Source organism: Sycon ciliatum, chromosome 8, assembly GCF_964019385.1.
Source record: "Sycon ciliatum chromosome 8, ocSycCili1.1, whole genome shotgun sequence".
NCBI lineage: Eukaryota > Metazoa > Porifera > Calcarea > Leucosolenida > Sycettidae > Sycon > Sycon ciliatum.
In genome coordinates this window covers 29,756,285-29,827,259 of record NC_088650.1, presented here as the reverse complement: position 1 = coordinate 29,827,259, position 70,975 = coordinate 29,756,285, and the positions used below count along the sequence as shown (strand labels likewise).

At 47.4% G+C, this 70,975-nt stretch overlaps 5 protein-coding genes across 6 annotated transcripts; 2 read left to right on the top strand and 3 right to left on the bottom strand.

The window, feature by feature from the left end:
- Positions 1 to 726: 726 nt before the first annotated feature.
- Positions 727 to 2,724, bottom strand: LOC135823691 (E3 ubiquitin-protein ligase TRIM45-like). The gene has a single exon (XM_065336537.1). It carries the CDS (start codon positions 2,722 to 2,724, stop codon positions 727 to 729), a length of 1,998 nt encoding a protein of 665 aa, XP_065192609.1.
- A 17,503-nt stretch (positions 2,725 to 20,227) lies between these two features.
- On the bottom strand, positions 20,228 to 23,699 carry LOC135823448 (uncharacterized). Its single transcript, XM_065336299.1, has 3 exons — positions 23,422 to 23,699; positions 21,240 to 21,348; positions 20,228 to 20,919 (listed from the first exon to the last, which is right to left on the bottom strand). The coding sequence occupies exons 1-3, from the start codon at positions 23,614 to 23,616 to the stop codon at positions 20,537 to 20,539; spliced, it is 687 nt and encodes a 228-aa protein (XP_065192371.1). The 5' UTR covers positions 23,617 to 23,699; the 3' UTR covers positions 20,228 to 20,536.
- A 7,183-nt stretch (positions 23,700 to 30,882) lies between these two features.
- LOC135822652 (uncharacterized) lies at positions 30,883 to 37,641 on the top strand. Its single transcript, XM_065335462.1, has 3 exons — positions 30,883 to 35,978; positions 36,326 to 36,653; positions 36,856 to 37,641. Exons 1-2 carry the CDS (start codon positions 31,385 to 31,387, stop codon positions 36,616 to 36,618), a joined length of 4,887 nt encoding a protein of 1,628 aa, XP_065191534.1. The 5' UTR covers positions 30,883 to 31,384; the 3' UTR covers positions 36,619 to 36,653; positions 36,856 to 37,641.
- A 3,400-nt stretch (positions 37,642 to 41,041) lies between these two features.
- On the top strand, positions 41,042 to 48,779 carry LOC135822651 (uncharacterized protein DDB_G0271670-like). 2 transcript variants are annotated; one of them, XM_065335461.1, is made up of 5 exons: positions 41,042 to 41,333; positions 43,119 to 43,391; positions 44,173 to 45,225; positions 45,716 to 45,781; positions 47,779 to 48,779. In XM_065335461.1, the coding sequence occupies exons 1-5, from the start codon at positions 41,219 to 41,221 to the stop codon at positions 47,859 to 47,861; spliced, it is 1,590 nt and encodes a 529-aa protein (XP_065191533.1). In that variant the 5' UTR covers positions 41,042 to 41,218; the 3' UTR covers positions 47,862 to 48,779. The 2 variants fall into 2 exon arrangements, with proteins under 2 accessions (XP_065191533.1, XP_065191532.1); XM_065335460.1 differs by having other exon boundaries at positions 41,043 to 41,333; positions 47,776 to 48,779.
- A 6,477-nt stretch (positions 48,780 to 55,256) lies between these two features.
- LOC135823689 (uncharacterized) lies at positions 55,257 to 60,025 on the bottom strand. The gene is made up of 2 exons (XM_065336536.1): positions 58,511 to 60,025; positions 55,257 to 55,337 (listed from the first exon to the last, which is right to left on the bottom strand). The coding sequence occupies exons 1-2, from the start codon at positions 60,023 to 60,025 to the stop codon at positions 55,257 to 55,259; spliced, it is 1,596 nt and encodes a 531-aa protein (XP_065192608.1).
- Positions 60,026 to 70,975: the final 10,950 nt, after the last annotated feature.

The following is a 70,975-nucleotide window of genomic DNA, read 5'->3' as shown; positions in this document are numbered from 1 at the left end:
AACATTGATACATGTACATGGTCGCAGGAGCAGTTGCACACCTGCAACTTTTGTTGCATTATGCATGCATATGTCAACCTTTTTTTACGTTCTGAGGGGGAGGGAGGGAGGGGTTGGGTCTAAACTAAAATAATTCGTTTGGTGAAAAACGTTCGATAATTACGGACGGCCCCTGACAGATGGTGAGCCAAGGAAAATATTTTAAAGATGGATTTGTGCAGCAGCGCTTTCCTCGTTTCCACTTGATAAAATGCTAGCCAAACGAAGTAATTGCATAGAATAATTCGCTGGACGAAAAGGGAAGTGAAAGTGAACGTTTATCTGCTTTATCATCATTGTAATACCTGCCCAACGTGTCTGGTCTCCGCAGTGTCTGTAAGCGATAGGTTCCACAGAACTATGGTGACAGTCGGAGCAAAGTGTCAATTCCATGATTTAACTCATGACATGTACATATACTACAGACTGCATGACAATCTTACCCAATACAACACACTACACAATGACATGAAAACTAAGGCAGGAGCTAGGACAAAATGCCCTAACATTTTAGTGGAAGCCTTCAAGACGAAGTATTGTAAGCATGCCACGAATGTTGCAAAGTTACTTTCATCTTGCAGTTAATCTGCTAACTGACACAGCAACACCCCAGAGTCAGCCAAGCAAAACTCTTCGCTGAATAACTGAGAAAGACAAGAGGTAATTTCGTCTGCTTTACCCTGAAAACTATCTTCCGAGTAGTGTGACCGTCCTATCATGACCAGTTAGGCATACTAGCATGAACAGAGGCGTGCCATTGCCGACAACATCCTGTATCTTCTTGCGCTCATTGACACGTCGGTTGTGCAGCTCCAGGGTATGTGCATCGCAGTCCAACGTGAAGTCGAGTATGTCACCATCTTGCCACTCGCTACACTGTGCTGCCAAGGCCTTGTCCTTACAAAGACCATAAGTACTGGAATGTGACCACCACCCGTATCCAGTGTTCAACAACCTTTGCCTTTGGCGTAGAAAGTCACCGTCGGGAACAGTTGTGACACCAATACCCATACATCCACTGCCCAGATTATACCCTTGTACCCGGACTGACCAATGATGGGTGCCACTGGTATACGGCACTGTGCCAAGAACATTGTGATATCCACCCGGATGGCCCGAGAAGTGCACAGTGCAACCACACTCAGAGATCGCGATGTTATGGGAGCAGCGCCGCTTGTCAAACTCAAAGCGAGGTTTGTTTGTAACGGAAAACTCGAAGTCCCTGGCTCGAATGCCGGACCTGACATGAAGTAGGTGCTGACCAGGGTTGCTCACAAGGATAGGAATTCTGACCATTCCTTGTTCCGCGTCAGTGGAAAGCTCTTCAGCTGGTAATGTGCGCTTTTCAGCTGATGCCGAGGTCACACTAACCTCAAGCTTCTTGATACAGTCCTCTACGTCAGGGCCAGCTGCAGAGGCATGCGCCTGTTGGCCAAGGTGGAGGCATGCCGAACACTCCTGGTCAGTTTGTAATGGGTCGGGGAATTCAACAGTGCAGTTCTCTAACTCAATGGATAGGCCAGACGAAACCGACACGATTCGTTCAACACACCGCTCGAGCTTGTCAAACTCAGACTTGTTCATGGCTGCTTGGATGCTGCCTGATGGGCTGTGCGATTTCTTCTCCGCCTCAACATCTGACTTGAGCGACTTCATCTTGCTCAGCACCAGTGGTGCGAGCATCATGACTTCAGCATCACAACCAGCACCCATTTCACTAGTGAGAAACTTTCCTATCTCAATGGCTGTGGTGTTCTTCAGTTCAATGATGTCCAGGCGATGAAGTTGGTGTTCGGCAGCTCTCTGCGTCTTCCACCTGGCTGTATCCACCATTTTCAATAGCTCTCCCTCTCGTTGGTCCAGCAGAGACCTGAATCCCGAGAATGCCTCCGTGATCACTTTTGATGCCGCCGTGGCTTCGCCATTGCTGTGTGTGATGTCATACTCCAGCTCCTCTTTCATCGCCATCAACTCCAACACAGGACGGTCTGGACTGGTGTGAGCAGTTTGCCCATCACTACGTGGCAATTCATTCCTCAGGACAACCCTCTGCTCCGCAGCCGTTTCAGACAAAGAGACAACGTCATGCTGTCTGTGGCCTCTAAGCAGGCATTGCTCGCAAGCCACGACTTGGCATGTTCGACAAAAGTCGGTCACTTCGTGTTTGCCATGCAATGGGCAAGAGTATTGCAGTTGTTTGCGTCCAGTGTCTGAGTTACCTGAACTCACTGCATCAAGCTCAGTCACGTGGTGCGTACGAAACACTCTTTTCTTGCTGTGGTCCTGGGCGTGCGTCGTGCACAACAAAATCCCATCGCATTCTTCACATTCGTGTGTAGCGGCTTTCGCTGAGTTTGTCTCACAGAAATCACACAGGGGTGTTTCTTGCTCTCCGGTAACCTCATCGCTGGCTTCGCTTGTCCCAAATCGACTGGACACGAGCAGTTTGCTGATGGCCACACCGGGCAATCTAGGCTTAGTCTCCTCGTTGCACGTACCACATTCGATACAGCCTTCGGACGTTAGATTGTCGTTCAGACAACCCACACAGCTCACATGCAGACAGTGCAAGAAACGGCCATCTTCTGGCTGCTTGACACCACAAAATACACAGCTTTTTAGACCAGGCTCACCATGCTCACTGGCGGTAAGTGCACTAACGGAGCTGCAGGCTGCCGTGGCCATTGTTCACTCGTAGCATACTGACTTTGCAGCTCTATTTTCTTCTTGTCCGATACCGGTATACCACATGTACTACGACTACTAAAATAAATAATTAAAATATAATAAATTATTATATTTTTGTGAGCGCACAAGGTAGAATTTTACCCCGTAGAAATGGAACGTAATGTCGTTAGCTGCATGACATCATTTTGAGATACAGGCGTTTGAAGTTTGGCAAACTGTGGCATATGTTTTACCTGGGTTAGAGGGCTCTATTTGCATCAAGCGCTTGTGCCTCGCTCAGCATGCACAGGGCTTCAAGGTCCAGCACTCTAAATTTGAAGTGAATCCGTTATCATGGTTATGGCTGAAGGAAGACATGGCAGCTAGTTGTGCAACGGGTGGCGTATTGACGGGCGAATTTGGAGGTGACGGCGATCAGCTGATAGCCTGCTGTCAGGTGCTGAGAGCTTCTCTGATTCTGAAAGCGTTTCAGAGTTTCAGAGTCAGGTAGTAGTCGAGAGCGTCTTCCACGACGCCGAAAACGACGTGCCGATCAGCGTTTTGTTTGCTGCTGGGGAGCTTGAGTGCGGTACAAAAAGACATAGGGAACGAATGAGATGAATCTTTCGGATGCAGGCGAACGTGGTGACAGCAGTAATGATGATAACACCAATGAAGGGGAACGTTCCTGTGGATGCTGAGTTGTACTGAATATATACACCGAACCGACTTCAGAGCTCTGAAGCACACAGGGCAGGAGCTGAAGAAACAATAGCGTCGTGCACCACAGGGGAACGTATACAGGGACTTAATAGCCCAGAACAACTAGCTAGCTGTTGCCCAATGCATTGGATGCAAGTGGCAGACCTGCATCGTGCACTGTCTGGAAATGAGTGTTTTAAGAATTGAGATACACAGAATGGTCAAGGCTGGTGAACATGAGCTGAGTGGAAAGAAGTCAAATCGGGCCTCGGATTGCGGACTGATGTGTAACGTTACGTTAAGTACAGTTTCTCAAGTCTGTGGACTCATCCAGCTTCGCCAATGGGCACTGTATTGGTGGTGCGTCTCTGGAATATTATTTCGATGCTGTGTGTTCAAGAGCTGTCTCGGTCTCCTGCCAAAATGTTACGAACTATATTACCAAGGTGCGCCGCTCAGTCGTCGGGAGCCTCAATGCATCAGAGCAGAGTCCGAGGTCGCCAACAGTATACGACGAGAGCATGCACACATGGCTGAAGCAAGAACGCACTGGAATTACCATAATTATGTCAGCCAAATTCTTCTATTTTTGACATGTGTGTAGTGTTATTTGATGTGTGGATTGAGTACCAGCTTCAACAGTCCTATTTTTTTGCCTTGCATCACGAGTTACTCTGGAGCTGATTTTTCGCCTCCGGCTGTTCCTAGTTATGTGGTTTTGTTGCTTGGTTCCACCTCAAACCAGTCTTATGTGTGTGATCAGCTCATCTTTCACACTGATATACACTTTTTTGGCTTGTGGAGAAATACAGGCCAAGATAATGGTTTTTTTTTCAGTGTTTTGGTTGTACTGAAGGGTGGACTGTTTAAATCACCCCGAAACAGACGTTAAAATACCGACCGGCATCTAGAAAATGGTGTATGTAAGGCACTTCCCACCATAGTATCAGCCTGAAACTTTGGGATCTGAAAAACAGATAGTTGTAGGTGACCTTCATGCAAAAAAACAGTTTTTGCCAGACTGCAGTTGACATTCCATTTCTACCTTGTCCGCTCACTAATAATAATCATTGATTCTTCTCTTGTGTTGGTGTGCGCACTTGGCGTGCGCGCATGCCTACTTACCAGGCTAGGGTCGTCACTCATTTATTTTAGATAACGTTTGCAGGGCTAGGCTATGGTGGCGCCAGGGAGGCGAGAAAACTAACTTTTGACACCTCCACAAAGATTGTTCAGCCTAGCCACCCGCATAGGCCACGCTGGGTAGGTCTACCACACGTGACATGTACCGCCTGACCTCAGCGTGGTAGTCGCGTACACCATTGACTTGTACAATGGTATGTACATTCACAGACCCGAGCCGAGGTGAAGTTCGAAGGACTACGGTCACCATGGTCACTTGGGAAACATTATTTTGCCAACTTTCCGGACCATAGACGTAGTGTAGTGTGAACGAAACGAACACAAACGCACTTCAGTACCCGTACCGGGAAGATCATTCTTCTACTATTACATCCAGGCACAGCATAGTGTGAAAAAGAGGCAGCCTCCAGGTGGCAGAAAGGATCACGCGGAAGTGCTTCTACCTCGGAAATGTCAATCCTGGGTGTGAGGCTGACTCTATCAGGGAGTGGTGCAAAAAGAAAGCAGTTGACGTCCTCAGTTGCTCAATTTCGGAGTCCAAGTACTTTAGTACTGCTTATGCTCACCTTGTTGTTCCGGCTGAGCATATTGACCAGGTTCTCGAAGAAGATTTCTGGCCAAGCAAAGTTTCCATCAGGGAATGGAGATTTGCATCTGACAGCACAACCTTGGATCAGTCTGCTAGTAACTAAACCATGCAATTGGACCCACACCCACCTTCCTCACTGAACCCACATGCACACCCATTCTTTCCTACCAGACACTCCCTTCCCACTCACCAGCATTCTAGACCACCCCAGCTCACACTCCTATCAACAAACTGTCGTTCTGTAGTGAATAAGTGTACAGAGCTTACTATTGTTGCTGAAGAGTGGCTGCCTGACATAATCTGCCTAACTGAAACCTGGCTCGACCCGAATATTGCACTTAATATAACGCGTTATGACACCTTCCGGAGGGACAGGCCCCCTGCAGAGAATAAGTCCGGGACAAGTGCAAGAGGTTATGGTGGTGTCGCTATCCTTGTTCGACAGAATAAGTTTAAGCCTGTTGCCATGCATCCCGATCTAGCTCGCGATGGGTGCGAAGCCGTTTGGGTTCAACTCCAGCCGTATCCGGCTGCAGCTGAGCCGATCCTCCTCTGCTGCAGTTATTGTCCACCTTCTGCTAAGCCAACAGATCTGGCAAGATACTGCCAAACTCTCGAAGACATACTCATTACTCTTCCTCTTTCATCTTCTCACGTTATCTTGACAGGTGATTTTAACAGCAAGCACACGTCATGGTGTTCGACAGATTCCACCAATACTGCCGGTGCTGAATTGTATCGCACGCTCAGTCTGTTTGATCTTCACCGACTCGTCAACACATGTACATACACGTCACCCTCTGGTGTCCAAGCCTGCTTGGGTTTGGTGTTTAGCAACCGTGCCAATCTCTCGTCTTGCGTCGAAACTGACTGCCCTCTGGGCGCCTCAGACCATTTGGATTTGGATTAGATTTTTATTTATAGTGGTGACTATAACAGACAATTGCCTAATAACAATAGACCCACTCGAGGGAAAGATGCAAAAAGATATGAATAATTAATATAATACTCAATCTGCGGACAGCATGCTGTTTCGTTCTTTTTGAACTCATCAGCGCAGCACAGAGGAAATGAGGCCGAACCTGATAGCAATGGAAATAAAAATTTCCAATCAGGCCCGAACGTACCTTGCCAGAGTGCTCAAACTGACAAGTCAGTGAGCTCTGCATAACGCAAACAGCAAAGGCACTACCCCACGCAAGAGTGCTCAACTGCTACAAGAGCAGGAGCGAAATACTCAATCTGCGGACAGCATGCTGTTTCGTTGTTTTTGAACTCATCAGCGCAGCACAGAGGAAATAGACTAATATAATAGACTACCGGTATTGGATAGGTGATCATGTTCGCATATTGCATAGCTGAAAGTCATAAGTACTAGCGTGAAAAAGAAAGGCATTGGGGTAACAGTTTCTTAAAACGGGCGGAGTTATCCACATAGCGAGCTAGAGGGTGTAAATCATTCCACAGCTTAGCACATTGGAAGGAAGTGCCATGACGGACAAAGGCAGTTCTGAGCATGGGCAACTTAAGGTGGCAGACTACCCAAAAATTCGCTGAAAAATCGAATTTGTAAATTCATATTGAGTGCTACGTCAGTTGAAAGAGCATGAATAGCTGCAAATTCTCTGAAAATTGTGTCCCGATCTGACCGGCCGTTCAAGAGTTATGGCCGAAAATGTGCCCTTGCAAGGAAAGATTTTTTTGTTGCACGCTCTCATTTGTTGGCAGCACTGTATTTGAATGTGAGCAGACCGTGCGCAACTTGTCGTATCATGGAAACACGTGAAAGTGTGCAGAATTTTGCTCCAAGTCCAAAAAATCAGGTTTTTGAGCCACGTATTGGGCTGCACGGCGGCGGGCGAAAGCCCGCCGCCGTGCAGCAGGACTTTTGCCAGCACCCTCGTGACGTTGCAGATATGTGGCTTGATTATTGTAGTTGACGTTGATTTAGTGACTTTGGCAAGTTTGAGTCGTGTCAAGAAGTCAGGTAGGATTGAGTACTAGCAAGAGTACATGAAAACCATGGGTTTTCATGTACTCTTGGTACTAGGCAGTAGTGAAACGTGAGTGGTAGTCTTTGCCGGTTTCTGAGGGTATCCTGGATTTGGTGTGCAGCGCTGTGGAAATGGCTTGCTGTGGAGGTCCCAGCACTGGATGTTGTATCAAAGGTACTAGGTACGACCTCGTAGCACGTGCTAAACCTAAAAAAATTCAAAAATTGACTTGGGTCTGTGGGAGTGTGTGAGAGAACGCCCACTCGTTCCGTTGTGACAGATTCCAGGGCCTCGTTGAGGGGCCCTACCCCATCACCCATGGCTGCTTCTGGACTTGTTCTAGGTTTGGGTCCCGCGCACGAACAGAATGAGAACGAAAATGTGAAAAAAGTGTAAATGCATTTGTTTGGCTCCTGGGTGGCTCGCACACCGTGGCACTATGCCGGAAATTTGAGTTTTCCGGCCTGGAAAGCCTGTCAGTGAGGCGCAAGAACTTGTAAATCATGTCCTGAGGGCCAGCATAGTGGCAGGAGTGTGTGGTCAAAATTTCACTCAAATCCATTGAGAAACACCAAAGTTACGGTCAATTGATTGCCATATGAAATTTATGGGTAGGCTGCCCCCTTAAGAGTGCGTGATACAAGGCTGCGCGTTGCAAGACCATTATTTAAACGCTCGAACATTTGACTTAATGTGACACTACAGCGGCCTTCCAAACAGCGCCACGTCAGATACAGTAATTTCTTGCAATACATGGATGCCAAACGATCTAGACCAAGTCTCGCAAATAAAGGGCTTGATGGGCTACAAAAACAAGTATCGTACACTGAACGCAAAGCTCGCTTTAGCATTCGTTCAAGCCTACCTAACTGGGTTAAGGAAAGGCCAGCAGAAAAACAATTTGCTGCATATAGAAAATCTGGCAACACTAGGCACTTTACGAAGGTTTCTCGGCAAGTCAGCGGAATATTGTGTCGATTTCGGAACAGAATACCAATTTTACTGGCAAGTTTGGAGACCATAGAATCAACTTGAGTCCTCCAAGAAAGATCCTGGTCCAAATGTATTCCAAGGCACTTTGCACATGTCACTTGCTTGAGCTGCACTCCATGACAGTAGACTGCAAATTGGTGGTCAGTAATATGTGGCGTAGACAGGAAGAGCACTTGTGTCTTCCTGGCATTTAGAATTAAATTGCGGTTTGACAGCCAGGTACTAATGGCTGAGACAGCTGCAGACAGGGAGTTGCTAAGCGCATTCTTCTGCGTACCGCAAACATGCAATAGAATATCGTCAGCAAATTGAATAACTTTCACACAAAACTCAGAGACAATGGACTGGATCGAACGAACATAGAGTACAAAAAGCAGCGGACCAAGAACAGAGCCCTGGGGAACGCCACACATGCAGGGGAAAGGAGGGCTATAGTTCTCAGCAATGTGCACTATTTGGCGACGATTGGACAAATAGTCGGCAAACCAAACTAATGCTGAACCAGATATGCCAAGCTCAAACAAATCATTAATGAGCACTTGGTGCCTGACCTTGTCAAATGCTTTGGACATATCCACGAGCACAGCACCAGTAATTTGTCCGGCATCGCGAGCGCGAACAAACGTGTCCGTGACGAAAACTAGAGCGTCTTCCGTTGAATGTTGACGTCTAAAGCCAAACTGACAGGGAGGGTACAAATTCTCCTTGTCCAGAAATGAGGATAGTTGTCTATGGACAATTCTTTCTAACAGCTTCGACACAATTGGCAGGAGAGACACAGGGCGATAATTTCCCGGATCTTGAGGATTTCCAGCCCTGAATACCGGCGTGACATGTGCCAACTTCATGCCGTTCGGCACAGAACCAACAGCAAGAGATGCATTAAATATCAATGTTAAGGAGGGAGCTAGCAAATCAGCGCAAGACTTCAGAAGAAATGCGGGTATTCCATCACTGCTTGTCGCTTTGCTGGTGTCCAAGGAACCCAACAGTTTACGCACACAACCTATTGACACCGAACTGAAGGATGTAAAACCCTTAGGTCCCACTGGGCCCTGTGGAAGACACAGTTCAGGTGCTCGTTGTTGATCACTGACAACATCAGCAAATACACACCCAATGTTGCTTGCAGAGCATTGTGGAACGGATTGAACACGTTGTCTTCCGGATAACTCGTTCAAAACCTTCCACGTTTTCCTGGGATTACCTTGAACACTGGTGAACTTAGACTGGAAAAAATTCGTCTTCAATTCACGGTTCATACGAGTCACGATACGCCTGGCATCTTTAAACGCATCGTAATCAGTCTGGCACTTAGATTGCAGCTATTTCCGATGAGCGTGGTTCCGTCGTCGTATCAACAGGAACAAATGTTCATTGACCCATGGTGAATGCTGTCTTGGTCGGGAAGACGCGTGGCGCAATGGAGCATGAGCATCAAGAATGGGCACAACCTTAGTCAGCCACTGTTGCCACATGTCGCCGCAGGACCCACGAAGTTCACAGAGGTTGGCGCAAGAAATATCCATATGAAGTGATGCCAAGCCATGCCATTGTGTACTGCCTGTTCGACATCCCCCTGCCTCAGTCTCCCCGCGAAACAACGTCTCAAGCTCAGGAGCCTAACCCTATGTTTTTCGATCTCCGACACGTCACACCTGCTGTGTGGGAGGCGGTCAATGCAGACTTAGACTCAGTATCTTGGAACTCATTAATATCCTCAGACGTGGACAGTGCACTTAGTAACATGCACAGTGTCCTGCAGACTGTGCTGTCCAAGTATGTTCCCCTTCATAGCTCCCGCAAACCAAATCGAACTCCCTCAACCCCAGGGTCTACACGCAAATATCATCCATGGGTTTCCACTGAACTACGCAAGGCTATCAAGTTGAAGCGTGACCTATTCAGCCTCTCCAAGAAATTCCCTACGGACTACAACCTATCAGCATATAAGGCACAGCGGAACCAGGTGCGACATCTCTCCCGCTGGTGCCACCGCCAGTACATTCGTTCAATCAAAACAACACTTACCTCAGGCAGCACTACGCTTCACCAGTTTGTCCGCAGTCAGCGATCGCACAAAGTAAAACCTGGCATCCCTGACATTGCAAGCCCTGATGGGCTGCTGGTGTCTGACAGCTTCCAAAAAGCAACTATCCTCAACAAGCAGTTTACCTCTGTCGCGGTGCCTGATGACCCACGTTTAGTAATACCCCCTCTCCAATATGACACTCGTCTTACTCGCCAATTCACCCGCGTACATATCACAACAGCAGATGTTCGTAAAGCAATCTCAAACCTGAAATCTGGGAAAGCGCCAGGGCTAGACGGTATCACGAACAATATGATAAAGAAGCTAGCTCCTGCGATTTCTTTTCCACTTAGCCGCCTATTTAACCTCTCCTTTACCACAGGCATGTTCCCTACTGACTGGAAACTGGCTAAAATTGTGCCTATTTACAAGTGCAAAGGCAGCAAATCTCAAGCTAGTAACTATCGCCCAATTTCCCTCCTGTCCTGTATTTCCAAACTTTGCGAACGGCTCTTCTTCAATCAATAATTATTATTATATAATTATTTCTCCTGCTCTGGATCCTGCGCAATCTGGGTTTCGTCGTGGTGACTCGACCGCTGACCAAGCTGATCCAAAACATTGCCGACCATCGTCATATGGGGCGGAAAGTTGCCATGTGCTTTTTCGACCTCGAGAAAGCTTTCGACACCGTGTGGCACCGTGCATTACTTGCTAAACTTTCCAAAGTTTTCGGTGTGTGTGACTCAGCGCTGGAGTGGATTACAGACTACCAATCCGACAGAACACAAGTTGTCTTTGTAGGTGGACTTCTCTCAGATGCTTCACCTGTTCTGTCCGGAGTGCCCCAGGGATCCATCCTAGGGCCCCTCCTTTTCCTAGTGTATATTAATGATCTTCCCAGTCATGTTGAAGGTGTGTCCTTATTTGCTGACGATACTGCACTGCTCCGGCTCAATGAGTGTCTAGACAGGCTGCAAGACAGTCTCCAGCGCGGTATCAACGAAGTCCATCAGTGGATGACTACCTGGAGACTAAGACCTAATATCGCCAAAACTGAGATATTATTCCCGCCGAACTCAGAGCCAACCTATCATATATAGTATGCATTCACTCTTCCCGGATCCCTCACAGACCTCACAGTGGTAAAACAACACAAACATCTTGGTTTGGTCATTGACTCAGACTTATCGTTTAGTAGACATGTCGACTATATCTGTAGCAAAGTCAGTAAAGCTGTTGGCTACCTCGTGTCTCACTGCTCCCACCTACCGCTTGAATGCATTCGCCTTTTTTATCATTGCTATATTCTCCCCATTTTTCTCTATTGCTCAACCGCCTGGTCATCCCTACTAAGTAAATCGTTAATGAGTACCCTGGAAGTCCACAATAAGAGGATACTCAAAGTCCTTTTCCGTAAACCATCATACTTTCCTTCTGCTGAGCTGTATGATATGTTTAAGGTGGCAGACTACCCAAAAATTCGCTGAAAAATCGAATTTGTAAATTCATATTGAGTGCTACGTCAGTTGAAAGAGCATGAATAGCTGCAAATTCTCTGAAAATTGTGTCCCGATCTGACCGGCCGTTCAAGAGTTATGGCCGAAAATGTGCCCTTGCAAGGAAAGATTTTTTTGTTGCATGCTGTCATTTGTTGGCAGCACTGTATTTGAATGTGAGCAGACCGTGCGCAACTTGTCGTATTATGGAAACACGCGAAAGTGTGCAGAATTTTGCCCCAAGTCCAAAAAAGTCCAAAAAATCACGTTAAAAAACCACGTATTGGGCTGCACGGCGGCGGGCGAAGCCCGCCGCCGCGCCGTGCAGCAGGACTTTTGCCAGCACCCTCGTGACGTTGCAGATATGTGGCTTGATTATTGTAGTTGACGTTGATTTAGTGACTTTGGCAAGTTTGAGTCGTGTCAAGAAGTCAGGTAGGATTCAGTACTAGGCAGTAGTGAAACGTGAGTGGCAGTCTTTGCCGGTTTCTGAGGGCATCCTGGATTTGGTGTGCAGCGCTGTCGAAATGGCTTGCTGTGGAGGTCCCAGCACTGGATGTTGTATCAAAGGTACGACCTCGTAGCACACCCTAAACCTACAAAATTCAAAAATTGACTTGGGTCTGTGGGAGTCCGCGAGAGAACGCCCACTCGTTCCGTTGTGACAGATTCCAGGGCCACGTTGAGGGGCCCTACCCCACCACCCATGGCTGCTTCTGGACTTATTTTAGGTTTGGGTCCCGCGCACGGACAGAATGGGCACGAAAATGTGAAAAAAATGTAAATGCATTTGTTTGGCTCCTGGGTGGCTCGCACACCGTGGCACTATGCCGGAAATTTGAGTTTTTCCGGCCTGGAAAGCCTGTCAGTGAGGCGCAAGAACTTGTAAATCATGTCCTGAGGGCCAGCATAGTGGCAGGAGTGTGTGGTCAAAACTTCACTCAAATCCACTGAGAAACACCAAAGTTACGGTCAATTGAATGCCATATGAAATTTATGGGTAGGCTGCCCCCTTAACACCTTCCCTATCTCTAGTCAAGCGGATCGAAAACTGTGTATTGGTGTTCATTCTATTCGTCTTGACAAAGCCCCGCCACACTTGCGTAAATATAACTGGTTTCTTCCCACTCGTCCTACGCGCAATCCCTGCACTTTACCTAAAGCCCGAACCTCAGCTTATACCAGATCTCCGTTTTTCGCTGCCTATTCGCTCTGGCTGGCCCTGCCTCTATCAGTAAAATCGTCTTGTACGCTAAAGGATTTCAAGGCCAACATGAAGCTCGTGTTCTAATAACTGCTAATTCTTCATCCAGATTTGTTTCTCTTTGCCTCCAGTAATGTGCAATATTTATTTATTTTTGCTTTGTTTTTGTTTACTGCCATGGCTGGCTACCGCCCCCCCCCCCCCTCCCTCCATATTGGCCTATATTCTCTGGCCATGGGAAGGTGAAAAAAATAAAAAATAATAAAAAAATAAAAACTTAGAAGTTGCGACTTCGGCGGTAATAGTCATGAAGTTGATTGTTCCAACTAGGAACACACGCTTCTTGCCGAACTTGACACTTGACTGACTCACGACCGCCCTGTCCCCGGGGAAAATTGCGGAAAAAAATCGCAAAAAACGCGGGGAAAAACGCGGCATAATATGGCAAAATTTGCGGTGAATTTGCGGTAAATATGCGGTAAATATGCGGTGAATGCGGCAATTTTCAGTGAGTATGTAGTGAAATCAATCAGTTACAAGTCTCTGGTGTATAAAGCACCCATTATTTGAGTAAAAAGCCGCCACGATGAGACGTTGCTGACCGAAAAGTGCACTGTGTGTACGTACGTGTACGTGTAGTGCAACAAAAAGTTCAAAAAACGCGGGAAAATCGCGGAAAACGCGGTCTTTTAAAAAATCGCAAAAAACGCGGAAAAAAACGCGGCCGCGGAATCGCAATTTTCCCCGGGGACAGCGACCGCCATCCTGAGCACACGAGGAGCACGTCGCACCTTCCACTCGGCAAACCTGCAAGAAAGCACCACTCCCTGCTCAATACACAGTGTTTCGGGGAATTCACCCCTCATCAGTTGAGCTTGAGTAGGCTGAGGAAAAATAAAAAATAAATGACCTAAAAATCCATAATAATTATACTCTACACGTGCCTGTACATGTAGACAAAATACTCGGGTGAACTCACAGCACTGCACAAATCTGGACCAGTTCTATTTAAAAAATTTACTTACAACTTTGGGCCATCGTCCGGTACTAGTACTAGTACATGTATGAAGCAATGGTGTCGTGAAAGGTATATATATATATATATATATATGTACATTGGAAATTGGAAATTTTTATTTTCATTGCTATCAGGTTCGGCCTCATTTTCTCTGTGCTGCGCTGATGAGTTCAAAAAGAACGAAACAGCATGCTGTCCGCAGATTGAGTATATATGTACATACATAGTTGATAGCGCCCCTAGCGCTTTCTGTTATCCTTGTCCCGCCATACTGGGCTTTAAATAGTGGGTTATTTTTCTTGATGTTCATATCACCTGATGAGTGCCTGAGATGGCATGAAACTTTAAGTTGTGACTGATCAAGCCATCTGTTGTTCTGACTAGTGTGTCACGGCTCTACCTTCCTGGTATCGAGCTCTCTTGGATTTCTGCTGGAATTCACAACAGTGTGTACATACATACATACATACATACATTTTTTTTTCGGGGTAACGGCCTCTTTTACATACATACATACATACATACATACACACTAGTCAAAACAACAGACACCCACCATACATACATACATGTACATGTATGAGCAGTCTAGTACACGGTATGCAGGTTGGTGCGCCAATTACAATGTACATGTAGATGTGAATTGTATCACATCTGTAACAGTTGACACTACAACTGCCAAGTAACTTGGCAGTTGCAAAGGTGACAACAATGAGAAGGTTACAACTAACTTAGTTGTAACCTTCGCATTCTTGTCACCTTTGATACGGTCACACATGCACAGTCTGTTCACACCTTGACACTGCACTGCTGGCTCATTCCTGTTGCACCTTCTGATCGGCTCTTACTCTTAGTTGTGTTCTACCCTTTATAACCTGATGCATGGCATGTTTTGGGTGTCTTTCACTTGGAACTATCTTGGAACTTGTAAGTTGGAACTGTTACATTGGTAGCGGAGGATGTTTTCGATCCATCGACCTCTGGGTTATGGGCCCAGTACGCTTCCGCTGCGCGTTGCGTTGGAACTGATACAACATCTGTCGAGCTAGGCCCAGGGCCAGGGGAGGCAAGCACCAATGCGCTGGGAAGACTAGAGAAGGTGACGGCTAAACAAAGAGTGTAAAGTGTCTCATACTCAGAGAGGAAGAAGGTCAATGTAGCGTGAAAAAAAGTAAGGGTGCTTGCCAAAAAATGTGAATTCTATCACAAAACGCACGAGGGGGGACCTTAAAGTCACCCTAACGCATGCGCATGAGAAGTATGAAACAGGGCAGTTGTCTATATTTCTCTAACCTTTACTTCCCTGTTCATTGGCACATCGGTGGTTGCCTGCCCCTACGAAACATATCGCACAATTCACATCCTTTTTGGCTCATCACCCTCAGTCTATGGATTATGTGTAGACAGCTCTTTTGTGCCTTTTGAAGACACAATAATTATTATTCATTTACCTGCCATGGACCATGTTCCGAAACCTTGTATACATGTATACATGTAACTGGTTCAGGTTTGCAGTGCTTTGGCCAATGTGGCATGGCGTGCGTGCGTGTCCACCAGAGTATTTCTTCTCTCTCAGTATGGGTGCTTTTCATAATCATCTGCACTGGAGCAGGTCGTGACCTCTATTCCCCTGCATAGATCATCCTTGCTGCCAAGGTTACTAGTAACATGATGCTCGGACACGTGTACGACGGCAGTGAGGGACATGAGTATTATGTCAATTGAGTTTATCGTCAATGACGTCACCTAGATGTCTAGAGAGCTAGCAATGCCAATAGGAGTGATTGGGTAATACGAGGTTAGGTGACAAACTGTATAGCGTTTGCGTCTGTGCAACATTCCTCATCAGACCAAAGCTCTGAAGCCAGTCAGCAAGACCACACAGTGGAGAATAGTGAGACCTAGCGTGCATGTACTCGTATTTCCCCGAATATAAGTCGCACCTTTGTACACTAAAATTCAAGGGTAAAAAAGGGGTGCGACTTACAATCGAGCATGACTTACTACTGAAGTTATATCAAATCAATAATTATGGCTAAACTTGAAACTGGGGTTGTGACTCATAATTGAGTGCGACTTATAATCGGGGAAATACGGTACGTTTGCACCCCTGCAATCCCCAATTGTTACTTACCCCCGGAAAGGTCCCCTGTCGTCTTTCTTATGCCTGGCTCACGGCCGATTTTTCGGCCCGATGCTCCGACATCGACTTGAAATCGGCCGACTGTGTCGGACAGACTTGGACTACCTTTACGCACACACACAAAGGAAACATGTGCGACAAGACCGTCCACACGATTTCGTGCTTATCTTCTTGTGGATTTTTCATACTAATGTATAAGTACAAAGTTTCGTTTGGAATCGGAATAGACTTTCGCTATATTCGTTAGGGGGCATGAAATAACTAAAGTATGTACGAGGTGAATTGCTATTTCTGGACATTGTACATTTCTGGACATTTCGAGTAAAATAATTTTTCGTCGCGTGTAGAGTCAAGTCAATCAGGTTGATGAAGTTTTTTCTTGTTGTAGTTGACAGCTGGGCTGCTGTAGTTTCTCCTCGTGTCGGTGCCTTGTTGATAGCCTTTTCTTGGGAGGCATTTCTACGAGTTTTGTGGTACTATGTCGCATGAGAATTTTGAATTTTGAGTAAAATAAAAAGTAATGGACGAATCGTTGGCTTCTCCATGTGCACTCCACTTCAGACGCTGTATAGTCTTGGACCTGTTGGCTGGAAGTGTGAAGAGGCCAACTGCAGTCCACCAATAGAAAAAATAACAAACATGGTGCAGTATAGGATGCCTATTGACGCTATTTTACTTTCATGTCCAGAATTCCATACACTGAAATTTAGGCCAAAAAATTGGCCTGTCGAAAACAACCTGCTATAAAGTCTCTGGGATCACAGCATGAGAAATTGTCACATATTTGGAAAGATGAAGGATTAGGCCATACAATAGATACAAAAAGATATGAAAAATGTAAAACACACAGCCAGTGGGCCTCTATTTTATTTTCATGTCCAGAAATTGCTATTCACCTCGTACCAAACTAAAGTTTTTTCTTCTGAACGTTCGAGGTGAGAGACCTCGACCGAAAACGAAATTTAGAACGTATTACGAACCTGCCGGTGGAGTGATCTAACGAAAGATTTCGTGAATGAAAATTTGTACTTACAGTGTACATAGTATTCAATATTGGCCGAAAAATCGGACTAGAGTGAGCCAGGCATAGCTAATAATACCATCAAAGCAAGCTGCACCCCATAGTGATAGTAGCATTGGGCCCATGAATGCGAATGAATTTCATTGTACAATGTGCATGGTTACCATGACTACTCGTATGGTTACCGCGATAAATTAAGTCAGGGTGGTGGTGGTGGTGGCTAAACGCACTTGGCTAGGCTAGGCTAAGCTAGGGAGCAGACAGCCAGAATAAAGGTTTAATTCCGACATAGGAATGATTTCGTTGGTTGAGTCAGCGGAACCATTAATGGGCGCAAAGTGCACAGCGTGAGTCAGTGCAAATTTGCAAATGAATTGGGCGACTTGACGTAAGGAGCATGGTACGCTTTTTCAATACAGGCACATGATAAGAAGGCTCAACTGACGGGGGGGGGGGGGGGGGGGGGGAGGGCATGGCAAGTACATGTGTATTACAGTGTCGCAGCAGCTACAAGTACATGGCCTGCGGATCGAGAATTGTGCTTCTTGAGGCCAGCGACGCTATATTTTGCACGTTTGTGTTTCGTCCAAAAAGGAAACACACAAAATATGGTTCTAGCTGGGTCCTTCTGTCCAAACTCGTCAAGCATAATGCCAGGTGTCTCTGACGTCCTCGGAGCTCACACTCGGGCCTGAACTTGGACGCGAGCACAGCCTAAGTAGAACTATGACTCGGCACGGTGCACCATCACCTGTCAAGTTGTGGCCAGTTCAGCAGCCCCCCCCTCCCCCTTAACGGAGGGGGGGGGGGGGAGGTGGCTCTCACATCTGTGGTGTACGTATCAGTTTGTAGAGGGGACGGCTCGATACTGGGACGCTTTGACAGCCAAATTTGTATAGACCCAAACCGATCATCAACGTTGATTTTTCACTCGAAATATGTTTGTGGAAGGAAACTGGCATGTTGAAGTTTGCTCTGGGGCCAGAGTCAATCGAACTGAGCCACTTCTTTGTGTTGACCCATTGCCTCCAAGTGGCCCAATTTTTCGCTTCAAAAAAGTTCAAATCAGAGGTGGCTCCAAACCGGACACGTTTTAGAGTGCACGTCAAATTCACTCTGGGTCTGAAATTAGGTAATTGCTATCGCTCCACGACGGCCAGTACAGAGTAACAATAAGCCTTGTGTGTGCTTCCATTAGTTTTGATTGGTATGCGGTGCTTTATTGGCGAGAGGCGAGCCGCTGTTTACCTGCGACAAGAAGTTGATTTTTCAAAAGTCGTAAAACTCAAGTCGCAGTGCGAAGCAACACGTCAAAAACTCACCTGCTTGATATGGCGCTTCTGGTCATCGCAGAGCCATGAAATTTTGGCTCGGAGTATAACACATCGTAGTCTCACTGTGACATATGTTTTCTAATCAAAATACCAAGAGAGAAAGTGAATATTGAGTCCGTTCCGGTTTGCAACCTATGTCCTATTTGAAACCGTCCCCTCTACATGTACATCCGTGGTGTGGTGACTACAGGTATGTACCATCGGCAACCTCATACATGTAGGTGCTATTTTGCCTCTTTTGACCAGGGAGTCGTAAAAGCCCGGGAGATCGGACACGGCACACATTCCCAGAAAACATCTTTGCCTCACGCTGCCGGGGAACGCTGCCAGGGAACGGTGTTGCGAGGCAAGGAAATTATTATTTTCGAAAATTGTGATGTCTTCTTGAAATACTAATTGGGACATTCTCCGATTTCTCTTAGAGCACGGAGACGATTGCTCCGTCGAGTCTTCTGATCTCTATTTTCATCCTCAATTCTTCCAGCTGCCTCACTCATTCTCTCTCAGTTTATCGAAGTTAATTTATTCTGAGGCGATGGAAATGCAAGATAAATCCCTAATTGTACTTCAATTTTATTTGAGTTGGGGTGAACGAAATGAGATTTGTGGAAAATGACGCCACTTCCCGTGTTAGCCGCTGGTCGTATCATACAGCCCATATTCCATTGCAGGTGATGGGCGAACGTTCGTGTTGAGATCCGCTGAGCTTCCTCGTACTCGTGGAGTTGAATTTGTGGCAGAAATTGCACTGAATTGCAGTCAAATGGTTGTGAATGAAACGAGATTTGTGGAAAATGACGCCACTTCCCGTGTTAGCCGCTGGTTGTATCATACAGACCATATTCCATTGCAGGTGATGGGCGAACGTTCGTGTTGAGATCCGCTGAGCTTCCTCGTACTCGTGGAGTTGAATTTGTGGCAGAAATTGCACTGAATTGCAGTCAAATGGTTGTGAATCGGAAACGAGATTTGTGGAAAATGACGCCACTTCCCGTGTTAGCCGCTGGTCGTATCATACAGCCCATATTCCATTGCAGGTGATGGGCGAACGTTCGTGTTGAGATCCGCTGAGCTTCCTCGTACTCGTGGAGTTGAATTTGTGGCAGAAATTGCACTGAAATTGCAGCCAAATGGTTGTGAACTTGATGAAACGAGATTTGTGGAAAATGAAGCCACTTCCCGTGTTAGCCGCTGGTCGTATCATACAGCCCATATTCCATTGCAGGTGATGGGCGAAAGTTCTTGTGGAGATCCGCTGAGCTTCCTCGTACTCGTGGAGTTATGAATTTGTGTCAGAAATTGCACTGAAATTGCAGTCGAGTGGACTTCTGTGCGTGTGTTGTGAGTGAATCGCAATGGCTCCCTTCCTTCAGCATCGTCAAAACGCAACATAGAGCATTATTACGCACTCGTTCCATGATTCATGATATTGCCTGGATTCTTTTAAAAACAATCAATGTGTGTTCCCTATCTATCTACATTGTATATGGTTGCAGGTCGTTATTTATAAATCTTAAATTTCAACACTTTTCTACTCGTATACTGAGTACGCGGTGACTTTAGCCGTTTAGGAAACGGAAAGCTCAGCCTCCAGGTTGGCCAGAAAGGTTCTCAGTGAATCTAACCGAAGTCTTGGCGAGTGTACAAAAGGTGAACATTTCTACTTCATAACGGAATTGTGCACAAAATGCGCACACACGCACGCGCACACACAAACACTGTACAAACACACACAAAAGTACAAGCACATGTGCACATACACACGCCTCCCCCCCCCCCCCCCACACACACACACTCAACTCCCCACCCCCTGTACCATGTGTACTGAGTCTGACAGACAGACACACAATCATGTTTATGCTTCCTTTGCCACCAGTTTCGGATATGGTGTCAACAACGAGTTGTAAAATATTGGTATTTTAGGACTCCCTGCCCTGAAGACGAGCACAGCGCCGTGGATTGAGCAGATCCGGCAGCGCCGGCCTAGCGTGCTTCACTTTCTGGCCGAGGCAAACATCGTCCGCGTGCGCGCATCCCGTGTCCTCTCCCGGGCTTTTACGACTCCCTGGTTTTGACTATGTAGTATATGTACGTATGGCGGCCATTTTGCTGGTGTGGTGACCAGACAACGCTGACTGCACACGAGCTACATGCCTGTTTAGCTAGCTCCCCAGTTGTGCCGGTCACGATCGACCAGGCGTCCCCAGACCACGCTGTACGGATGCACTTGGCGAGTTGCGGCAGTGCCGGCGGAGCAGAGTTGGCGGTTCTCGTTGGCCCACTGGAACATGCTGCCCTCCAGGTTGAACACACTGGCAACAGGGCGCGCCGTAGCGGCCGCACAGTCGGGGGAGCTGCTTGATTGCTTTGCTGATGTCTGGGCAGAACTGTGCTGCCCTGCACTAGCGCTGGCTTGATCCCGGGCCACTGGTGGAGGTCGCAGCAACTTCTGAAGTCGAGATGCCATCTTGGACGAGCGATAGCCAACCGAACAGTAGCACACAAGGTCAAGAGGTTTGTCCACCGCATCCGGCTGTCTTTCTGCACCATTGCACAGTAGCAGACAGCAAAGATAGTGAGCATTATTAGATAAAACCTACAACAGCAGCTGGACACAAACGACAGCACACAAGCAAAGCCAAGGCGGGGCTGACCCACCCCAGAAAATCAAGTCAGACGCCAAACAATCGGATGTCCACGCGCATCCGCAAACACACACACACACACACACACACACACACACACACACACACACAGGTACAGGCACAGACAGACACACACACACACACACAGGTACAGGCACAGGCACAGACATACACATGCAAACAAATAGCCACACAGCCAAGTTGAAGGGCACTTACGTCGTAGATCGTCCACAAATGAAGCAAGGTCGGAGTCACTGATGGAAGGGTCCAGTCTCTTTGCTCCAGGCAAGTGACTGACATTGTATTCAGCTAACTCACGAGTATCCTGCGTCAACAACATGACCCCCCCCCCCACACACACACAGATACACACACACACACACACGCACGTGCGACACATGCACACACAAACCAGTATAAGGGAAAGAAAGTTCAGTCAAGACGGCCCAACCACATGTCATTCATCTTCGTAATGGGAAGACCAACAATTGATTTTATTTTCGTTCTCATAATGAACCACCGTTTGCCTTGGGTGTATTTGGTTGGCAAGATCTAGAACAGGATCGAACAGCTGGGGCACAAGGAGCAGCCTCATGCCGATCAAACGACACTCCAGAAACAGACGACATTTGGGCAAAAACTGGCGCAAAACGGACAGCATCCGTTAAAGTGTGTGCGAGTCACTTCGTGCGGTACAAAGAGTGCACGCCAACTACAACGCAAAGGAGCATGCACGTGATCATTTTGGACAACATCGGTGTTCCCGTTCCTGCCTGGTTTCACTGTGAAAATTAAATCTGCTCTACAACTGCTCTCGCCTCGAGGCCGCGGCAAGCAGAACACGTTCTGGCCGATCCAGTGCATGTGCAGTCCCAGCCAAGCACGCTGTTCTGGCGGATATTGCTCAAAGTTACACCAACCAAACACGCCCATAACTTTTAATAGGGGCCGTCCGTAATTCGAGCGGTTAAGCTGCACATTATTTTAGACGTGACGCGAAAGTTCAGCTAGCGTTATTTGGCCCGCGCATTGGAAAACAAAGCGAGTGACCTGCAGCTGAGGTCGCAATTCGGAGCTTCACGCCCAATTTGACGTGAAATTGCGCGTCTCGTCAAAAATAGCGTGCAGCTTAACCTCTCAAATATCGATCTTTCACACAAAACAAAAAGTTTCGTTTAAGGGTGGGTCGAGGAGAGTTTCGTTTGGAAAAATATTGATAGTATAAACATCGATCCATTCTCGCTGTCAAAGCCAATAATTATATATTTTTCATTCAGGGGGGGGGGGTTGTAACTAAAACCTTTTGTTCCATGAAAATTATCGATAATGCCGCATGGCCCCTTAGGCCTTACAGAATCCGGGAAAAAACGCCTGGTGCTGAAGCAGTTATTTATAATTGGGTTCACGAAAGGCCGCCTAGATTCTCCAGTACAACAGGGAGTTGGTATTTTATGACTTTGGCTGTGCACTCAGTGACTGTGCGCATGTGCGTGTAGAGCTGTATGACTCAGCCGACTGCCAACTGTGTCGTGTACATGCAGCTGTACAGACACGGGTGCAGGCACCGTAGGCGATTCATTTTATAGACGTTGATCGAAAATCTCCTCGGTTTTGAGTGTTTTTTTTGTATTGTACTTGTTCACGAGGACCATCTCAGAGAACAAGCGGGTGTGGGATAAGCCTGATTCATACTTCAGTTCGCGTCCGGGAAACGCGTCGCGTCGCGAAAAATTTGATCTGAGCTCAACTATTTCGCGTACGGGAAAGCCATCGGTCGCGCGATGACTTTCCCGTACGCGAAATGAAGTATGAATCGGCCTATATGCACCTGGTTCAATCCGCCCTGAATTAAGTGCTAAGTACAGTATCTCTTTGTGTTTATAACAGACTGGCAAACTATCCATTCTGGCTAGTCTAGTTTGAATTTGCGGATCCTCTGGCTGAGAAGCAAATTCCCTTATATTCACACGTTTTTCTGACTTCAAACTTGAACGGGAAGAGTTACAGGGCTATTCTAAAGAGGTCAGGGGCGCGTGATTTTAGAAGCAATAAAACATAGGCTGTTTGGGCCCAATTTTCCTGGGGGAGGGCTCCCATATCTGCATTGCTGCACCAATGCGGATTGCCTTGAAGACATATTAGTGAAACGGGCCAGGTTTTCCTGCTTATCCAAGCAAGTCAAAGGTCATTCCTGCTCCTTCTCTGCTTTAATTTGGGCTTTCACGTGGAGATGAGACTACAGTGGAGTCTGGACAATACTATTTTGCTGTGTGAATTTTACGTACTAGTATTGGGTGTCGTTTTAGAATTCATGTGCAAGGCGATTTGCCCAGATGAGCTACATGAACCATTCGTACTTATTCTTCAGCAAGTAATAGTTGTACATTGTAGTTCTTACCAATAAAACAACATCAGGGCGAGACATGTTCGGCTCGGCTTGCTCGGGACGGATTCGATCACTGAGAGACCTCGTACTCATCTGCTGCACAGTGGGAAAGGAGTGGCGGATACCTGCCATGACCGAACGCATTGCAACGCTCGCCGTCGGTCCTTTCTCCGCTGATGGAGTCCGATCCACAGGAGGAGAAGCCATACCTTTATGTTGATAGTCGGGCTCGAACTAACACGTGTTACTTCACTCGTTCCCCAAATATTTACATGAGTATTTAGTAGTAATACTAGTAGTTGGTTTCTAGAGCTTTCATGCTTTCATAGATTCCATTTTCAAAATTTTGAATGGACAAGATCGGATCGTGCCATGGCCCGGCATGGGGCCGGCCAGGGAGTCGTAAAAGCCCGGGAGAGGACACGGCACATAAGGGGCCGTCCGTAAATATCGATGTTTTTTTAGAGACGATATTGGTGCGTCTGGGGGGGAGGGGGTTTGAGCCATGTGCGTCTTTTCGAGCATCAGAAAAATATCGATGTAAATATCTGAAGTTTCGCCGATCCCTGCACGCGGACGTCCAAATGGCTATACAAGAAATGTGAAACCAGCTTCCGTTCGCGGAGCTAAAACTCGCGACACAAGAACAAAATCAAAAATTGGAAGCTGTACGCCCATGGCGAATTTCAAGGGCAAAAGAATGAGCTATTGATTGTGGAAATCGGCCGAACGATGCCTGCAGGAGACCTTTTTCAAGACGTAGAGGCAGTGCGAACAAACACGGACGAACTCCGCAAGAGTTTCCAGTCTTCACTGTCTGAACAAGGATTTGAAAAAATGAGCATCCAAAAATATTGATTCCATGATCTAGATGTACATGTGCGTCTTCTGGGGGGAGGGGGGGGGGGGTCAAGGGAGAGAAGCACCAATATCGTCTCTAAAAAAACATCGATATTTACGGACGGCCCCTAACACATTCCCAGAAAACATCTTTGCCTCGCGCTGCCGGGGAACGCTGCCAGGGAACGGTGTTGCGAGGCAAGGAAATTATTATTTTCGAAAATTGTGATGTCTTCTTGAAATACTAATTGGGACATTCTCCGATTTCTCTTAGAGCACGGAGACGATTGCTCCGTCGAGTCTTCTGATCTCTATTTTCATCCTCAATTCTTCCAGCTGCCTTACTCATTCTCTCTCAGTTTATCGAAGTTAATTTATTCTGAGGCGATGGAAATGCAAATCCCTAATTGTACTTCAATTTTATTTGAGTTGGGGTGAACGAAATGAGATTTGTGGAAAATGACGCCACTTCCCGTATTAGCCGCTGGTCGTATCATACAGCCCATATTCCATTGCAGGTGATGGGCGAACGTTCGTGTTGAGATCCGCTGAGCTTCCTCGTACTCGTGGAGTTGAATTTGTGGCAGAAATTGCACTGAATTGCAGTCAAATGGTTGTGAATGAAACGAGATTATTTTGTGGAAAATGACGCCACTTCCCGTGCTAGCCGCTGGCCGTATCATACAGCCCATATTCCATTGCAGGTGATGGGCGAACGTTCGTGTTGAGATCCGCTGAGCTTCCTCGTACTCGTGGATTTATGAATTTGTGGCAGAAATTGCACTGAAATTGCAGTCGAGTGGACTTCTGTGCGTGTGTTGTGAGTGAATCGCAAAGGCTCCCTTCCTTCAGCATCGTCAAAACGCAACATAGAGCATTATTACGCACTCATTCCATGATTCATGATATTGCCTGGATTCTTTTAAAAACAATCAATGTGTGTTCCCTATCTATCTACATTGTACATGGTTGCAGGTCGTTATTTATAATAATAATAATAATACCACAGCACGCGTAATAATATAATTATGTGGGTATAATTATACGTTCCGCTTCTGTCCTATCTCCTATGATCAAATTCCATTATCAAGGTAATTATTAACACGGCGCACTGATGACCTGTGACGCCAGATCATGGATTGTCGGCCAGATTTCTCCATGTAGGCTTGTCCAGAGCGATGGCCCTCACATTCCCCAGCTGACTGCTGCACTTCAAGTCGATGTTCCTCCTCTGTAAGTCGCTTGTGATGCGCGTCGCAATGGATGTCCTTGGACGTCCACGCCCAGCCTTGGCATCTCCCGCAAAATAGCCCGTCAGCGCGATCCATGGCGGCGCATCCCTGTCCATACGGAGAATATGGCCGGTTAGCTGCCATCTTCTCCTGTCCACGATGTCAGATAGTGGTTCCGTGTTGCACCTCTCATACAGCTCAGTATTTGATATCCTGGCTGGGTAGACTATGCCAATGAGCCGTCGGAGCTGCTTCCGGTGGAAAACGTTAAGCGATTCTGCTTGTGCTGCCGTGAGCCCCCATGCGCCGCAGTTATACAAAAGAACGGGCAGAACCAGGGCATTATACAGGCGGATGCGCCTCTGCTCACTGACCTTCCCACGCCTCAGCCAGAGGCTATACATCCTGCCGTATGCACTCGAAGCGAGGTCTTTCCTCCGCTCCAGGTCCTCACTGTCGCCAATGAGGGACCCTAGCTGCCTGCTGGACCGCCAGGAGTCTGAAGTTGATGTCAGATGCAAGAATTCGGTCTTGGTCTCGTTTACTGTAAGGGACCAATCCCCGAGTTCTGCGCTAATGATGGGGAGGCTTCGCTTCAGCCACTCCTCACTGGTTGAGTACAATGTCACATCATCGGCGTAACCTGTTTCTCCGGGTATGTGACGGTCGGCGAAAGGGCGTTCGGGAAGGTTTGCTCTCACTTGGCGCAGTGCTGCCTCCAGGTAACAAATAAAAAGAACAGGGCTCAAGCCATCTCCCTGGGGGGTGCCGATGGTGCTGAGAAACGGATTGGCAGTTGCCTTTCCTACTTTCACTGATATTTGTGTGTGGAACAGTAGGTGCTGGATCATGCGCACTTCATCGGGGCCAGTCACTAATGCCACGACGTCTAACAGTTTGGTGCGATCGATCGTGTCGAACGCACGGGACATGTCAATCCCCAGCATGTGGCATTCCCAGTTGTATCGAGTCGCCTTGGCCGCAATCCATCGCTGTGTCCATACCACATCTGTTGTACTTCGGCCTTGTCTGAAGCCAGATTGAGTTGGACCAACATAACGAGCAACGTCCTTTGCGATTCGGCAGAGCACTACAAGGGAGAAAACTTTTCGGATGGTGTTCAGGAGGACAATGGGACGCAGGCTAGTCACGGGTCCTCTAGGTTTTTTTGGTTTTTGTAAAGGAATCAGTGTGCCAAGTCCGATGAACGATGACATGTCGGCACCCTCTGCTACGCTTTGGTTGATGATGTCTGCCGCTACGATGGATAGCTGTGATGTTCCATACTTCAGTAATTCTCCAGGGACTTTGTCCGGCCCACAAGCCTTTCCGTTTTTGAGTCGTTTCATCGCTGTTTCCACCTCCGCTGGAGACACTGCCACACTTAGCCGGTGAGGGACTGGCTTCTGGATAGCAGCTGATTGATCTCTACAGAATAGATCCTTGAAGTGCTCCGTGACGCGCTCTGCATTCAGCGGGCGGATGCCAATGAACGCCTCGACAGACTGGCAGAGAAGGTGGAGCAGGCACCTGACTCAGCACAGATGTTCCTTGCTGCTTCGGCCATGAAAAGTGGATCTCAGCCATCCAGTATCATGGTCAGCTCTGCTGATGGCCACATTTTGGCTTCAGATAAGCAGAAGGCAGAGCGCGTCACGGAGCACTTCAAGGTCGTTATTTATAGATCTTGTTAAAATTTTCTACACTTTTCTACTCGTATACTGAGTACCCGGTGACTTTAGCCGTTTAGGAAACGGAAGGCTCAGCCTCCAGGTTGGCCAGAAAGGTTCTCAGTGAATCTAACCGAAGTCTTGGCGAGTGTACAAAAGGTAAACCTATCATTTGTACTTCATAACGGAATTGTGCACAAAAATGCGCACGCATGCGTGCGCGCGCACACACACACAAACACTGTACAAACACACACAAAAGTACAAGCACAAACAGGCAGCCTCAGCAGCCCCAGCATACGATCAATGTAAACTGTCATGAAACGCCGATTCCTGTCGTTACTGCGGCCAGGTATCTTGGAGTGCTCCTCGACTCGGATCTGTCATGGACGCCCCATGTTGATCGCTGCACCGCTCGACTGGCCCAGAGGATCGGAGCACTATGGAGGTTGCGTCGCTGCTTGACTCATCAGAGCCGAGTTCTCTACTTTAAAGCGATCATCATGTCTGACCTGATGTACGGATCCAATGCGTTTTCCCCGCTTCTTACTGCCAACCAATTGGATCGGCTACAAGTCATGCAGAATCGGGCGGCAAGGGCGGTTTTCGGACTCTCGCATCACACCTCCGCGCGTACCCTCCTGCTGCAATTGGACACCTACAGAGTATCCGAGATATTCAGGCAGAAGTTCATCGTTCTGGTCTGGAGGTCTCGGAATGAGCACGCAAGTTCTGAACTGCAAGCCCTCCTAGTTCCTTCGGCAGCTGGCCCAACTAGGTTGCACTCCACCATGGGTCTGCGCCAACCGCCAGTTTCCACCAGGTTCGGCAAGGGTTGCCTCGCGTTCCGGGGCGCCCAGCTGTGGAACACATTACCCAGCGATATACGTGCCATCTCCACGCTCCGCCAGTTCCGCGCCAGCATGATCCCGCACACACTTACTGGCCTTAGTACCTAGAGTACCAGACGTCCTGTTTGATGATCAGCTGGCTTAGTTTTTCTCCACCTCTATCCTAATTACATCAGTCCCCAATTTCATTTATTACTGCTTTCTATCTGCATTCGCCACCTTTTCATTGGGCAGATCTGCCCGTTTGGTTTGCGAATTAAAAGAAACACAACAACAACAACAACATGTGCACATACACACGCCCCCCCCCCCACACACACACACTCAACTCCCCACCCCCTGTACCATGTGTACTGAGTCTGACAGACTGACACACAATCATGTTTATGCTTCCTTCGCCACCAGTTTCGGATAATGGTGTCAACAACGAGTTGTAAAATATTGGTATTTTAGGACTCCCTTCCCTGAAGACGAGCACAGCGCCGTGGATCGAGCAGATCCGGCCGCGCCGGCCTAGCGTGCTTCACTTTCTGGCCGAGGCAAACATCGTCCGCGTGCGCGCATCCCGTGTCCTCTCCCGGGCTTTTACGACTCCCTGGGGCCGGCCATGCATGTGCACGTGCATGTCTGATCAGCTCAGATCAGGTACTCGTACCCAGTCCAGGGGGCCGGGATTCAAGCCCGGGATCCCCGCACTCCCCGGATGTTCGCAGTGAATGGAACTACAGTCGTCCCTCTCTAATCCAGCACTTTATAATCCAGCACCCTCGATAAACCAGCACAATTTTCAGTAGCCAAAATGTCCTCTTCAGGCACATTGCAGCAGTAAATCCGATTTGTTAATCCAGCACCCTCCCTAATCCAGCAGATTTCCGTGGCACAAATGGTGCCGGATTATAGAGGGACCACTGTAATTACTTGCATTGCCACTGGTGTGTGCAGAGGGGGCAGCCCGGGTTGGCCTATCCCGGGGAAGCCCTGGCGGATAATGCCACCAGAAAAATTGGCAGAATACAGATAATGTCCACTAACACCACCAGTCACTATAAAAACAATCAGCTCATGCGATGACATTGCACGACAGGAACCTACATGTTATTATTATTTTGCTTGTTCGCGTTGGCATCAACCTGCATAAAGCAGGTATATAGCCTTCGCTTAAGCTGCCATAAAAAGAAAGCTCATCCTAAGCGAGAGGGCTAGAGGGAAATATAACGATAACGAGATACAGAATACAAAGAAATCCAATGAGTTCAACGTACAATTCAAAACAAGAAAGAAAGGAAAGAAAAACAGAGCCGAATCTACCGATTGATCCATCAATCGACAAAGGGGACTAATCCGTTAGTGTTGCAAAGTAGAAGCTGATTATAGTTGCAGATCTCCAGGCCAGGGCCAGCATATTGCCGATTCTGGATAGGTCTCCGCAGCATTTGATGTGGTAATTATCATAATGTTTGATAAAATTGTTAGAGTATCTAGTATCTAGAGTACCGAGTATCTAGTATCTAGAGTATCTAGTGTAATTGTATCCGTTATTATTGTTAAGGGTATCTAGTGTAATTGTATCCGTTATTATTGTTAAGGGTATCTAGTGTAATTGTATAACTTCAGCCATTACACACAGCACACATTAGTTCCTTCCACTTTCGACGATCCTGGGCGAGCTGCCTCAGTGCAACTAGATCCTCGTGTGATGTGAGGGAGTTTGTGGATCTGGAATTTTTCAGGTCGTTGTTGATGGATCGCGGGAGTGTTGTTCTCGGGCGGCCTCGGAACCCTGAGCTTCCTGGCTGAAAGTATGCTGACATAGCCTGCTGGACCGGGGATGAGGTATCTAGTCGAAGCATGTGGCCAAACATTCTCCACCTAGCAGACTGGATGATTCTGCTGAGTGGCTTGGAGCCAGTGCGCTTGTACAGTGCTTCATTGCGTATTATACGGGGATATTTGACCCCTATGACTGCTCGTAACTGCTGGCGGTGGAACGAGTCAAGTTTCTTTTCTTGAGTCTCTGTCAGGCTCCATGTGCCGCAGTTATAAAGAAGTATTGGGAGAATAAAGCTGCCGTATAACCTAATCCGAAGGGGTTCACGGGCATGGTTACCTCTTAGCCATATCACCCACAGCTGATGTAAGGCGCATGTTGCTAGACGTTTTCTCCGACTGATATCTTCCTCCACTCCAAGCATCGATCCTAGTTTGACCGTGTTCCGCCATCGCTCGTCTACTCTGTCCTTTTCTCTTTTAATTGTAGTATATTCGGTTTTGGCTTCATTCATTTTTAAATTGTATTCCGCTAACGAGGATGATAGTATGGGTTGATTGTCATGCAAATATTGTAGGCTGGTGCTGATGAAGTCTACGTCATCCGCATACGCTGTTTCATTGGGCAATTGAAGCTGAATATCCAATGCTGGTCGCGGTGAGAGTCGCTCTCGAATCAACCTCAATGCAGCCTCGAGGTAGACAGTAAACAGGACTGGCGATAGAGAATCACCTTGTGGGGTTCCATTATGTGTGACTAATGGTTGGCTGAGAATGTTATTCAGCTTTACTTTTATTGTGGTGTCTGTCAGAAGGCACTGGATGATGTGCAGCTCATCATGATCAATGACTGTTGACAGTATATCGATCAGCCTGACCCTTGATATAGTGTCAAATGCCTTCGACATATCAATGCCTAAGATTGAGATCTCCGACGCAACACGCTGGCATCTTGCTGATAACCACCGATAGCTATATACCACGTCTCCAGTACTTCTCCCTGACCGGAACCCGCTCTGGTTCAGTGACAAGTACCCATTGATAGCTGGCTTGATCCGCGTCAGGATTAGTCTGACTGCCGATTTTCAAAAGCCTGTTTTACGTTTCCTTTTTATGCTGACAAGCTGAAAGTTTGTATGCTGGCAGGCAGCCCCTTTGGGATTGTACCTGGCGTAGTTGGCCATCGCGGAGCTGTGCACAACCTCGCGAAATCGTCGACTTTTGATTTCGAGGTTCGAACAATACGCACCCCATGCGCTGCTCAAAGCCGCACAAATTTGAATACCTGAGCAGGTGATGTGAATGACGACGCCGGCCCCCGGGAAAATTTGAATTCAATTCTCAACAAAAGGCACTCGAAGTATAGATGACAATTGTCCTTGCCTTTCGACCACACGACAGTTTTTAGTTATCGTCAGGTGTATTGAGGTAGAATGGAGAGTGAGGAGAGCAGCACCGAGGACGAGGACTGTGCGGACCCCTCACCCAGCAGTAGCATTCTGGTTTTATGCGAGCCGACACGACGAGGAAATGAGGAGAACGCAGGTGAGTTTATTTTGTAATTTAAATTTGTTAGTTTTGAAGCTCTTGAACAAACAGCCCGGACTGCCTTTGCATGTATCCCACTGTTCCTGCAGCTGGTATGTCTTGGGAGCGATGCTTGTGCCACTGCTGCCCTGGCGCTACCAATCAGCGGAATGTTACAGATGTGTCTTGGCCGAGAATCGTGAAAGCAGCATTGTTACGGCAGGATGCAACTTGTGCCTTCCTGGTTCAACAGAATTGCGCAGATGAGAATGCTGAACCTCGTGGGTTTGTACATGTAGAGTGTTACAGGAAGTACACGCACAAGAAAAGTCTCGAGAGAATCTCAAAAGCCCAAGCAAATGCCAACAGTTCTTGCTCTGATTCCTCAGCCTCAGATGAGGATGATCAGCCACCACCTCCGAAAAGGCCATGTACACGTAGCACAGCGCCACAGCCAACACGGAAAGAGCTGTGTTTGTTCTGCCAACAACAGAGCAAGCGGAAGCGAGGGAAGCCAGCTGAAAAGCTGTCAGTGTGCGAGAGCTTTGACGCAGCGCAGAGGATTCTGGACGCTGCGTTGGAGAAGGAAGATGCCCGCATACTCCTGGAGGTCCAGAGTAATCCGGATTGTATCGCTACAGATACTGTTTACCATCGCTCGTGCTATGCCAAGTTCACCCTCTGTACTACACAGTCGAGCCGGGAGCGATCTGAGACTGCATCGATATACCAGCAGGCCTTCGATGTTGTCGCTGATGTCATCGACAACGAGATCTTGCAGCAAGATGGGAGAGGAGGCATACGAGCTGTCACCATTCAGTTTCTGCGCAGCAAATTCGTTGCTAGGCTTGAAGCACTCGGCAGGCCAAGCCCTAACTACAAAACGGAGCTGGTCAAAGCGAGGATACTGAATCAGTACCAAGGCCGGGTGAAGTTCGTTCGCTCCTCTGTCACGGAGCCGGAGAAGGTGATTGCCGCTCACCTCAGTGAGGAGAACTATATTGGCTTGATGACATCTGTGATTGGCGATCTCGGAGGGCGAACAGAAGAAGACGATGAGGTCTTCATGGCGTCAGCTGCGCCGGCAACATCTGAAATGGATTTGTTTCATGCCGCCATTATGGTGCACCATGCCGTCAGAGAGGTTGAGCCGGTCCTGACCTCCACACCCCATGCCACTGAAATAACCAAAGAGTCAGTTGCACGCTGCGTCCCTGTCGTCCTTCACAACTTTCTTGCGTGGGTCATAGGCGGTCCAGACGTAGAGGCTTGTGTTGGCGGGCGTGCAGAAGTTAACGAGAGAGTGGGCAGGCTGGTGGATTCTATATCCCAGGATATTGTGTACGCCGCCAGCAATGGAAGAGTGGTGCCACCAAAACACATTGCACTGGCCATGACGACACGCCATCTGACCCGGTCGCAGCAGTTGGTGACAATGCTGAACCGATTCGGTCACTCTGTGTCAGCAACAAGGGTATCTGAGGTGGAAACCGCTCTTGCCATGGAGGTTAGGCACTCAGAGACACGCCTTCCAAGCACCGTGACCCCGAACAATGCCATTTTTTTCTGCTCGGACAACAACGATCGGAATGAAGAAACGCTAGATGGGAAGGGGACTATGCACGCAACTGCCACGATCGTTCTGCAGAACAACCATCCAAGTCCAGAATTACCCGCACCAGGCAGAACACCAGACGTGAGTGCTGCAAACGGTCCTCTACTCCGCAGTAGCCGGCGGCCTAGGGCTCTGATCCCTTCAGAGCGGTTGACCCTACCACTTTTCGTGCCGCCTAGATCCATAGCATCACCTCATCTCTCAGCTAGTGGTCTAACGGAAACCCAGTCGACTGATGCACTAGCACCAGGAGAGGATCTGGACATCGTTTGGTTGCTGTTGCGAAGCACGCAGGCAACATCACGGTTTGGCCGTAGTGCTGCTGAGCCTCAGGAAGTACCACCCTGGTCTGGCTTCAACGCATCCGTTGCATGCACGGCAGTGCAACCAGTTACCCGTATCGCTTACCTGCCGCTAATCCCCGAATCACCTACAGATGGTGCTGTTGTTGGAGAGGTCATCCAGAGATGTGTGCTTATGGCACGCAGTCATGGTCAGTCACACTGCATCTTGACGTGTGACCAAGCCATGTATGCGAAGGCAGTGCAAGTGATGTCGCAGAAGAGAGACGCTTACCCGGAAGTTGTGCTGCGCATGGGCAGTTTTCACACCATACTCTCATTTCTTGGAGTCATCGGAAAGCGGTTCGCGGACGGTGGCCTGAGTGACCTCCTCGTTGATGCTGGTGTTGTCGGCCCGAGTGCTTGCAGAGCGGCATTATCTGGCAAGCATTACAACCGTGCCATTCGCATGCACAAGCTGGCATTCGAAGCGCTGTGGCAATGTCGCTGGGAAGTGTTTGAACGAACCCTGGAACACGCAGAGAATGGTGGCGACCTTCAGCACATCGAAGATGCAATCTGTGCCCTCCGTGACAGCGGAATTTATGATGCTGCAAGCATGGCAACCAAGTCATCGGCATTCGCAGTACTGAAGGCAGACTATTGCAGATCTAGCCAGCAGGAGGCAAGCAAGCCGTCCATGGCTTCCTATTGGCTGTCTTACCTGGAGATGATCAGCTTGTTGCTGCAATTTATTCGAGCGACTCGCACTGGAGACTGGAATCTGCATCTGGCATGTGTTCGGAAGCTTTTGCCGTGGTTTTATGCGTACGACCACCAACACTATGCCCGCTACCTCACAATGTACTGGTGCGACATGGTACGACTGCCCGATACGAACCCGTCCGCTTCGGAAGCATTAAAGGCTGGAGACTTCACAGCAACGCGTTCCTCCAAGTCCTTCGCCAAGGTCCCTGTCGATCAAACCATCGAGCAGACATTCAACAGGGACAGCAAAACACCTGGTGGAATTGTCGGCTTCTCACGAAACAAAGGCGCCGTGGAACGTTGGGTGCTAACTGCGCATGAATGTGCCGCTGTTACATCAGCTTGTTACAGCTTGGCAGGTCTCGACCGAGACAACTCATCGACTACCCACAAGGACAGCACCAAGCACCGTATGACGAGAGACCAGCATGATGTTGAGGCCATCGGCAAGGTGCTGAGTGAGTACGGAAACCCCTATCAGCCAGGTGACCTTGTCAACCTTGCCACGAGAGATGTGCCCTCAGCTAGTGTGCAGAAGGATTTGCATGCGGCGCAGACGGTCGGAGAGAATGCTGTGCAGGAGTTCATTGCGAACAGGATGGTCACCGATGGAAGCAGCATCTCTGACGTCTTGAAAAAGAACAAACTGGAGACGTTCAAGGCCCCCGCCAAGAGGAAGAAGTCCTCACGTGCTTGTCGAGCTGATACTGCTTTGCAGCAGGTTAAGCTGTTCCAGCAACTTGTTGTCATGGCGCAGGTGAGAACCATTGACATGAGGTTGCTGCTCACGCACGAGCTGGGTACACTTCCGCTATCACTAGCCCAGGGTGACGGCACTCCAGTTACCACGCAGAAGTCGAAGCTCATGGCATTGCTTGAGCAAGTCGAGGACGTAGCTGAGGCTGCAAACTCGATTCCTGATGGGTGTGCGCTCGTAATTGATGCAATGGCCATGCTACGAGCTCAGACGTCACTTCCGCCGACATTCGGCCAGCTAAGCGAACAGGTATTGAAGTACCTGGTGAAGCTTCTCGTGTCCCATAGGTCTAGCCGATTAGACTTTGTAGCCGACGAGTACCACACCAACTCCATCAAGTCGTTTGAGAGGCAGAGTCGTTCGCATGCATCCGCTGGACACATCCGTCGCCACGTACAGCGCCCAGATCAAGCCATCCCCACGGATTGGAGCAGATTTATGACCTGCGGTGAGAACAAGACTGATCTTGTGCAGTTCTTCGCCGACCAGTGGGCAGAACGCCAAGCTGCTCTTCTACTACATCCTGGCCAGAGCATCTACGTGACTGTTGGCGTGAAGTCCTGGCGTCTGGAGGCCAAGGATGATGGCCAGTTCAGCGCATCTGTCGAACCGTTGCTCGAGTGCACGCACGAAGAAGCGGACACGCGCATGTTCTTGCATGCCGAGCATTCCCTCTGCCGTGGTGCATCTTCCGTCTGCATATTCTCGCAAGACACTGATGTCTTTGTCCTGGCTCTAGCGCATTCAGCATCTCTACATGGAACTGTCTATATCCTCACTGGCCAGAAATCCAAGAGGAGAGTGCTGAATGTCACTGCAATTGCCGACAAGCTTGGCCCGACAGTCTGCGGCGCTCTGATAGGGCTCCATGCTTTCACCGGATGTGATGCAATCAGCGCCTTTTCTGGGAAAGGCAAAGCCCGTGGCCTGAAGCTTGTTAAGGGAAATGGCAACCTCGCGGGTGCAATGGCAGCTCTTGGGCAGAGTTTTGCAATGCAGGAGTCCATTTTCAATGGATGCAAGCAGTTTGTATGTGCACTGTACGGTGCCACAGGCTCCTCTGCCGATGTCAATGGCTTGCGGTACAAGCTGTTCTGCGATGCCAGCAAGGCACGAGACCCAAGGCAACTTCCACCTTGCGAGGACGCCCTTCTCCAGCACGCACGTCGTGCCAATTACCAGGCAGCTATCTGGAAGTCTGCGTTGCAACGCCAACCCGACCAACCCAGTCCTGATGGCCAGGGATGGACTATCGAGGCAGGTCAGTGCATGCAAAGGAATGTGAGATGGCCGGGCCCGATGTCCAGTCATTTCAAAATTGGCCGGACATGGTCCGTCCTCCCCGACCACCACCACCCCACCCAATGCCCCCCCCCCCCGTCATCTTTCTGTTCTACTGATGTATAACGATAATGCACCGTACATCTCCCAAATGTGCATTCACCATCAAGATTTTGAGCCCACCTTCAAACTTTAATAATATTATGTTCCCTACTTAGTGCGAGTATTCAAACAGTTCCACCTAGAACTCATCCAGTATCCCCGGTTTCCTTTTTTCAGACTTTGGACAATGCCCAATGTCTGGCGTTTTTTTTTCGTGTGGTGCAGGTGTATTGAAGATTACTTGGCTATTAACCAACGTGGCACCCAAGGAGGTTCTAGCCATGGTGAAGTGCAACTGCGTGGTCGGAGACTGCTCCAGCCAGAGGTGTGCATGCCACAAGTCCATGTTGCCTTGCACAGATGTATGTGGCTGTCGAACTTGCTCCACCAAACCTGGTTCCAGCCACCTTACAAGCAGCACCACCACTTCGGAGTCTGTGGAGGATTCCTCCGATTCCAGTGACTGTGGATCTGACAGTGATCCTGAGCCCGCTGATCAGAATGATGCAGCCACATGACGAGCCTGTCATCATTACTACTACAGTCTACGCAGGTGCGTGTACAATTTTCTGGATGGGTTCATTTCTTGAGCATAGCATTCGCTGCTATACCAGGCCGTTGTAAACTGTCAGATCGTGTGAAATTGACTTTAGCATAAAAATTTAATGGAAGACATGTTTGATGTACCTAAGTGTGTGTACACATGTGCGTGTGCGTGTGTGTGCGGCTGTGTGCATGTGTGTATACATCTTCAGTTGACTATTTCGACACATCCAAGACCAGACTCACCATCGGAAACATTGTCCATCATCTCTCCTACCCGGATGGGACGAAGTATCCGTTAACGCCAATGGGTCAACGGGACAGGACGGGACAGGGGATAGGTGTGTGTGTGTGTGTGTGTGTGTGTGTGTGTGTGTGTGTGTGTGTGTGTGTGTGTGTGTGTGTGTGTGTGTGTGTGTGTTTCCGCCATGAGTGCCCACGCTGCAACAGGCAATTTCGGCGTCCCCAGGATCTGGGACGGCATCAGCCGTACTGTCATTGATGAACTTCTTCCGTGACGTCGTCTCCCACATCTTGGGAGCGGCGTGGCCAGCAATTGCAGCTGTATATAGTAGTAATAGTAGTAGTAGTGTTAATGTGTGTGTGTGTGTGTTTGTGCATGTATGGGTGGGGTTGTCAAACGTGTGTGTGCCGCTGCTGCTGCTATTGTTGTTGATGTTGTCGATTTAGTTGTTGCTGTTTTCGATGTCTGACTAGGTGTAAACATCAATACAGCTGGCCATTACATATGCCTGGCAGATGATTCGCTAGTGATCCTTTGTGCTGGCAGTTGACACTCTAATTCACATTTCTTTTGTATTGTCTTGTCTTTACTTTATTCTCGCAAGAAGACGGAAAGCCTGAATATGCTTGCTCTTACAAACGCTTCCGGATTGATGGTCCTGATGGGGATTCAGTGAATTTTCTTACTTCTGTGAAGAAGTTAATTACGATCGGCTTGACATACTGCTAAAATTGCTGGCTAAATACCACGAGAACACTGCAATTCAGTTCCAAACAAAAGAAAAAAAGTCGCCCGATGTGGGGTTTGAACCGGCAACGTCTTGAATTTTTGAATTTTTCAGGGTCTTGAGTGCTTGAAGAAGGTGCTTCAATGGCCGGAGATTTGTGAAATTCCAGTGCAGAAAATCTCTCGGTATGTCTGTTTCTGCACAGCTCTAGCATGGCCAACTAAAAGATTCAGCTTCCTACAAGTATAGTCAACGCACTGTAGAAATTGCAGGTTGTCAGCAGAAAAAGGAAGCACGCCTGTTGATACGAGCGATTTCTCAAATTTGGCTGCCGGTCTAGATGACCAATGAAAGAAGTTTACGTAGGGTGTTCAACAGGGTAACTGGCCTTACATTTCCAGGAGGACCTCTTTTCTTTCCCGGCTTTGGTATCGGGATCAGTAGCCCATCGCCTAGCTTGAGTGATTTGTCTTTGGCATAATTGTTGAATGTAGTGGCAATGTTCGAGAACAGTGCTGGTGTTCCATATTTGATAAGTTCAGCAGGTATCCCATCTGGTCCCGAAGCTCGGCCATTATTCAAGCGCTTAGCTGCGGCATGTACCTCTGGCTGCTTTATAGGGTTTTTAAGGTCTTCCTCTGTCCGTAAGAGCCTAGATGACTCCAGAGCAGGATCACAGAATATAGCACGGAAGTGTTGCCTTAATGCTTCGACTGATTCACTAGGTTGTGCAATGAGTTTGCCATCAGAGTCTTCAACCACAACTGGTGACTGCTGCTGTCGGCGCAGTAGTCGTGTTGCTTTGAATATTTTCGCGTCGTCTTTCATTTGGTCTATTTCAGCTACACGTTCGTCCAGTCGAGTCGATGCTAACTTGAGGCATTCCCGGCGAATTTGGTGTGCCAGCCTGTTGCGTCGCGTCTTCATTTCTTTTACCTTCGTTCCATCTCTGCACACCGTAATGTCGAGACGCAGTTTGCGTTTCTCTGCTGCTAGCTTTTCAATTTCCCCGCTGAAGCCATTTCTATGCGTCTTGTTTGGTTTAGGGACGCGGCCCACCGATGTGTTTGCTGCCTCACTCATAGCGTTCACAATATACTGCAGATGTTGCTCCGCATTGACACCTTCCTGCTCTCTGCCGAGGTCCTGTAGATGTTCGTTGATAGCCTCTCTGTACTTTGCTTTCTTGGTCGGGTCACTAAATTCCGATATATTGAATTTTGCGTTGCTGGATATGGCTACTGGCGGCCTCTTGAGCTTCTTGTACAACTTAGTCAGGTTGAGGTTTGCCAGCACAAGACGGTGATCGCTTTCTAAGCTTGTCCCGGCGTATGATCTGGCATCCGTCACCACAAACCTTTCACTGTGACGGCAAAGGATATAATCTATTTGGTTGTAAATGGGTAAAGGTGGACCTCCACTAGGGTTGTGGCGCCAGCCTGTCCATGTGGTGATATGTTCTGCACGGTGCTGAAACGCCGTGTTACAGGCAAATAGGTAATTGCTGGACGCGAAATCAGCCAAAGTCTGGCCGCTGTAGTTGCGATGGCCCCTTGAGTGTGAACCAGCATAGGATACGGAGTGGCAGTCACTGGGTGGTCGTTTCCCAAGTTTTGCGTTGAAGTCTCCCATCAGGAACAGCAGCGATGAAGACCTTAGTTTTTGAATTGTTTCCAGCAACCTACATGTACATGATTGTATATCTTACTGTATCGTGCACCAGCTCCTGTTTTGCGGCTTTTGCACCCGCTCTGCTTCAACACACTCTAATTCTTCCATTCGTTCTCAGACTACCTTGTCTCTCGCTCTACCCAAAGTCAAAATTCGTTATGGTTTATTTTCAGTTGGTTTCCTCTGCTCTGACCGCTGGAACGCGCTCCCTGCTGAGGCCCTATTATGTTCTTCATTGCACTTATTCCGCAAATCAGTACTTGCTTTCCTAGGGTACCCTGTAAAACGGCCTTGGGCCTGTGGGGATTGCCCTATTAAAAATTTGAGAATAATAATACTTCGAGTAATAATAAACCTACGGTAGATCTGCTGACATTCTAAAACTAACTGGCTATCAGCTCTGGCACATCTTGGATGCGCACTCAAACAGCCTTCCAACTTGGAAGGTTCTAAGTTATAGAAATAACGCAAGGAGGGGAAGGAGCGCAACCAAGGCAAGCACAAGCTGAAAGTCTAAGCTGTGAAGGAGTGGACGTTGGCGGTTCAATGGCGAATGTACACGCATGTCGATGACGATACATTACAGCGTAACGTGTAGTTCCTTGGTCCTTTTCTTTCCTATAAATTTATCCTTGGCTCTCCATCCGAGTCCAAAAAAGAAGACCAAAGGTTTACCAGTTATCCGTTGTTTATGTCCAACACTAACACGGTTAAGCAAGATACCGGTGAGTCAGAACGTACAACAATTAACACAGAACTGACTGATGTGATAGTGACATTCAACGACCTGATGCTTAGCTGTATCACGTCTAGAATGCGAAAACCAACAGGCTTCCAACTTGGAGGGTTCAAAGTTATGAGATAACGTAAGACCGTGGCCGTCCTGTGCCGTGGTCCTTCGTCCTTCGTCATCTATGATCACTTTGTCATAACTAACATTCTTAGTTCTCTGTGATGTTTACCGTGTCCTCGTCTTGAGTGCCCTCATCTTCCCCTTTCTTACGTCATTTCGTAACTTAGAACCTTCCAAGTAAGTAAGTTGGAAGGCTGCAGGTTTGCGCATTCTAGACGTGATGCAGCTAAGCATCAGGTCCATGAATGTCAGTATCACATAAGTTATTGTTGTGCTAATTGTTGCACGTTCTGACCAACAGGTATCTTGCTTAAACGTGTTAGTGTTGGACACAAACAACGGATAACTTGTAAACCTTTGGGCCTTCTTTTTTCACTTAAATACTTGGCTCTCAATCCGATTCGAATTATAAAGTACTTGTATTGGATGCAGCTAACGAGGTCCGCCCCCTTGTCAGGCATTGGTTGTGAGAGTTACCACCTCACCCTCTCCGTTAAGGCACTGCACCTGCCACCCTGGTATTACAGGCATGGTGGTGGCCTGGCACGAGCGAAACTTCCTATAAAGGTGGTTGTGGTTCTCAACGCAATTGTATAGCCGGTTGTAACGTGGACGTGCGAACGTTTCTTAGTGCAACCATGAATGACCTACATGTACATGATACAATCATGTACTTACATGTACATGCAGTCTACTCTATGGCGAATTGCGTGATACAGTACAATCACGTACTATTACTAGTAGTACTAGCGCATAAACGACCGTAACGTACACGTGTCACACCGGAACCCAGCGTAACTAGCCAGGGGGGGGGGGGGGGGGGGGGGGGAGGTCAATCCTACTAACTGCCCAGTGTAGCATGTAGCAGTGACTGGGATTACGAGTAGTGGCGTTCGTGATGTAGTCTCTCACATCCAAAAGATTTAAGGTTTGGAACAGGCGGTAATGGCGTTCATGAGATGAAGACAGCAGATTCCCTCATCGAGCTGCCAATACTGTTTTCATCGTGAACTTGGCCTTCGCGCACACGGCCGTGTTGGCAACTTACTTACCTGCCTCCTTCACTAACAGCCGCTAAGGATGCTACCTGTGCCCCAGTCTGTGTTGTTGGCTGTGATCGCAGTCGCGCAAGCTGGTATCATCTCAGCGCTGGGCCAAGAGAGAGCCTACCTTCCCGGTAATGGACCATTGCAAGGTGAGGGACGCCTGATATCATGAGTTTAACGTTGGGGGTGGGTAACCGTAGGAGATGCATTTCCTGTAGCCTCAGGTTCATTACTCTCCTGTTAGTACAGTCATGTATATGTACATGTATGCCGGCCTACAGTACACCTGTACCTTGTCCTCTGCCCTGATTTCACATTTCGAACAACCCACAAAGTGCCAAAAACAGAATACTAGCACAAGTAGAGGTTTCAAGCGTTTCGTCCAATGGCTGTTTATCATCAGTGTCTGGCAAAGGATCATGAACCCAAATATATAACTCATTGGATGAACCCAGTAGATAATGCTGTGGATCCAGCACCATCCATGCTCTTCCACGGGCTCACAGTGCCGCGGGTTCAACACTTTCTCATCACATAACACATTCCACAGTGCATGATGTGCAATGTGCGGTCTGACAGGCGATCGCTTCAACAGAACGTGCCTCAGCGTCGCACCAAATGTCCCTCCAATCCCTGGGCCCTGTACAGACTGTATCCTGCGGATTGCGTTTATTATGTGTGCGTGTTGATCGATAGTCTCGCAACCCATCATCGGCCCAACATATAATGTAATTATTATTTGTTTCTTTAAGTTATGCACTGATCAAACCAGTAACAATTGAGGAAACAAACAATCGCCTGCTGCTGTGTGATCGCGAAAGCGTCAAGCTATTGAGTAAAAAGCATACATGCATGTACTAAATAGCATCCCCCACCTTCTGTGCACTATGGAATCACTGAGACGTAGTATTATGAACCATTACGATCGCTGCTTGTTTCTATTTCGATGTACCGGCACATGTACATGTACGTGCAGGAGTCTGTACTGAGAGGCCAAGCCCTGTTCGAACTTTTCACGGCTACTCAGGTGATGTAGAATATCTATGGAGTTACAGCTGCCGTGTCCCACACTACCACCAGTGCATGCAGAAAGCTTTCCACTGGAAGCTGGCTCTTGGAAAGGAACATTCTTCTGACGGCTTCCATGTTGCCTGAACTAGTTGTACTCCGACACGGACCACTGATCTCAAGCAGCCTGGAAGTTGAAGCAGGCTACGCAATGTAACTGTTCTGTCTCAACATTCAGTTGGGTTCTCTGTGCACTCTAGCTGATATGAAGATCGACCGGCGCGGCCGCTGTGCAAAGTTGATCGAAATGATAAGTCCCTTGTAGGCTCTAGCCTAGGGCTATCTAAAATTTCAATATTATTACTTTATCTATCTCGGTGTGCAATGATGATAACGCCTGTATGATCGCAGGGCTAGGAGAGCTGTGGGAGATAGAGTGAACGAGTGAGAGAGAAAGAGTGTGTATGTGTTTATGTGTGTTTGTATGTGTGTGTGTGTTTGTGTGTGTGTGTGTGTGTGTGTGTGTGTGTGTGTGTGTGTGTGTGTGTGTGTGTGTGTGTGTGTGTGTGTGTGTGTGCCGTAGCATTGCTATCATCGCCTCCGGCGATGGGCGTCAAAGGTCAAGGTCAAGGTGTGTGTGGCACATGGTGTGTGTGTGTGTGTGTGTGCGTATGTGGTGTGCGTGTGTGTGCGTGTGTGTGTGTATGTGTGTATGTGTGTGTGTGTGTGTGTGTGTGTGAGAGAGAGAGAGAGAGAGAGAAAGTAAGCCTGTCTAATTATTTAGACAGTTCGGGAGTTCCTTTCCTGGCACTCTTTAGGGCTTGCGCATTAGTCATCATTCGCAACAGGGATTACAGCCATTGCGTGACAATTCTGACAGTCTACATGACACATGTGTTCCGTCATGGTGCTCCATATCCATGCAGATTACGCCGAAGTTGGCGATCGCGTGGAAAGCCCGTTGTGCAACTCCAACCATCCTCAACTAACCTACCGACGCGTGGCAATGGTGCCCATGCCGGCGAAGGCTGGCAGCTTAGCACCTGCGTACGTTGTGCAGCATCAGCCTCCCGTCGCCGGCTATCTGTACAGCTTCCAAGTCATCATGCCGGCATTTGATGGGGTCATGGCTGCGTTCGCCTGCTCCATAGGCGTAGCCCAACCACAGCGGCAAGACTTCTATGTTATCATGCACAAAGGTACAGGTTTAATACTAATAGGCAATAAAACAGAAAGGTCCTAGACTAGTCGTCGAAAGGAATGCTCAAGAGTCAAGGGCAGAGCTACTTACACGGAGAAGAGGATGAAGAAATCGTTGTGACTCCGAGGTTCACGCACGAGGCAATCATCACGCAACTAAAAATGAGATCTATCTGGTTGCAGGTTTATATAATACCCACGAAGTAAATGTGTGAATCACGGCAGTACACTATTATCATGGCGTTAAACTATTCAAACATGTAACTCATATTGTGGCTATAGACAATGATGACACAGTCAATGAAAGTACTCGATTCCTAACGCTACATGTAGCACAAAAAGTGTTCCATTCGCGTATGGCACAACGGTTGCAGGCATGCAGGCATGCACTGTGACTAGAATAAAGACCAGAGTAGTGACCGGGCGACAACATAGATTATAGAAGGTGCCGCGGAACATTCTACACCGAACTGATGTCTGGCGAGAATTTACCTAAACGTACGCAACCGGTAGAACAGAGAGGTTCCAGGCTGTCCAATAGAGTGCTCGACACCGAAAGGCAGAGCTAGTTCAACCAATAATAAGAGCATTTTTTCATCCTCTTTTCTCATCCTCTTGTTATTGTTTGTTCGCAAGCTGTATGGGCATGGGATGAGTAGTCCGATGACCCCGCATGTTAGTACTCGCTAGATTTTCCAAACTGGACATCCCCATCAGGATGATCTAAGCTTGCAGTGCTGGCTGCTTTTCTCCGTGTCTTGCTATTCTATCATGGTCCAGATCTCGCCCCAACAGTTTCCATGGTTTCCGCCGCTCCAACGCCCACGACATCGCCCACGTCAACCAGCAGCAAAATGACTATTGATAACGATGTGGCTACTTCAATCAACCAGGTCCGTACCAGGTTTAGAGCTAACTACAGTACGGCTAGTTCCGGTGTGAATCCGAACCCAACTATCGGCTACAGCACAACTAGTTCCAGTTCCGGTGTGAATACGAACCCAACTATCGGCTTCAGTACAACTAGTTCCAGTTCCGGTGTGAATACGAACCCAACTATCGGCTATAGTACAACTAGTTCCAGTTCCGGTGTGAATCCGAACCCAACCATCGGCTACAGCACAACTAGTTCCAGTTCCGGTGTGAATCCGAACCCAACTACCGGCTATAGTACAACTAGTTCCAGTTCCGGTGTGAATACGAACCCAACTATCGGCTTCAGTACAACTAGTTCCAGTTCCGGTGTGAATACGAACCCAACTATCGGCTATAGTACAACTAGTTCCAGTTCCGGTGTGAATACGAACCCAACTATAGGCTTCAGTACAACTAGTTCCAGTTCCGGTGTGAATACGAACCCAACTATCGGCTACAGCACGACTAGTTCCAGTTCCGGTGTGAATACGAACCCAACTATCGGCTACAGTACAACTAGCTCCAGTTCCGGTGTGAATCCGAACCCAACTATCGGCTACAGTACAACTAGCTCCAGTTCCGGTGTGAATACGAACCCAACTATAGGCTTCAGTACAACTAGTTCCAGTTCCGGTGTGAATACGAACCCAACTATCGGCTACAGCACGACTAGTTCCAGTTCCGGTGTGAATCCGAACCCAACTACCGGCTACAGCACAACTAGTTCCAGTTCCGGTGTGAATCCGAACCCAACTACCGGCGTCAATATCGCCCCTGCAGAAAACTCAAATAATTGTGAGGAGAACCCATACCTGTGCTCACACAACTCCTACTGTGCAAGGCGTGGAGCCACATTCCTATGCATATGCCGATCTGGCTATACTGGAACAGGGATACGCTCCACCGGTGGTTGTCATGGTAAGACTCGGCGACTGCATGTACATGTATGAGCTCGGGCTACCAGCATTTGCCAGTATACCAGTATTTGCAATATAACTTTAGAGTTTTTTTTTAAATGGAATAGATTTTCAGAGTCGGACGTTGAGCCAGGGGAAGATCAAGATTTCAGGAGCCTTCCTCCTCTGGACTGCACCAGTACTATGTAATTTTGTAGCAGCTTGTTAGGAGGAATATCACTATTAGTATCGAAGTCATGGCTGGTCCTTTTATCGCGAGAGTTAGTGAAAGTCAGAAGAAGAGAGTGTGCCAGTAGGTTTGGAACGCATTGGCGCAGGGTGAATTACATTGCAAATGCGTCTGTGTGCACTGTGCCTGGCTAAAATCTCCCAATTCCAATGTTGTATACGAATTTACATGTACATGTATGCTTGTTCTTGATATACATGTAGTTGTTCTAATTGATATCATTGGCATGTTAAGTGCTTATGATCTCTCTTACCCACTCCAGCCGTATCCGAGGACACGACCTTGGCCACAGGCTGCGTGGATGAAGTGAACTGCAACCGGAGTGTGGGTAAGGGCATGTTGTTGCGGTTGTTGTTGTTGTTGTTGTTGTTGTTGTTGTTGTTGTTGTTGTTGTTGTTGTTGTTGTTGTTGTTGTTGTTGTTGTTGTTGTTGTTGTTGTTGTTGTTGTTGTTGTTGTTGTTGTTGTTGTTGTTGTTGTTGTTGTTGCTGTTGCTGTTGCTGTTGCTGTTGCTGTTGCTGTTGCTGTTGCTGTTGCTGTTGCTGTTGCTGTTGCTGTTGCTGTTGCTGTTGCTGTTGCTGTTGCTGTTGCTGTTGCTGTTGCTGTTGCTGTTGCTGTTGCTGTTGCTGTTGCTGTTGCTGTTGCTGTTGCTGTTGCTGTTGCTGTTGCTGTTGCTGTTGCTGTTGCTGTTGCTGTTGCTGTTGCTGTTGCTGTTGCTGTTGCTGTTGTTGTTGTTGTTGTTGTTGTTGTTGTTGTTGTTGTTGTTGTTGTTGTTGTTTTACATCGCATGTCAAACGGGCAGTTCTGCCCAATATTATGAGAGCGATGACAACCAGTAAGAAGAGTCAGAAATGAAGAGAAAAAGAGATAAAACAAAAATACGAACATGGAAGTAGCAATGAGGGGAGGAGGCAGGGTTAAGACGAGCAGAAAAAGGGATCTCAAATTTACATGTACAAGTCGGGGGGCATCGTAGCATGATTCTATCCAGCCTCATCAGCAGGTTACGAAAGCCATTTTAACCGAAGTAAAATACGCGTAGCATGCGTTTGAATTCACGGACAGATGTCTCCTATCTTAGTTAGGATCTTTCATCATTTCGAAAGATCTACATAGTTTCACTGGCGAGAGTTTTATACTCGAAACTGCTGTACCAAGGAATTAATTTTAGCACCAACGGATGCGTCGCTTTATGCTGGTGGTGTGCTGTAGCCACGAGTCGAGGTCGGCTGAAGATCGCAGTTATGGTGGGGCGGTTGGTGAAAATTGAAAGAACGGAAATTGTTGAACGAAGTGCTTGTAGAAAAATGCTAGAAGCATTCCGTTCAACATTGCTTTCCAAATTAAAGCATTGTCGAGACAATGGCGTTTGTCCTAATTCAGTCCAAAAAAGGGTACACAAAGCTCGTGTACATGCACCTGTATAATTATCACTCATTATCCACAGAATGAACGGAAATTGTTGTGAGCAATATCAGGGCATCACCAAGAGTACGTGGGGTTATGGACTGTTGGCGTCAGGAATGGTTCAGTCCTATTGTGACAGTGATTCCGCTAATAAGTAATGGACACTTACTTGGAAGTATTCATGACACTTCCTAGGAAGGGAATATCCCTTTGCTAGCACCGCGCACAGTGTATTGAACTCTGTATGCTATTTCTGCTAGCCGTGACGTGAGAGTAGAAAATTAATAGAAGTCGTGACCGCCTGTCAGCCTTTAGCAGTTTGTGATGATTGCTTGGTACTGCATGTAGTAATTGGGCGGCTATACATGACCATGACTGCTCTTGTAGCAGTTGAGCACTCTCATGTGGGGTAGTGCCTTTGCTGTTTGCATGATGCAGTGCTCACTGACTTGTCAGTTTGAGCACTCTGGCAAGGTACGTTCGAGCCAGGTTTACATTAAATCTGGCTTTGGAAAAAAATTCACTGCTTTCAGGTTCGGCCTCATTTTCTCTGTGCTGCGCCGATGAGTCCACAAAGGACAAAACAGTTCTGTCCGCAGATTGAGTCATGTACATGTACATGTACATGTAGATGAATTACATGTATAGTTCAACGCCTAAGTCGCTCCGCACACTGCGGTGCATAGTCTCTAAGTTTTTCTTTTTCTTTTATAATTTTTTTAATTTTTACACTTCCCTTTTCTCCTCTCTTTCCCTCAAACCAGTTTTAAATTTTTTTACAATGCAACATAATACTGTGGAAAGGTCACAACAATAAGAGACATCGACAAGATCAAAAGGAAGTCCAAGTACATTTTTTGGCCAAATGTCTGCTCGTGTTGTATGTACATGTACATCTATATTTTGTATTTCTGCAGCAGCCCGCCAAACGTCTTCAGCGTACGCGTATGTCTGTATCATGACGGTGGTCTTCGGCAAAGCCCTGATTCACACACTGCACTAAAGCGGTGGCTTACGCTATCAGCTGCTCTTCTACATCTGCTATTCATCTTGGACACCCCGTAAGAAGACCTTAGGGTCTGTTGCGAATGCCCAAGTAAAATAATACAATACAATACAAACAAATCTGCAAGCTACATGTATAGCCTAGGCCCACAAAAGGCTACAATGATCATGATGATATCCAAGCCTCCAAGGACATGATCACATACTTGTACAATGAACCACACTCAGTCCAGTCTCCTGCACTCCGCTCCCATTTCTCTTCAGACTTTTCCATTTCAACTCCGTCAACTTGAAGCCTATGGATATTCAGTTTCATTTATATTCATTCATACTGCACATTTCTTTATCCACATACCAAACATGCATGCAACAGAAAAACTACAAAATTCTGTCAAATGTTCTGCGGGCATTAGCCGGTAAGGGCTAGTATGGCTGAGGCAATCTCAGTGCGTTTCAAGCAGAATCTGCCAATTTCTCGACCATCACTACATGTAGATCTACATTGTAGGCTAGTCCCCGTCAAGGGCTTCTAGTACTAGCTACCCATAGCTATGCTGCTACCCCTAAATACATGTACAATGTAATAATTATTATCACTCCCTTAGTATTGACTCCCATCATGAGATTTTTGCTATACCTAAGCCGTCAAATATTCCTACTGAAGTACAAATTTCACTCCTTAGGGCTATATTGACTGCTTTTATTTGACTCCTTTTTTTATGGATTGAATACCTTCTTTGGTTTGCCGGTTGTGATACATCTAGTGTTGACTTCATACTACGTACTAGGAATGTGATGCAACAAAATTAATGGTGTTTTCTACGAACGAATATTCCCTCGAATGTTGCTTTGGCGAACGGACGAATATTCTGCATTCTTCTGAAATGGCTCAATCACTTCACTCAATCAAACCTAACACTCATGTTGTCTACAGATCACGTGGATAGAAAATATCAAAAGAAATCATCATCATAATCATCATCATCAGCCCTTTCGCGTTGGCATCGGCGTTAGCCTAGCCTTCGCTTGGGCCACACCCAATGTTAGACATGATACCAGAAGAGAAGGGGAGAAAAAGAGAAAGAAAGCAAAACCAAAAAAGGGAAAATATAGGTGAACAAACACTTGATCATATGCATACTATTCAAAGACACTAACATAGCAACACGCTGGTGCAGCACTAGCACATTGCAAGTAGCCATAAGTAAGTTAGACCTGATCAGTGGTACACATTATTTCTTCTGGATGATATCATTAACCAGTTGACGCCACCCGGATCTCGGGCACGCAATTTCACGCAATCTGCAGAGGTCTGTTCGGTTGTTGAGCGACCTCCTGATACTCGTCAGATCATTGTGTAGGACGGTTGGCAGTTCTGTTCTCGGTCGGCCTCTGTAGCCGGTCGTCAGGTCCCGCACACTGAAGTAAGCCTGCATTGCTGTATGCGCTGGGACGTCTCCGTTCAACCGCAGGACATGGCCGAATAGCCCCCCCCCCGTCCAACCGCAGGACATGGCCGAATCTTGCTTTTGCAATTGAGACGGATACTCGTTCGGTGTTGCACCTAGCGTACAGGTCAGCGCTTGAGATGACTTGAGGCCAATGAACTCCAACAACACTTCTCAGTTGCTTCCGGTGGAAAGCATTCAGCTTGGCAGCTACTGAGTAAATAAGTAAATAGTAAATATCCACTGGTGAAAAAGCAAACCTGACCAACGAACAAGCTTCACTGTTCTCAGAACACCATTTCTTCGCTCTCATCTTCAACAGTCAACACTACAGAGGAGAATGCGAGATCATGTTATGGCTGCATAACACAGCAACGCAGCACGAATCCTCGAGTGATAGAATGTACATGTACATTATTCAATTTATTGTATTGGTTCGCATCATCATGACTGACTCTAGCTCTGTCACTCAAACATGAGCTCTACGCGCATATCTGTTTAGAGACTGTCCGTGTCCAGCCATTCCTTTTTGTGAGCAGCTAAGCAACGTTCAGTTGAGCATGAATGTACATGTACTTGAGCAGCTAGCCGGAATACATGATCTACCATGCATGATCTACAGTCCAGACTCAGTGTAGTACAGTCGTCCCTCTCTCAGTAATCCAGCACTTTATAATCCAGCACCCTAGATAAACCAGCAGTACAATTTCTCAGTAGCCAAAATGTCCTCTTCATGCACATCGCAGCACCCTCCCTCATCCAGCACATTTTCCGTGGCACAAAGAGTGCCGGATTATAGAGGGACCACTGTATAGAGCTACCATGGTGTACTTAGTAAAACTAACGTGTTACATGACTGTACTTAGAAAAGACCGAGACTACAGACTCAGTAGTACGCAAAGGGTAGACGTGGTACTCAGCACGACAGTCAGCAGTGGTAGACCACAGCTAGCTGGCCACGTAACCATGGTAACGTTAGTAAGTCGTTACGTCGTGTGGGGTTACACCACCACTACACCTGGCTGTCCGAGAAGTAGAACTAGAACTAATACTTTACTTACATTGTTTTAGAAGTAGATCTACGCAGTAGGCATAAAAAAATTATTGTTGATTATTGTGTGTCATATTTATTATGTCACAAATATGTGTCATGTGTTTGGGCGTAAAAAGAGATTCAGTGAAAGAACACCTAAAGTTTTACTAAACTAAAGCCTAAAGGCTACACTGTACACATTTTGTGAAATTATTAATTGCAGTACCGGTAGTACTACAAGACTAGTAAGATTTACTACGAGTACGAGTGAGCCATGGCCACGGCAGCGTGCAGCTCCGTTAGTGCACTTACTCTTCTCTCCGCAAGCGAGCCCGGTCTAAAAAGCTGTGTATTTTGTAGTGCCAAGCAGCCAGAAGATGGCCGTTTCTTGCACTGTCTGCATGTGAGCTGTGCGCGTTGTCTAAAGGAGCATCTAACACCCGGCGGCTGTGTCGAATGTGAAGCATGCAGCATAGAGACCAAGCCTGGATTTCCCAGTGTCCCTATCAGCAAACAGCTCGTGTCCAGCCGATTTGGGACTAGCGAACCGAGCGAGGAGTTTCCCTGCGGGGAGCATGACATACCCGTGTGTGATTTCTGCGAAACGAACGCAGCGAAAGCCGCTACACACGAATGTGAAGATTGCGATGGGGCATTCCTGTGCTGGACGCACGCCCAGGACCACAGCAAGAAAAGAGTGTTTCGTACGCACAGCGTGACTGAGCTTAATGCAACGAGTTCAGGTAACTCAGACACTGGACGCAAGCAAGTGCAATACTCTTGCCCATTGCATGGCAAACACGAAGTGACCGACTTTTGTCGAACATGCCAAGTCGTGGCTTGCGAGCAATGCCTGCTTAGAGGTCACAGACAGCACGACGTTGTCTCTTTGTCTGAAACGGCTGCGGAGCAGAGGGTTGTACTGGGGAATGAATTGCCAGCTAATGATGGGCACACTGCATGGCAAACTGCTCACACCAGTTCAGAGATTCCTCTCTCCAAGCTGACTACGATGAAAAGTGCTCTGGAAGAGGAGGTCACGCACAGCAACAACGAAGCCACGGCGGCATCAAAGGTGATCACGGAGGCATTCTCGGGAGTCAGGTCTCTGCTGGACCAACGAGAGGCAGAACTGTTGATACTGGTGGATGCAGTGAGATGGAAGCAGCAGAGAGCTGCTGAAAACCAACTTCATCGCCTGGACATAATTGAACAGAAGAACACAACCGCCGTTGAGATAGGAAAGTTTCTCACTAGTGAAGAGAGTGTTGGTTGTGATGCTGAAGTCATGCTGCTTGCACCACTGGTGCTGAGCAAGATGAAGTCATTCAAGTCAGATATTGACCTGGAGCAGAGGACACCCAGTACTTCGGGCAACATCCACGCAAGAGCTGAATGCAAGGACCTGCAAAGGCTGGACCAATGGATCGAGGACATGGTTTCCGTGTCATCAGGGCCTGGCATCGACTTACAACGCTGCCGTGTTGAGTTTCCCAGTCCCCTTGAAGTCGGACAGGAGTGCACCGCACACCTCCACCTTGTGCAGCGGTCGAGCTCCTCTGAGGCGGTGGTGGCGGATTCCGAGGAGTCTTTGAAGGTTCTGGAGGTCAGTGTCACGACGCCATCAAGTGACCCTGGGAGCCGTTCCTCACCGGTTGCAGAGCTATCCGCAGGCACTACGCCAGGAACAGTCAGATTTCGTCTGCGCCTGACCAGACCCGGACGGCACGTACTTCACGTCAGATCCGGCAGTCTGGCGAGGGACTTTGAGTTCTCCGTGATGTACAAGCTTGCCTTTGACAAGCAGCGATGTTCGCACAACATCACCGTGTCGGACTCTGGTCTCGCAGTTCACTTCTCGGGCACGCGCAACGGATTCAACAATGTTCTTGGCACGGAGCCGTATACAAGCGGCACGCACCGTTGGTCCGTCCAGGTTCTCGGAGAGGACCTGGGTAGTGGGAATATGGCTATCGGCGTCACGACTGCTGCCGACGGTGACTGTCTAACCCAATGCCTGTCGGACACTGGATACTGGTGGTGGTCGCACTCACTGATGGACGGGATTGCGGAGGTTACACGTGACCAGCGCTCTGCCGCAAACTGCACCAAGTGGCAAGATGGTGATGTGCTAGACTTCACGCTGGACTGCGATGCCAGAACTCTTGAGCTGCACAACCGACGGGTCAACGAGAGCAAGACAATGCATAATCTCAGCAGCGATGGTAAGCCACTGTTCATGTTCGTTTGCCTTTATGCTCGCGACCGGTTAGTATCACTGATCGGAACCACCCGCAACACGCCAGAGTGATGGAGCTCTCTTTCAAAGGCATCATTTCTGTTCCGGTGCGTGCACACATTGCCAAACGCATGCTCACTCTACGAACAACACTCTACATCTCTTTGTCGTCATTGTGGACTACGTCAGTGGACTACGTCTTTTCATGTGTATTTCACTCTTTTTTTATCTTGACTCTCAGCAGGTCATCTGAATTATTCTGTCACATGTGTACAGTAAGATGTATTCTAGAGTTTACTTATAGAGGAATTCGGATGAGATACAAGGATCAGTGCTTTAGTTGAGTGTTTGTGCCTGCTGTTGCAATAAATCATGAGATCCCCCTCCCCCCCCCCCCCCCCCCCCCCCTCTCCCTGGTTTGATACTCATGGCTGGCAGCAGGCAGTAGGTACATGAACAGTGCAGTTCACTGCACAGTAAAATAATTATTCAAATAACCTACGTGGAGATAATACTTTTAATATAGCTATGAATAGGATGAAGGCCGCAATACACAGTAATACATGTCAAACAAGTAACGTAGTTGCGTGATGTCTGCGCCCTTCATCCTATTCATAGCTATATTAAAATAATTATTATTGCACGATTCCAGTTTGCGCCCTGCACCTCTTCACATTCTTAGTGCTAGCAGGTTTACATTGTATGGCTGGAAAGCAGCCTGGGCCACAAGGTGGCATTCACTACCTTGACATGATCTTATTTGAGCAGCACTGTACATGCACTACAATTGTAGGCTGTGTGAAGACGTGGATCACTGGATATGCATGCAACCACTTTACACACTGTATGTGTCGTGTCCCTGTGTTGCTGCAATGTCACAATAAAGTAAGTTGTTGGTCACCCACCGTCAATCGGGTACTGCAGAGTGCAGTGCATGCACGCTAGGTCTCACTATTCTCCACTGTGTGGTCTTGCTGACTGGCTTCAGAGCTTTGGTCTGATGAGGAATGCTGCAAAGACGCAAGCACTACTATAAACCTCGTGGTTTAGACTGATGCATGCAGCCCCATGCATTGTGAAGTGCAGGGACATTCCAACCCACCACTCATACTTGCTAGCTTGCTAGGTGTCTCGGTGACGTCATTGACGACATGCTCATGTGGACGTATGATGTGGCTCACTTCTGTCGTACACGTGTCAGAGCATCAGGTTACTTTGAAGTACTAGTTACCTTGGCAGCAAGGATGACCTATGCAGAGTATCAGAGGTCAGGACTTGCTCCAGTGCATGATTATTATGCACTGCCACCTGCTTCCGCCTTTCTAATTCACCTGCTGGATTTCGATCACCCATTAAGACTTTCTTAGGGTTCCCTGTAAAAAGGCGATGACGCCTGTTGGGTAGGCACAGGTGGATAATGTCGCCAGAAAAATTGGCAGAATTCGGTACTTTTTCTGGTAAGTTTCATGCATGTTTGGTATGTGGATAAAGAAATGGAGCAGAATTCGAGGAATTACCCGCCATAAGGTTTGTATGGTTCTGCCAATTTCACTGCTTTTCGAGCAGAATCTGCCACCTTTTCGAGCATAATCCGCCGATGCCTACTGTTGGGAATTCCCTAGCAAAATAAGAATAAAAAAATACGCAAATAATCGACGCGGAGACAACAATTTTATAATAGCAATAAAGAGAACAAATTCTGCTGTCATCGCGACACTACAACAAAGTCATGAAAGGTTTCCCCAAATCAATTTTCTTGTCACATTCATAATCCATTTTCCAACAGCGCATTATGAATGTGACAAGAAAATCGATTTTGGGAAAACTTTCATGACTTTGTCTTTGTGGTAGTGTGGCGATGACAGCAGAATTTGTTCCCTTTAAAAAATAATTACGAAAAGCAAACAAAGAGAGAAAATACTCTGGTGGAAACACACATGCATACACGCCATGCCACATTGGCCAACGCACTGCAAAGTGCAAACCTGAACCAGTTGCAACGTTTCGGAACATGGCCCACGTAAATGAACAATAGTGCCTTCAAAAAGCACAGCAGAGCAGTCTACACATGATCCAGGGACTGAGAGCGATAAGCCAAAAAGATGTGAATTGCGCGAAATCTTTCGAAGGGGCAGCTAACCACCGACATGCCAAAATGACCAGTGGAGTAAAGGTTTGAGAAATGCGGACAACTGTCCTGTTTCATAATTATTCCCCCCGCGCATGCGCAAATGCCCCCCCCCCCCTACCTCCGTCCCCTGGTGCGTTACATGTTGGAATTCACATCTTTTGGGTGTGCACTCTTACTTCGTGGTGCATTGACACGCTACGTACGTTCAGCTTCTCAGCAACTCACATAATGAAAACAATCTTTTTATAAGGTATACCGGATAAATATTCACAAAATATTCACAATCTTTTTTAAACATGCAGTGCGTCCTTCACCCGGCCCGATGAGCCGTCCCTAAGAGTTATGGTGTCATGCAATGTTCAGCACACCGCCTGACTCCCCACGCTGGTCTGAGTCCAAGCATCTCAAGGCACTATGCACACGGCCCTGGCTCATGAGGTCAGAGAACCGACGCGCCTCGTCTTCTTCACACTGCCTTCGACTACCCCTGTGCGGAGGGAACAAGGAGTCTTGCAAGCAGTCGCCTTCACTCATCAGGGCATTCAGGTCTCCGCACGCCACCATGCTATTCGCCTCTGTAGATGCTCAGCGTTGTCCTTGGCCTGGCTATTGTGACGTGTAGACTGAAGCAGTAGGCATGGTAGCACAGAGAAACGGTAAAAGGGCCACGTTGTCAGTGCTTCCGGAATCAAGGAAGTGCCGCAGCTCCGCGACGAGAAGGTTCACAAAGTCGTTGGAGGGTCGCCCTGGGGCAGAATGCACCGGTGCTCTACACTACAGAAGGTTGTACCTGGTTGGTAGGCACCGGCGGATTCTGCTCGAAAATCAGTGAAATTGGCAGAACCATACAAACCGTATGGCGGGCAATTCCTCAAATTCTGCTCCATTTCTTTATCCACATACCAAACATGCATGAAACTTACCAGAAAATGTACCGAATTCTGCCAATTTTTCTGCCCGTGCCTACTGGTTGGTAGCTGGCAGCATCTCTTGGCCCCCGTTGACTGAAGAGGAAAGAGCAGGATCCACTCCCTCCTGACCAGGATTCATTGTATCAAATGAGTCCCTGGTGTCTAGGGTCCAGCGGATAATGCTCCGAATATGTTCGTATGACGCTAATTATAATGCTCCAAAAACTACCTCATAATGCTGATTATAATGCTTCAACAAGGGCTATAATGCTCTTGGTTTGGAACAAAAATGGAAGAAAGGCTGGACATTGTCAAACTTCCAGGAAAGGATACAATCATACATATAGTCGATCTGCCTCTGAAGCTGCTACAGTATCTCTCACGAACTCCACCAATTCTTAGCACTATAAGACATGATCGCGTCTCCATTGGCTGCTCTTCATTGCAACTTTGATGCAGGGCTGTGGCTGAATAATGGGTGCATCAAATCTTTTCCCTTGCTTATCCATGTAGTGAGAGGTGAAACAATTATTGCTGGTGATCATTTGTGTGCTGGAAGCTTATCATGGGAAGTGATATTCCTGCCTGCAGACAAGCTGTCACTGCTTCCACTCTGTGAAAAATGTCTTCATCTGAAACAGCTGACGTGAGGCCAGTTCCTGAGAGACGATCTCATATGGAGATCCCTCCCATTTGCAGAAATCCTGAACACACGTGGTCAGAAGCTATTTTGCCGCTCTACATCCTCTGCTTGCGCTGTCTTCTTCTCCTTAGGCAGCGCTGAGGTTGCGTGGAGACAAGTGGTTGGCCACACTACTGTTCTTTTCTGATAGCACTTGACTCTAGGCCTTGTATTACAATCGTCCACGACGAACTGTACGTGCTTCACCAAGAAACGGTAAGACATGAGATGCTGAGCACTCAAATCGACTTGGTACTGCGTCCATGAGAAATTCTAGTTCTTTTCGAGCCTGCTGGGCTGGACTCGGCAAAGGCAGTTATTTGGAACAAGCTCTTTCTGTTTATAGCCGCTCCTTCATCCAGGTCCAAATTTATCAATGGATCAGTGTTTACTTCAGTATCTCAAGAGATGCTATGGCCAGAGCCTATGGCATAACACTTTTTATTAACAGGAAACTCCTCTTCGTCTGTTTGATATTCACTTCGCGTACGTCTAGTCTCCTCCATGGCTCTCAATGATTTCTAAAAAAAAAGAACTCCTCGTAAATCATCGCTACGGATTTTGTGTATATAAACAGCCTCAGTTGCAACATGGGACATGCTACATCACATGTACATTTGCCTGACTACATTGCTACATAAAGACTTTATGAAGCAATGGCATTATGTGGTCAGGTAAATGTAGCATTGTAGTTTGTAGTGCTACGCAAGAGGTGCACTGCATCTGTGCATTGTACCGTAGTGCTAAAGGTGTTACGTATCTACACAATCACAAAGTCATTTTCCAGTACAACACATGGCGTTGCACCTCATGGCTTTAGCCGATTGTTGCCAAAAAGCTGAGATTTCCCGACATTATCCACTATGAAACTCGTTATGCCGCTCAAACCTAACATAATGCTCGTTTTCTTCCTTTCTAATGCTCCATAATGCTCTGATGCTCGGATAGTCTCATAATGCCGAGTATAATGTCGGCATTATCCGCTGGACCCTACTCAGTACACGGCGTGCAGAGCTTAGTACAAACGAAAATCAAATGTCTCTACTCACGAGTTTCACGAGCAATCATTGGCTGATGATTGCTTTTCAGAATTATTACTATTATTATTATTATTATTATTATTAAGTCTGAAGAAAATGTTGAACAGTCTCTGCTGGGATGACGACTACACCATAGCTCAGTGGTTAGAGCATCGCTAGCTACAAGCGAGGGTCCCTGGTTCGAGTCCTGGTGGTGACAGTCAATTTTTTCTTCAGACTTTTCCCGTTTGTCTCTTTCCCTCAAACTAGTGAAGATTATTATTATTATTATTATTATTATTATTATTTCTAATTTTCTTTCACCGCCCACGGCCGCACAAAGTCCTTGGCTACAAAAAAAAATTAAAGTCTCTCCAAATCTCTCAAAACCAAACTTAAAACTCCTTTCCAAATTTTCGCCCAAGAGGGCATCTTCAGGGATATGTGACTCCTGTGAACAAAACAACAATATAACTACAGAAAAAGGGTAATAACAATAACGTGGCAATATACCAGGAACATCATAACTAGTGCTAAGAATTAAGACTAACATTGAAGATAATGTCACATATTCAGAAACAAAAACAGAACCTACCCACAATATCGCACGCCAGGTAAGAGCCTAAAAACAAATGTCTCAACTTGCAAGATCTCAAGTCAGGTGATGATGGGTCAGCGTGAAGTGCATGTCTCAACTGGTGTGATCGCCAATTAGATGTGAAGGTGACGAGGCCAGAAAGAGAGAGAAAGAGAGAGAGACAGAGGCAGAGAAAGATAGTGTGTGTATGTATGTGTTTGTGTGTGTGAGTGCACGTGTGTGTGTGTGCGTACGTGTGTGTGTGTGAGCGTGCGTGTGTGTGTGTGGGGGGGGGGTGTGCGTGAGTGCGAGCCTCACGGGTGGTAATTGCATCCATTCGATGAGATGGTCTTGCCCACAGTAACCATGAAGGTCCTGTTGTCTTGATGAATTTATGCCGATAGTCTCCATCCAGTGTCACAGTTGATTGCTGGCTTTCTGCTTCTGATTTCGGTTGCTTCCATGTACTTGCGGGAAGGCAGCGAAGACTCCCTGCCGAGAATCTTGGCGTGGTGGAAAGGCTGAAAGTTAGGCGATGATGTTGCAAATTCTCGGTGGTCAGACTTGTAATGGCCCCCCCCCCCCAGGGAGTCTTCACTGCCCTCACCCTTGCCTCTCGATAATGTTCCTTGAATCTTTCCCTCACTGGACGCTCGGTTTCCCCGACGTAGAGCTCCTCGCACAATGTACATGACATACAATAGACTACATTCTTCGTCAGACATTCACTGCTCTTCACATCCGCGTCGCATGCTCTGCACACCATTGGCCTGCCAGGACCACGCTTCACCTTCGCACGCTGCACATCACGCGGACACATACGCGTACCAAACGACGAACGGACAAGTCTACGCTTCAATGACGGACCAGACGTGAAAACAAGACGAACATCTGGACTATACTGACGAACACGGCGAGAAACCCGAGCGGCCAGTGCATCATTGATGAATGGGAGCTTGAGAATTGATTTATTCGGCTTCTTCCATGGATTCATCTTGCCACGATTCGGTTTCTTTGCTGTTTTAACTGCCCGTTGAATTTCTCGATCTGGATAGTCGTTGGCTTCCAGTAGCGCTGTGATTTTCTGGATTCCAGCTCCTCTTCCCGCCTCCGTTGAACCGTTGGAGATTGCCCGACGACACTGATTAACTGCGACTGCACGCTTTGTTGACAAAGGGACAGACGACAGGAATGACAGGTGAACTCCGCTGTGTGAAGGCTTGACAAACAGCTCCCACTCCAACGTACACTCGGGACTGACACTCAACGTCAAATCCAGGAAGTCGATGCTCCTGGTGTCGTTGTCGGAGTGTGTGATGGTGAATGTTATGAAGGGGTGTTGGTTGTTGAGATGGGCAACAAACCTGCTCAGAGCCGCTCCTCCATGTCGCCACAGCATGATTATATCATCGATGTAGCGCTTGAAAATGCAGGGCTGAAATTCAGCAGAAGACAGGGCTGCATTCTCAAGCGCTGACATGAAAATAATGGCCAATGGCGGCGCCAGATGGTTGCCCATGGCGATTCCCTTCAGCTGTCGGTACTGCTGATTGTCGAACTCGAATATGTTATTCGTCAGGATGAATTGGAGGGTATCTTGGACATCCTTCACACTCAGACCCAACATATCGACATCCTCGCGGTGCTCCTCCAGTAATGTGGTCGCAGCTTCAATGGCGTCAGCGATCGGGATGTTGCTGTAGAGGCCGACCACGTCGAGGGACACCAACAGGTAGTCTTCATTCAGTTTCTTGTGTTTCGTGAGCTCTTGAATGCATGCCAAAGTAGAGGCCAGGTGCGAGGGTACAAAACGCAACAACTGGTTAAGGATTCGTTCCATCAGCACAGATAGGTTGCTTGTGGGTCCATCACAACAGCTTACAACTGGTCGGACTGGCAAACCTTCCTTATGGTCTTTTGGAAGACCATAGAATTGTGGCATTCGACTATAACTCGGGTTCACGGCATCCTCAAGCTTCGTCGGAATCTTGCCATTGATGTGTTCTTTGAGGAATGCTTTCGTTGTGTCGTCCAGTTTCTCAGGTGTCATCTCTAGCTTCTCGTAGCTATTGCAGTCTTCGAGCAGGCTGCTGCACTTGGCGACGTAATTCGCCTTGGACATAAGGACGAAACCCTTGGACTTGTCAGAAGGCTTGATGATAATGTCGTCGTTGTCTTTGAGGTCTTGAAGATGCTGGCTCTGCTCTCTGGTGAGCTTCAGGTTAGTACTTTCCCGACTCCGTCTGTCTTGCTCCTTCTGAAATATGTTTACTACATCTTCCTTCAATCTTCGTATGTTTGCTTCCTCTTCATGGCTCAAGGATGGCGGCTGTTTCGACGGTTGGCAAAGCCTCCTTAGCTTCAGGTCGTTATCTAGGCAGGTATTCGGTGTTGGGACTTCCACCTGCGAAGCAGACTCCGGTAAATCAGCTTGTTGGTCTGTCGGATAATCCCTGCGTATGTCAGCCAGCAGCTCTTCAGATCTCTGTGCCTCCAAAATTATTATTATTATTATTGCATTCCCAACTCATCACAACCACGCGCTCTTCAGCCGAACCATACAGACACCAGCAAGGACACTTCCGTTGAGAGATAATATTGCTCCACGCCTCTAGACAGCTGTTTCGCTCCCTGTCGGAGCTCATCAGTAGAGGATGATAATGATGATAATGGAGGAATGATCATTCTTATACACCAGAAATGGCGCAAGTGCGCGCTTTCCACATAATATCAATGGCATATGCAAGCTGCTAAAATGGTAAAGTGTGAGAACAGCGATAAATAATCATAGTACGCGCTCATTGGTGGAGAAACACACCACACAAGCGACGAAAATCTTACTCGGATTACTGATGCCAATGGAAAGTACATGTATGTTGTTTATTATTATGATGTTGCAATGTCCATGTATGCAGGCGAGGCGAGACTCACCGCCGAGATCCCCCAACGCGACAGGCTCGGTTGCCGTTCAGGATTCACACCGACCTGTCCGCCAGTCAACAGGATCGACAGCGGGAGGCCCCACTGATGCCGATGTCGATGCACACCAGGAAACTTGTAGTCGTGAGTGTGATACTAACAGGTCTACAGTAAGATCGGGCGCCGAAGAACACCTCGCCGAAGAACGCCCAGGCTGGAAAACCGGCAAAATTTAAGAACAGTCCAGGCTAGAATTATCAGATTTAAGAACACTAGATCTACATTGTACATGTATGGGAGGTGAGTACATGTCATGTACACGTGTAAACAGTAACTGCTACATGTACAGTCATTCCCATTTACGACACCCACTAGTTTAGATTAGAAGTACTACATTGCACTACATGTACATGTACATGACAAACGTCATGACGTCACTCGACTCGCCGCGCGCGTGTGAATAAGAACGGTCTGGCTAGAAAGTAGAATCAAAAATTTAAGAACTTTCCTAGGCTGCGCTCGAGCCCCTGCGTTCTTCGGCGCCCGATCTTACTGTAGTAGCAACCACTGACAAACGAGAGGCCAGCTGGGGCATTCACTCCAGTCAGGAATGCTTGGTCGACGCTTCGTATCAGCAGCTCAGCTCAGTTTGATCAAAGATGTTGCAGATGTGTCTTGCTTTCCTCCTTCCTTCTTCACCGACTCGTCTTGTCATCTCTCCTTCTTTCTTCACCGACTCTTCGTGTCCACTCTGCTCTGCCACTAACGGCGCATTAAAACTTCAGAACTAAATATTGCGACAGAGCTTTCGGCCATATTTTCAATTCATTGCATTCCCAACTCATCACAACCACGCGCTCTTCAGCCGAACCATACAGACACCAGCAAGGACACTTCCGTTGAGAGATAATATTGCTCCACGCCTCTAGACAGCTGTTTCGCTCCCTGTCGGAGCTCATCAGTAGAGGATGATAATGATGATAATGGAGGAATGATCATTCTTATACACCAGAAATGGCGCAAGTGCGCGCTTTCCACATAATATCAATGGCATATGCAAGATTTTCGTCGCTTGTGTGGTGTGTTTCTCCACCAATGAGCGCGTACTATGATTATTTATCGCTGTTCTCACACTTTACCATTTTAGCAGCTTGCATATGCCATTGATATTATGTGGAAAGCGCGCACTTGCGCCATTTCTGGTGTATAAGAATGATCATTCCTCCATTATCATCATTATCATCCTCTACTGATGAGCTCCGACAGGGAGCGAAACAGCTGTCTAGAGGCGTGGAGCAATATTATCTCTCCACGGAAGTGTCCTTGCTGGTGTCTGTATGGTTCGGCTGAAGAGCGCGTGGTTGTGATGAGTTGGGAATGCAATGAATTGAAAATATGGCCGAAAGCTCTGTCGCAATATTTAGTTCTGAAGTTTTAATGCGCCGTTAGTGGCAGAGCAGAGTGGACACGAAGAGTCGGTGAAGAAAGAAGGAGAGATGACAAGACGAGTCGGTGAAGAAGGAAGGAGGAAAGCAAGACACATCTGCAACATCTTTGATCAAACTGAGCTGAGCTGCTGATACGAAGCGTCGACCAAGCATCCCTGACTGGAGTGAATGCCCCAGCTGGCCTCTCGTTTGTCAGTGGTTGCTACTAGACCTGTTAGTATCACACTCACGACTACAAGTTTCCTGGTGTGCATCGACATCGGCATCAGTGGGGCCTCCCGCTGTCGATCCTGTTGACGGGCGGACAGGTCGGTGTGAATCCTGAACGGCAACCGAGCCTGTCGCGTTGGGGGATCTCGGCGGTGAGTCTCGCCTCGCCTGCATACATGGACATTGCAACATCATAATAATAAACAACATACATGTACTTTCCATTGGCATCAGTAATCCGAGTAAGATTTTCGTCGCTTGTGTGGTGTGTTTCTCCACCAATGAGCGCGTACTATGATTATTTATCGCTGTTCTCACACTTTACCATTTTAGCAGCTTGCATATGCCATTGATATTATGTGGAAAGCGCGCACTTGCGCCATTTCTGGTGTATAAGAATGATCATTCCTCCATTATCATCATTATCATCCTCTACTGATGAGCTCCGACAGGGAGCGAAACAGCTGTCTAGAGGCGTGGAGCAATAATATATATAATTATCTCTCAACGGAAGTGTCCTTGCTGGTGTCTGTATGGTTCGGCTGAAGAGCGCGTGGTTGTGATGAGTTGGGAATGCAATGAATTGAAAATATGGCCGAAAGCTCTGTCGCAATATTTAGTTCTGAAATTATTATTATTATTATTATTAGCATCGCTGGCTACAAGCGAGGGTCCCTGGTTCGAGTCCTGGTGGTGACAGTCAATTTTTTCTTCAGACTTTTCCCGTTTGTCTCTTTCCCTCAAAACCAGTCAATATTTTATGACTTGGGGCTCCCCGCGTGCTAGTTTGTACGTGAAGTGTGTGGGTTACAGTGAGGGCTGCGTCCCACCCGCCTGTGTGGATTCACAGGAAGTGTGAGTTACGAAGTCTGAAGAAAACGTTGAACGGTCTCTGCTTGGATGACGACTACACCATAGCTCAGCGGTTAGAGCATCGCTGGCTACAAGCGAGGGTCCCTGGTTCGAGTCCTGGTGGTGACAGTCAATTTTTTCTTCAGACTTTTCCCGTTTGTCTCTTTCCCTCAAAACCAGTCAATATTTTATGACTTGGGGCTCCCCGCGTGCTAGTTTGTACGTGAAGTGTGTGGGTTACAGTGAGGGCTGCGTCCCACCCGCCTGTGTGGATTCACAGGAAGTGTGAGTTACGAAGTCTGAAGAAAACGTTGAACGGTCTCTGCTTGGATGACGACTACACCATAGCTCAGCGGTTAGAGCATCGCTGGCTACAAGCGAGGGTCCCTGGTTCGAGTCCTGGTGGTGACAGTCAATTTTTTCTTCAGACTTTTCCCGTTTGTCTCTTTCCCTCAAAACCAGTCAATATTATTATTATTATTCCACAATCACGATGACATAGTGCCAATAAGCATGTGATGCGGGCGATTTTAACCAGCCATGGTGGGGACAACTGAGAAAAAGAAGGAGAAAAAAAGAGAAAAGAAAACAAAAAAAAAGAAGTACTATAGGAACCTGGAGAGAGCAGTATGAAGATTAGGCTAGCAATGGAAAACAACGAACTCAATTCAATTCGACTTAGGCGCGGGCAGAATGGAACAAAATGCAGCGAAGGTGTCACGAGATTTTACCTCCTGCGGAAGCCGAGACCAATGAGAATAGGACTTGAACAGAGGGGATTTTAAAAGGATCGATGATCTGGCAAGTGGGAAATGGAAAGAACGCGAGCTATTATTGAACCAGCTTAAATGCGCAAGTGCATGAGGAGGAGCAAGTTGAAGCTTAATACGGTGAATGAATTTGCATGCCGAGTGGGGAAAGCGTTCTGAGAGAGGGGAAGAGGAAGCCAAAATGTATAGCGTCTGAGAGGAGGTCAGAGGGGGCATGCGAAATATTAATCGAAGTAATTTACGGTGGGTGACTTCTAACCGATGCATAAGAGCGGAGGATAGACCGGAGGACCAAACGAGAGAGCAGTAATCAAACAAAGGAAGAACATAAGAGTGATAAATTTGTATTCGACAACCATGGTGTAGATGGGAGATGTGAGGAGAAATGCAGCCTATCGCGGAGCAAACTCGCTTTTCAATACAGTGTATAGGTTACGTGCGAATCCCAGGACAAGTGTTCATCAAGAAATATACCAAGGTGTTTGTGATTTTTAACAATGTTGATAGCAATGGGATCATCAGGGAAAGTAAAAAGCCGAGTCGTAAAGAGGGTGAGGTCACTGGAGGGTCGTGGGGGGATACAAAGGATTGCCGTTTTCGACACATTGGGGCGGAGTTTCCACTTCGACATCCAGCGCACAACTTGATTAATGTGATACTGTAGCGAGTCGCAGGCTTGTAATAATCCTGGCTCGGTTATATGGAGCGCTGTATCGTCCGCGTAGAGTGAGGTATGATCCAAACCTGCCAAATCATTAACGTATACGATGAACAATAGAGGCCCCAAGATAGAGCCCTGGGGCACTCCAGAGTGGACTGTTAGAGGGGCGGACAGGGCATGTCCAATTCGGACACTCTGTCGACGTTCAGTGAGATAGCTGGTGAGCCACTGCAGACACGTCCGGGCTACGCCAAACGCTGCTAACTTATGGAGGAGACCCCTTGTCCAGACAGTGTCAAATGCTTTGCTCAGGTCGAAAAAACATAGGAGGCTAAATTGCTTCTGATCTTTGCATTCATAGAGCTTCTGCACAAGCCTCAGCAACTGCCGGGCGGTCGAATCGCCTCGCCGAAATCCAGACTGTGACGGATCAAGGACCGGGTTCACATGTTGGTATAAGTGGCCAAATGTCACACGTTCACAGAGCTTTGAAATGGTGGAAAGGAGTGAAATCGGCCGATAATTGGATGCAGACAGTTTACTGCCTTTATTCTTGTAAATAGGCACAACCACAGCTGCCTTCCAGACATCAGGGAAGATTCCGGTGGCGAAGAACTGGTTGAAAACTAGGCTGAGAGGGATAGCTATACTAGGAGACAGGGCTTTTAGGAGTTCATGGGATATGCCATCTGCACCTGCCGCCTTCTTGGGCTTATGGCGACGGATGTGTTGGGCAATGGCGGTGGGAGTAGTGCTAAAAGAGGGTAGTGCTGGGCCCCGTGGTATGGAATACCAGGAAGAGACCATGCAGGATCATCCGGTGTTCCAAAGCTGATGAATTGGCGATTCAGAGCATTGGCAATCTGGGTAGGGTCGTTGTGTACTGTGTTATTTTCATGGAGTTCAGTGATGATAGGGTTTCCAACAGGGGTCGGCGAACGAAGCTGCTTAACAAACTTGAATGAAACTAGTGAGTGGAGACATTTAATCACTTTTTGTTCAACCGGATTTTCGTTTGTACTTCGAAGTACCGGTACTTGTACATGTACCTGACATTTTGTTTGTATTCAGTCAATGTACAGGTGTATAACCCGCCTCCATATAATATTATGTACTGTTATAGTCTTTTGATTGTATACGCACACATACAGTGTACATGTGTGCGTATACTTCAAAGTATGCAATCACACAGCAATGGACCAAACTAAAATTATTTATTTCCGCCGTCACTCGCTGATTTTTGTCACCTCCTTGTCCTCGTGCTATTGAAATGTTGTATCTCCATCACCTCTGCCCTCTTTTCTCAAGACTTTATATATATAATTATATTCTAGTGAATGCTAGTCTTGGTCATACAATGTATGCTGTCTGATGAATGTTTCACACGAAACTCCGAGTAACGGCGGAAAGAGACTTGTTTGCTTCATTGCTGTGTGGTCATTGTACATCATGTACATGTAAATATACATGTACATGTACATGTAGATCCACATGGCGTACATGTACATGTACATGTACATGTAGATCCACATGCCGTACATGTACATGTACATGATTGTACATCATTCCTACGCTCAGCTACAGTATCTCGTGGCGTTAATCTCCGAGTGAATCAGGTACTGTACCACACGTTACTTTCGGTGTTACTTAATTAAATTTCGGTAGAGAAACCGGGCACTTAAACATCTAAATGGCACTAGAGTATGCACTGTAGGTGCAGGGAACGCTGGTCACCTACATTGTAATTCTGCATTACACCTGAAACCTGGCAGGTCCCTGATACTGAAATTTTACTACACCTAAAATTACATTGTTCTACAGTATGAAACAGTATGTATAGAACTAGAAGTCCTCAGATTGCGTTGATCCATTTGCGCAATTTGCTGATTGCGCAGGCACAACCACTGAACCAGCAGATTGCCCATATTCTCGGGACTAGCGCTACATACATGTACACAGTACGCTCGGCCCGGACCGGGTTAAATTAATGGTAAGAGCACTTGTACAGATTCATCCAACCTTGAAGCTCGGAGTTGCCTCATAACTAGTCCACTAACTACTTACTTCCCTCTCTCCTTGCCGTATGGAAAGCAGCTTTAAGCTCTGCCTGAGGACATTGATCACTCTTCAGGCATCTGCACTGTTCCCAGTCAGCCTCAAGTTTCTTCCGTCGACAAAACAGTACTACACACACTAGTACATCAAAAGATAACAGGTAAGGGTACGGATTCATGGAACTACAATATTGTGTGCGTGGGATGGAGGGGAGCAATTGAGTTGATAACATCTCCCGCTCTTTCTTATCACCAGAGTGAATACCCAGGGTGTGCCTGAACACAAGCACAGCGTGAAGAGAGATGTGAGGTAACCCTATTCACATTAAGTACGGTGCTACGGCATTAAATGATATGCGCGAGCTTGGAATGGGACGCTGCTTCCCCAACGTCATGGAACATTAGAATACTGCGGACAGTCACCATGCAATTATGTTTTACTGTTTCGGATATTTTCCGTGGTTGGCTATCACCCTTCATTTTACATTCATTGGCATTGGCAGTCGTTTGACGAGCCAGGAAATGTTGAATAAATACAAATACAAATGTTGCGCATGTATTATGCATGCATGCGTGCCGCGGCGGCGAAATAACCCGTCAATCTCTGGCCTGTGCCGTGTGCATGTGCTAGCCTACAGTAGGGTCAGGCCTGATGGGGACACTGAGGTGCAGAGAGACTGAGCGAAATCACGCAGGGAAATTGCTTGCTCAATGGGTGATGTTTCCCAAAGGAATGCTGCTGCTGCTACTGTCAATCTCATTGTTTTGGCGAGACCAGCGGATATCTAGAGTCTGAGCGTTTCATAAAGAGAGAGAGAGAAAGAGTTAGAAAGAGAGAAAGAAAGAGTAAGAAAGAGAGAGAGAAATAGAGAAAGAAAGAAAGAGAGAGAGAGAGAGAGAGAGAGAGAGAGAGAGAGAGAGCGAGAGAGAGAGAGAGAGAGAGAGAGAGAGAGAGAGAGAGAGAGAGAGAGAGAGAGAGAGAGAGAGAGAGAGAGAGAGAGAGGGAGAGAGAGGGAGGGAGAGAGAGAGAGAGAGAGAGAGAGAGAGAGAGAGAGAGAGAGAAAGAGAGAGAGAGAGAGGGGGGGGGGAGAGAGAGAGAGAGGGAGAGGAGGAGAGAGAAAGAGAGGGCGATAACTGTAGGATAGCAAAAGACGCGACTAATTTTGGAAGACCCGTTGAGGGTGGTGATCTAGCAAGATACATGTATTTCCAGTACATCAGGTGTTTGCACTACAATGTCATACATGTACATGTACATGACTGTACTTGTACTTGTACTTCATCATGTCATGTGTTATACAGTCATGTACATGTATCAATCCGAAGTGCAAAAGAGGCTTGTATGTATTATTAAAATAATCTTCATTGTTGAATCTACGCATTGTGATACAGAACGTGAAGAACCATGCGAGGGAAAATTCCATTAGAAGTATGAATGAGTTACACATGTCAGCGCACCCGCAACATCCCAAAGTCTCAACATACATGTACATGTACATGACGTTTGCACATCTGGTGTGCATATGGTTCAAGGAGGAAGAGACCAAAAGTGAGCCACTGTGTTTTACTCGTGGTATATACATGTACATGTACATGTACAATGTATACCTTTGTGATGGTTGTCTTTGGAGATGCAAATATCCTCAGGAACCGTGTGACATAAAATTAGATATTCCCAGAAGAACCCATTCTATCCGTTTCACAGGATTGCCAAAGCAAAATATGTGACTTTACACGCGCCACATGTCGAGGATGAATCGCATCAATGCTAATGGCAATACGACGTGTTCTTGTGCGTGTCAAAAGACGTGGAATGCCTCTCTAATACTTTAAAAAGAAGTCTAATTGCACTCTGATTGCACTCTATATGATTAAAAAACAAACAAAAAATCAAGTGACTTCGAGTATCAGAGGCACCACGCACTGGCAAATCATCGTGACACGAGCTAACAGCTACTGTTACCGTTCATGTTGACGGCACACCCGCATTATCCCGAATTATTATTTTATTAGTTCACCTTACAAGCTCGATGTACAGCTGTGACCGTGCGCAAACGCATGTAACCGAACACAGGAAACATGTACAAGTGTACCTGTTCGCCTCATTACCTAATTAGATACGGAAGCAAATCACAAACATCCACTCTGTGCTTGTATCGCTTTCTGTGTTCCCTCGCCTGCGGCTGATTGGCTGCACGTACATGTAGTTGCACAAGGAACGTTTCATTATTACAATTTGAGTATTATTATACGTAGTGGGATTGATTGTCTTCACCTAGCAGTTCTCATGTTTCTACTCTTCCTTCACTTCCTGCATGTCCACTAGTACAGGTTACATGTATGCACAGTGCTAATGATTGTATGCATACATTTCCAACTGCTGTACGGCGATATTTTGAACAGCGTGACGCCAAAGCAGTGATGATTGGGGGCGTTCACGGTTCAGAGAAACTTGAGAAGGCCCCAATCAGCCAGCCTGCTACCTCTTGTTGTCATCCCGGAGAACTGTGCTGGACACATCCGTACATCCATGCAAACGAACATGTTTATCTGAGTACAGTACTGCCACTCTTCAAGCACCAATCCACTGAGATCTGTAGCCAGGGGAGCTCTTCGCAATAATAATAATAATAATATCTTTATTAGGATGACCCAGAGGCGTGTCGCCTATCAAGGGGTTCACCGCTTTGAAGGGTGTACTCAGACACACCCTTCAAAAACTCCTTTTGACCGAGGAGAGTGCTTGAAAAGCACATTTTAAACCACCGATGATATGTTTCAGTAAGATGCTAAGTCCTGAATGAGGATCGAAAGGTTTGTTGGTAGCCAATGATCACGGCCAACACCGAAAAGGATGATCATTGCACATGTAACTTGTTGCAACTGTGGTGTGGCTGATGCGCCGGCTTCTAAGGGTGAGACAGGTGCAACATACTGGGATGCTAACAGGGATGCTAACAGGGATGCTAACAGGCATGAGTAAATTGAAATTCAACACCATCATGTTTGAGTTATTCGCGGACACGAAAGGGGTGACAGAAACTTAATAAGCTACATGTACACCAGACTTAGGCGCCTGCCTTATCATGAATCTAAGACCCTGCAGCTTAGCTGTGCCAAAGGTATGCATGCAGGCTGATTTACAGTTAGTACTTGTCTGCCAGTTCATTAGATAAGGTATGGCGGAGAAAACCATTCACAGTGCGTCTTGCATATTGCAATCACCTCAGCTGTCCTGTAGACAGAATGTAACGCACACTTGCACTGTGTGAGAGCGAGAGATAGAGGGAGATAGACAGAATAGATACAGTAGATAGATAGATAGAGAGATAAAGGGGGAGAGAAAGATAGATCGATAGAGAGGCAGAAAGAGAGAGAGAGACAGACAGAGAGGGGAGAGAGAGAGATAGAGAGAGAGAGAGACAGACAGACAGAGAGAGAGACTAACTTAGTGTGCACCGTAGTGCACAGTGCAAGTGCAAATCACAGGGTCAGCTCAGTGCGGAGGTCATCAGCCACGCTGACACGAAAGACAGAGATGTGCAGGATATCTCTATGCATCTACATGTACATGTACACGTACAATGTAGGTCCGACTCAGCCTAAGGTCATAGGGTGGTACAAGACTGTCCTCTTTCGTAACCTCTTCAACCTGGGGAAAGACGGATTAGACGTATTGATTAGTACAATGACAGCATTGTTTATCCGGGGTCCCGTTCGTCGACACGCACACCACGCGCACACCGTACGAATCTAGATCTGCGTAGTTGCAGTTAGGATGGTTGGTGGCCACCCACGATCGCCCACCTCATATTCTTGCAGGAGCTACAGCTAGCTGTAAGCACTGCTGATTAGCCACAAGTAACTTGAACAGGCAGCACTTAAGCGAGGCTGAACACGCATGCAATGTATCAGGCTCAAGCAAACAGAAAAACTCCACAGGAAACTCCTCAGCGATCCTGCGCGCATGTATCCACCGAGCGAATGCCTCATTACTGACATCCGCAGTAATGAATGTAAGGCCGCAGAGAGAGAGAGAGAGAGAGTGGTGAGGCTCGCTCGGGGAAAGACGTTCAAACAATGGTGGGTGGCGCTCGCCCGCTCCAGCAGGTGACAGGATTGTGCCTTACGGGTGTTAGAGTAATAGAGGCGCTTGTC

What these genes read in the sequence shown, in the direction of transcription:
- LOC135823689 (XM_065336536.1), bottom strand. Translation starts at nt 60,025, where the DNA reads ATGTCCAAGGCGAATTACGTCGCCAAGTGCAGCAGCCTGCTCGAAGAC. An exon ending in AACATTATCGAGAGGCAAGG is followed by an intron (nt 55,338 to 58,510) that starts GTGAGGGCAGTG and finishes CTACTGCTTCAG; the next exon opens with TCTACACGTCACAATAGCCA.
- LOC135823691 (XM_065336537.1), bottom strand. Translation starts at nt 2,724, where the DNA reads ATGGCCACGGCAGCCTGCAGCTCCGTTAGTGCACTTACCGCCAGTGAG.
- LOC135823448 (XM_065336299.1), bottom strand. Translation starts at nt 23,616, where the DNA reads ATGGCTTCTCCTCCTGTGGATCGGACTCCATCAGCGGAGAAAGGACCG. An exon ending in GCCCTGATGTTGTTTTATTG is followed by an intron (nt 21,349 to 23,421) that starts GTAAGAACTACA and finishes TTGTTGACGCAG; the next exon opens with GATACTCGTGAGTTAGCTGA. An exon ending in ATTTGTGGACGATCTACGAC is followed by an intron (nt 20,920 to 21,239) that starts GTAAGTGCCCTT and finishes GCAATGGTGCAG; the next exon opens with AAAGACAGCCGGATGCGGTG.
- LOC135822652 (XM_065335462.1), top strand. Translation starts at nt 31,385, where the DNA reads ATGTATCCCACTGTTCCTGCAGCTGGTATGTCTTGGGAGCGATGCTTG. An exon ending in GGGATGGACTATCGAGGCAG is followed by an intron (nt 35,979 to 36,325) that starts GTCAGTGCATGC and finishes CGTGTGGTGCAG; the next exon opens with GTGTATTGAAGATTACTTGG.
- LOC135822651 (XM_065335460.1), top strand. Translation starts at nt 41,219, where the DNA reads ATGCTACCTGTGCCCCAGTCTGTGTTGTTGGCTGTGATCGCAGTCGCG. An exon ending in CGGTAATGGACCATTGCAAG is followed by an intron (nt 41,334 to 43,118) that starts GTGAGGGACGCC and finishes ATATCCATGCAG; the next exon opens with ATTACGCCGAAGTTGGCGAT. An exon ending in CTCCACCGGTGGTTGTCATG is followed by an intron (nt 45,226 to 45,715) that starts GTAAGACTCGGC and finishes TACCCACTCCAG; the next exon opens with CCGTATCCGAGGACACGACC.